At 34.7% G+C, this 72,089-nt stretch overlaps 1 long non-coding RNA gene across 1 annotated transcript; it reads left to right on the top strand.

The window, feature by feature from the left end:
- Nucleotides 1–44,566: 44,566 nt before the first annotated feature.
- Nucleotides 44,567–48,496, top strand: LOC148185035 (uncharacterized). The gene is made up of 3 exons (XR_015774111.1): nt 44,567–44,673; nt 44,802–44,867; nt 47,515–48,496. It is a non-coding gene; the product is annotated as an uncharacterized LOC148185035 (long non-coding RNA).
- The last annotated feature ends 23,593 nt before the right edge of the window (nt 48,497–72,089 follow it).

Genomic DNA, 72,089 nt, shown 5'->3' with positions numbered 1-72,089 from the left:
AAAAGCTGTTCTGAAGTCATGACAGATTAGATCTACTGATTTTCCCTTGTCTGGAGAATCAGTTATCTTATCAAGAAAGCTATTGGGTTAGTCTGGCATGATCTGTCTTTGATGAACCCAAGATGCATTTTATCCTATTTTCCAATCTACTTCCTTTCCTAGTTATTAATAGAAAGTTACATGGGACATGATGTGCACTTCAATTAGTTTCTTAGTTAACTGTCTTACACCTTGAAGTGCACTGAAGAATAAATCCGCTAACAGTGTAAACATACAGTGCATTTCTTCAACTATAAAAAGTATCTCTTGAATGATACTCATTGTGACTCATGACATAGGATACTAATTTACTGAAGAAATATAAAGCCTTTAAGCCACCATAAAAAAGACAAACATATATGAACTTGAAAAAAAATTAATTTGTTAATGGGAGGCTTCTTACTTGAGCATATAAAGTTCTCAAAATAAAGAATATAATTGCTCATAGTTAACCTGGTTATGTATTTTCCGTATTTTGAAGTGCTTACTCATGCTTGCTGAAGCATTCTTTAATTAAAAAAAAAAAATACATAGAAAAGTTTGTTTGTTTGTTTTCTCATGATTCTGGAAGTGAGCAGAGTGATTCAGGTACCAGAGCATAGATGCCTCATGGCATTTTAGACTCGCTAGTGAATTCTGGCTTGCCTCTAGCAGCTGCTCTGAAAAGTGCAGATGTCCATAGGTTTCATGTCAAATCTACTACTGTGTGCATGCTCTCAGTCCAGACTCCCACAGTGAGCTTGTGTGTCTAGCCACCAGAATAATTTCAGAAATATGGCACATTCCATAAAAAAATATAACACGAAATTTATGAAAATAATTTCTAATTAATATAATGCGTACTGCTAATAGTATAAAAACCTTTAGAACAGTAATTGCTATAGGTCAGGTAAGGAAAACTGTCATACAAATAGTTTGATTATTTCTGAAAGATCTCATATTAATTTTTAATGTATTCTTTAAAAAGGTACTGAAGAAGTCTGATCTATGGGCAAATTGTGTAACACAGTAACAGCTGCCACTACTGCTTTTATACAATCACCCTGGCAAAAAGCAGGGGGAAAATTTTTAAAAGTAAAATATGCAATAAAGTAAATATTCCTAAAGATGTTTTAAAAAAAGTAAAAAAAAAAATTAATAAAATATTAAAAAGGTAAATATTAATAAAAATATTTTTAAAAAAGTAAAAATCCTGTCAGACTGGTAAAGCAAATGCCTCCGTTTAGGAAAAGATGTATGCCATGGCCAAATGATCCATTTTGGGGTATTAATAGCCAAGACATCTGTGTCAATCTCACTTGCCATTATAGTGTACACAGTGGAAGACATTGTAATTAAGAATAAGAGCTGTGTTAGCTGCATACAGGAAAATTTTGGAAGAGAATATACATTTAATTTTATGTCTGTATTTTATACCTTCATTATATGCAATGTTTAAGTGTCCATTTTAAACAACATTATTTTTCTAAAGTCTTACTATTTTGGATCAAGAACCAAATCTTCAGATGCTCCGAATATGTCTAACTTACCTAAAAATAAAGGGACTAAAATTCAACCTTAGAAATCAAACCTTTGGTCTGAAATTTTTTTTTCAGGCTTTTTTATTTATATTTAAAATATAATTTAAATAATAGTAAATAATCTATTCTATAATAAATTTTAAACATAGTTATATCCATGATATTATAAAGTTTTCAGTTCTTTTATATACCCTTCCATTCCCTTTGAAACATCTTCATTTGAAAAACAGAGTGTGTGCTCACTTTTAGCAAGAAACCAGACTTAATACATTATTGCCTAATGTTTCTGTACCTGATTTTCCTGATGCCTTTTACTGTAGAGTCCTTGGAACTGGTGTCAAAGAAAATTGCACAAAGTCAATGTCCTCTAAAACTTAGCAAAGGTAGGAGGGAGACTATGTGTAGCATACTAAATTATCATGCTCATCATTTTAGCAGAAAACTGAATTAGACCATTACAGAAATGGACAAATATTGCAAACTGCATGGTTATGTATACATATATATACACATATACTTGTGCATATGTATGCATAACACATTCAGCTGCACTATGAACAGAAACAGTCATTTCTGTTGTGATAAGAGCTAGGTCTCTTTTGTATTTCTCTAGCCATAGTAAAAGTGCAAGTTTTGACCTAGTAAGCAGAAGTACAAAAGAGATCATAGTGGGGCAATTTTCATTTTTTAAGATTCCTCTTGGTGAACAGAAAAAAACCTGAACTGTGCACAAATACCTGAGATCGTAATTTCTTGCACCTTGAAGAACACGTTAAATATCAAAAATAGATAATAAGTAGCCTTTAAAATATTTAAAGTGATTCACAAAAATATTCTGATGAGTTAAGATACTAAAAGAAATATTGGCATTATTAACGGGCTAACAGAAAATACTTCCATTTTAAAAATCAACAAAAAATGTCCAGATATAATTTTCATTGTTGCATTCTTTGTAGACTCTTTTTTTTGGCTATGGGTCTGTAGAATCTCATAGTAATATTTTAACTTGTATGAATAGGCCTTCTCTTTCCAAATGAGTATTCATAAAAATAAGAATGCAGGTAATAGCACTGACTGATGAATAGGAATGACTGCTTACGATGGATGATTCAATGCACCCACAAAAATACCTTGCTTAAGTTTAGAAATTCCAGTTATTTTAGAAATTCCAGGATGTTATTTAGCATGCTTATTTAACTGGATCTATTTGGACTGTTGCAGCAGGGTAGACAGATGGAAAAACAAGCATGCTGTAACTAAGAACTTGTAATTCATTTGAGATAAAACAATATAGTATGGAGTCATAGGTTCATAGGATATTTTAGGCTGGGAAGGACCTCAAGAAGTACCTAGTCCATACTTTTTGTCGAAACAGGGTCAGTTGTGAGATCAGATCAGGTTGCTCATGTCTTTATCTGGTATATCTAAACCTCCAAGGATGGAGACTGTTCAAGTCAGTTGCAGTGCTTGGCTGTACTACCAAAGAATAATTTTTCCTTAGGCCCAGTATGAGTTTCTCTTCTTTCTGTTTATCCTGATTTTAACTTGTCCTCCTAGGATGCATCAGTGTAAATAACCTGCCATTGTGTTCCTAGCTGTTGACATACTTGTGTTTCTCCTGAGGTCACTCTGTACAGTTGTTGGGTTTTTTTCTCTTTTTGTAGTTTCACTCAAGGGAAGTTCAGCCCGAGTAATTCAAACACACTTTCTCAGTCAAGTGAGGCAGTGAAGAGAAATCCTATGCTAATATTGCCCTTTATCATTCAAGGTAAGCCTGCATGGTACAGTGGAGAGATTGTTGTATATATACATATATATGACCTAACTTGAAATGAGCCAAGATATTGAAATATGTGTTAGCTGTAACATCAGCCATAGAAGTTTATAGTTGATGTACAGGATGCGTTGAACATTTGCTTTTTGCAACTTGAAATTCATCACATTGAGGTAATTTTATATACATTGGAATTGTTTATTCAGATTTCTGAAAATACTGTCCCTTGTTATCTTAAAGAGAACAATATTTCTTTCCCTTTTTTTTTTTAATTTATTTTTTAAATATTTTTTATGTTTATTGCTTCATTAATATGATACTTTGGGCTTTTCTGTCAAGTTTTGTCAAAAAAAAAAAAAATCATTTGTTCATAGTACAAAGAATTTTCATAGTACTGAAGAATGTCTGATGTCTCTGTCGTAGGTGTTGCTTTCATTATCACCCTAAGGAGTCATCCAGGTTCCACAACATAGGCTGTCTAGTTTGAGCTTGAGTAATAGTGTCAGGAGGAACAGAGTGTTTTTCTCCCTCTGGAATGTAGCTAAATGTGAAAGCTAAATGTAAAGTTCATTATAATGCAGAACATGAGTTCAAATGACTTAAGAAATCTCACATTTTTGCCTTGCATCCAAGTGAAAATTTCCTAGTAGAGAATTATCTTTTTTACTGTAGTGGTTAAACCTCAAACATACCATCAAAAAGGGGATGCCTTCTTGTGGCTTTTTTGGGGTGCTCTTTTGTTCTTAACTTTTGCAGAAAACCTCTAGTATGAAGAGATGAACAGTGATGGGAAGGACTTAGTTTTCCTACTGCATAAGATTTCGGGGGAATTTGATTTCAAAAAACCCTGCTGTTTCCAAGGAGTGGTATTGGAGTCTGCCAGGTGCTTTATGGACTCTATCTTATAGATGGATTTTATCCAAAACAATTTCAGTTTATGGTACATGAGAACTGTCTGTGATATGAATTCATTCATAGTAAGTAGGGACAATTAGGAAATTTGTTTCAAAAGAATGTAATAAAATGCTAACGTGGAAGCATCTATCAAGAACTGAATATCAACACATAGGGAATTTAGAAGCTAATCCACAAAACAATTGATTGTATTATATTTTATTATTTTTAAAAGGAAACCTTAGAATATTAAAAGTAAAAATTAAGAATTATCTATATTTTATTTCATTCTCTTCCACCTTTATGCAAAAATATAATGTTGAAAGCCAAGAGATGGCTTGTAAATGTCTGTGGTGGTACAAGATGCATTGTCTTGCTCGTACTTCTGAAACAGATGAAAAGTCATATTGTGTTTGAGAGTAACTCACTTTTATTATCTTGATTCCAAATTAAGAAAGTTATAGCTGATCAAATAATTTACAACATGTAAAGCAGCCAAATTTTTTCTCCTTTCAGTAAATGTTTAGCAGCTATTTTAACAATGAGAATCAGAGTTCCCTGAAAAATGCAAAACATCACTAATTTGAATGCTTGTTTATACAGTTATTCCATGAATATTTCCAAGAACCTGAAAGAAAGACCTTTAAAATTCATACTCTTAAAAAGCTTTTGGCATTCCCATGCACAATTATTTTGGTGCTACCTGCAAGGATTGCTGCACTATACTGGCAGAACCTTATGTGCTTTTAGCATTACATGCTTTACAGAGCATTTGGCATAGTTGTTCCTAACTGCACCACAGAATACATCAGAAAAAGATCTGGAAAGGCAGCTGAGGGAAGGACAAAGAAGAACTCAAATTGCTCTGGCCTCTAAAAAAGAATCAGCAAGGAGAAAACTATATATTTGAATAATAATAAATATTGTGAACAATTTTTCATTCCAGTCATCTGAAGTCTAGAAGGGAAAATTACTGAACATTCTTTCTGGATGAAAAAAATCAAGATTCCCACCCAAAATTTGCTAAAAGATTTGTTGTGTGAATTTAGCTATACAAAAGCTGAGTTCAGTGGATTTTTTTTTTATGTGCTGTTCATTTCTTTTAAAGCAATCTTGGAGAATTTTTTAATACCATTTTTCTTTCAATTTTTGACAAACTAAAGGCTTTAGCTAAAGAGAATAAGTTATCTTCAATTATTGCCAATATACTCCTTTCTTGGAAATTTTATTCCACAGGATTAAATTTAATTTTCTCAGGCAAATAGTTGTAGTTAATTTTGTATCAAAAGTCATGGTCATTTATAACAAGATCACAAAGGTTTTATTGTTTTAAAGCTTTCCCCTACTTAGGCTTAGATTCTTCATACTTAGCTTTCTTCATACCTAGAACTCTTGAGTTCTCTGCTGAGATATTATCATAAATGCATGAATACTTGGAACTAGGAGAAGCATGAAAAATTCTTTGCAAAAGAAAAATACTTCTTTAAGTGGTTTTAGTGTTGAGTAGTTTTGCATTAGATACTGTAGTTTTTGTTCAGGAAGTGATTTCTAAACAGACGAATGTTGCTGTTTTAAATAGTCACAGAATCACAGAATATTCTGAATTGGAAGGGATACACAAGGATCACTGTATTCCACTAAAGAAAAACTGCTATGATGACATTTGTAAACAATGCAGTCCAACTGTAAACTCTTTGTAAAACACAAATCAAAGATGTTCATCATGTATTTTCTGGGTTTGTTTGCTTGTTTCTATTAATAGCATTGTTGTGATGAAAATAGGAAGTCTGCTTCTTAAGGCACTTGTGCAAAGTATCTTTCTATCCATCATCAGTGATGTCATAAAACCAGCTCTTTTAGTAGGAAACCAACAAGAATAGTGCTTGAAGCATTTGGGGGAAAAAGGTAAATGGGTCAGATACTCAGCTACACCTGACCTGTGGATGCAGTGAAGGCAGTCTTTCAAAGCTTCATGTGACCTCCTAGTCTCTTGAAATTTCCTGTATTACAAGTTACAAAGAAATAACTCTATCTTATATTAAATAAGGTAGGTATAAAGACTTCTGTGAAACCTTTTTTTGGAGGATGAAACAGTATCACATCCTCTGTTCCATTCCCATCAGTGCAACCAGCAGCAGTGAGATGTTTAATGAAGAAGTGGTCATGCCAAATCCATCTGTATTATACTAGTGAAGAATTGCTCTAAATTATCTCCTAGCTATCTTTGGATAAAATTGTCTCATTATTTTTAGATAGATATTTGAAACAAAGAGAGGCAAAATTAAAATACAGAAAATATCAAGTCAGGGTAAAATCTAAAAATGCTAATGACACTATTTTCCTGCAGAAAAAAAGTTTCAGTTCTGGAAAGTACTGTCTGAGATATATTTAATCTTTAATGAAATTGGATGAAGTAGAAACATCTTTTGGTCCATAGGTTTTTATAACTATGGACCAATAATATAGTATTATTGTATAAAACAGCATAACATTTTTTACACAGAATTTAAGCTAAAATTATCCTTAGAATGCATATCTGGTGCTGATGTCACATTTTAATCTGACAGACAGTTCACTATTGGATGATGCATAATGAGTTCCCTATATCTTAAGAAGATAAACATAAATCTTCCCATGCTCTGTGCTCTTTCCCTCTATAAAAGTTCAGTCTTCTCTTCCCTACTTTTAAAAAGTACTATGCATATACACTGGTTATGTTTGATACCACATAAACCAATCAAAAAACATTTCCCTCAAAGTTTGTACAAGTAGTATAACACACTGTTATTCAGTGTATTATCCACTTCACCACATCAGGTCTGTTGGGAGGAAAGGGTTAAAAGTGAAGATTGGCAAGGAGGGGGTGATCCTCTCAAATGACCTGGCAGCTGGGAATACCAAGGCCTGGAGAATATCAGTGTGGGGAACCATATATTATGCCTACTGCTGTTTATCCTCTGTCTGTTTTGAGAAGCAAAATTTCTGTGCAGAGATAACATAAGTGTTTACAGAAACTTGGAGGCACTCTCACAGACGTGCTTGAGCTCCCTGTTGGGAGAAAGATCAAAGCTCAGAGATCATAAAAGACTCAGGGGCGATCACAGCATGGTGGCAACCTACGCTTTCGTGGGCCCTTGATAAATGGGTGCAAACAGCAGCCCTGCCACCCACTGGGACTGGACGAGGACTGACAGTGCCTGTGCCTTCATTTTGTGTCTCTCTGCTGCCCAGGTGTTGCTTCAGGATGCTCCAGTCAGCAAGGAAATTAAATAAATTTGCTCTTTGCCTTTCAACCATAGTTTTGTAGTTCTGGTTACCTGCCTATGTTGATTCACACAAGGTGTCTTGATCCCATACTCTGTAAGGTAGATTATTTATTTAGCACACTTAAATGTTCTAAAGTCACTACTCTGGAGAAATAAAAATAGCCAAACATGAAGAAAATAAATTAGGTGTTTTGAAATGGAGCCTGTACAACATCATAGATCTAAAGACTTCAACATCTTTAATGGAAAGCTGGTGAAAGATCTTGGAGACAATAAACCTTTGAAAACAAATACAAAAACCCAACACAAGAACCAGAACCAGAACACATACAAAATAAGGGTTAGAGAAAAAAATCAACTGAAAAAAAATATTTTTTCCAGTTTGTGTTTCATTCAGGAAAAAAAGAGTTCTAGAGAAATTAGTATTTCTTACCACATGAAAGAGACTGGACTATGATGAACAAATAAAAATTAAAGCCAGTGGCTCACATCATCACTCTGTTATAATACAAACATGAGGATGCTAGACCTGATGAAATAAAAAATGTAAATCTAAAGATGTATATTATTAATTTTTGATATTGAATGTAGTAAAGTATTAAGCCTCACAGTGGAACGCACTTCCTAGTAACTTATTTGAAGACATTCATATGCTGTACCAAGATCCAACTATTCTTTTACCGTACACTCTGTTCATTCATGGCAAGGGAACTGAAGATGAAGTTTTAAAAAGCAAAAAGAAAGGTGTATTATTAGGACCAAGAGGCACAGGCTCCAGGACATATTTCAAGTTCATTTAATGAGGGCTTGAAGGGTGGATAGTCTTCTACTGCCACATGTGTCATGAGCAGCTCTGCAATGATGAAGGGAGGGAATCCCTATCAATAGGAGTAGCATAGATTGTTAGCTCCTTAGGAAGGAAATTCAGTCCAGCTGAATCATCACTGATGCCTTTTCTGCATTAATTAGCTCTAGTAATGATGCAGCGCTCATGTACTTGAACGTCTTGTTATTTTTATACATAGCAAAATGAAGTGTTTTGTAGTTATTAGTTGCTATCTTTCATGTACCAACAAAATGTGGCGTCTTATTCAAGTGGAAATCTTTCAGCAAGACTTTTCCTAAGCTCAGCAAAAATCTTAAATAGTGTAATTGTACTGCAATACTTGAAAAGTTAAAGGCCTGTTAATCACAGAGAACCTATGTGATTATCCTCCATGAGGTTTTTTAGTCTTTTCTACTCATTCTGGGTATATGTCTGACCCTGGTTCCCCTCGCTGGAGCTGATCCCAGCTCCCACGTTCAGGCTGGCAGCCTTGGCTGTTCCAGTCCCCAGAAAAGTGCCCATCACACCCTGCCCCATCCTCCATTACAGCCTTCACAGTCCAAGAGAGGGGCAAACACATAGTCCAAGGGAGTCCCCAACATATGCAATCACCCAACTGTGAGCGCAGGCAGGGATGTTAGAGCCTGGGGTGGACTAGAAATGGGGTGACCAGGTCCAGCCAGCCTGGGTTTGTAAAGTGCTAGGTGACTAACCTGTTGTCCCTCTATGATGTGACCTGCTTAGTGAATGAGGAAAGGCTGTGGATGCTGTCTTCCTGGACTTCAGTAAAGCCTTTTACACTGTGTTCCACAGCATTCTCCTGCAGAAACTGGCTGCTCATGGCTTGGATGGGTGCACTCTTGCTGGGTAAAAGACTGGACGGCCAGGGCCAGAGAGAGGTGGTGAATGGAGCTACATCCAGCTGGTGTCCAGTCACAAGTGGTGTGAGTCTCCAAACCAGGAGACGTTTAAAAGACACGTAGACTTGGGGTACGGTTTAGAGGTGGACCTGGCAGTGTCAGGGTAACTGTTAGACTCAGTTTTCCTAGGGATCTTTTCCAACCAAAAATCATTCTACAGCTGCTAGAGAGCCATATAATAACTATATTATATAAATTAACCTTCTGTTAATTAGCTAAGAAGTGCAGCAATATTTCTGTAAGGATTTGTTAACAGAGGTTTTGTGCGTCCTAGAAGCTTGTAATAAAGCAAAAAGAGGACTAATTTTTACCTTAAATCTTGCAATTTTTACTAAGAATGTTACTTGTAGTCTAAAGATTTATGAATTGTTGCTTCAAGATCAGGAAAAGAATACAATTTTACACCAATTGTTTTTATTTTACTTGAATCAAAAGGCCTAATTTCCATGATCTGTGTTCTTATTCCCAAGTGGAAAATTAATAGTTTACTTGTCAGTTTCATCTGAAGAACTTTCTGTTTTCTTAAAAAAATTCTTGAAACCAGTTTTCATCATGTCTGATTTATTTCACATAATTTTTCAGCCTAATCTGTTAATTAAACTTGTCCTTAAACCAAATAATTTGGGGAATTCTAAGACCACATGTTTAGGATTAAAAACTCCTGAAAATAAAAGGTAAAAGTTTTTCATACGCAGACCAAGAACTAAATGTTTTTCAGAAAGATTTTTACCCTCACAATTTTGGACAGTGTAAAAGCATAGGAGATGATTAAACAAGCCCTTGGATAAGCCAGTTGATGCAAAACACAAGATGGCCAGGATCTGGAGGAATGTTGTTCATGCAGAAAATTTGTCTTAATTCCTCTTTCAGGAAAGATATCTTATTTGCATAATAATTATTCTCACTCTTTTTGCTTCCATCTCCAACAGTGCAAAAATTATGCTTATATGTACAGTTTCTGTCATCAATTTTCTGTCCTATTCAAACAGCCAAGTCAAAAATTATTTTTAGTTTCAATCCATTTGTACATGGAGTTAACATCTGTGAAGTTTACCATTGCTGCAGTTGGAGAACTGGCTAACCACAGTACAACTATTCCTGCAATATTTTTCTTACATATGGATTAATCAGTTCTATGCCAGCCTCTTTGAATGGTCCCTTGCCTTTTACTGATAGATTTACCCTGGAAATCAATGTTGTCAGTGTTTCATAGAATCATAAAAAAAAATAAAATGGTTTAATTTGGAAGGATCCTTAAAAGTCATTTATTTCTTACTACTCTGTCAGGGCAGGGATACTTTTTACTAAACCAGGTTGCTCAGAGCCCTGTCCAACCTGTTCTTGGGATGGGGCATCCACTATTTCTCTGGGCAACCTGTTCCAGTGTCTTACTACCCTCACAGTAGACGTTTTCTTCCTAATGTCTAATCTAAACCTACTCTCCTTTGGTTTAAGACCATGCCCTTTGTCCTATCAAAACATGCCATTGTGAAAAGTTCCTTTGCCGACTTTTTGTGGGCCCCTTTTAAGTACCAGAAAGCTCCTATAAGACGTCACCTTACAACACATAATATCAACCACAAGGAAGTCCCCATGGTATTCATACTGTTAAAAAGATTCAATTCATGGACAGCAAATGGATCAAGGTAAAATGCCCCTGGATTTAAATGTTCTTCATTGTCTTTTTCCTCAAGCCTCATGACCTCTATCCCTCAATGTAGTAGAAAAAGTTCAGCTGTAATGTAGCATCCAGAAGAAAGAAAAACAAGAAGAAATATGGATAGCACAGGAAGCACATGCCTCCCCACATGCCCACTCCAGATCTATAACATTTCCAAATAAGGAAGCCTATGGGAAAATTTTTATCTGAATATGATCACTTGTTCTGGGTTGGATACCATTCCCCGTGTAATTTAAAATGCTGCAGCTGATTTTTCTTAACTTGGTGTATCTTCCAAGGGTTGATTTATTGTTATATTCAAGTTCTTACAGCTGTCATAACTTGACAAACCCCAGAGCCTTCACTCAAAATAGCACTCTAGTGTAGCAACAAATGGTCATGTGCTGGAAAGATAGGTTTTGGGTAGGTTTTCTTCCTTTTTTTTCACTTGTTTGGTTGGGTTTTTGTTGGGGTTTTTTTATTATTATTATTTTGGTCACAGAAATAGCTACTTTATTTTATTGAAGGCTTCAAACTTATAGATTCCATTCTCTACATAGCCAGTGGAGTGTAGTTTGTGCATGTAGGTTAGATGCCTAACTGTGTATTAAGAATACCTCAAAATATACTTTTGCTACAAGAAGCATGACTATTCCTTCTGTACCTATTATTTAATTGAAATGTATCTGGAAAAAATGAAACGGGGCAAAATCCTCTCTTTTTCCGGGCTCTATAATTTTACTAAATATAGTACTTTGAAAAGTAGTGACAGTGTATTATTTTCATGGACAATTTGTGCAGCAGCAATGCAAGAGGCTTCCTCACATTAAAAACTCTGCATTCCTTGAGTTGATCTTATATATTCCTATAGATAAATATGATTTAAAAACCCAAATTCCACCTTGTCCTTTTATTACTTTCAACTTATGAACTAATTTCAACTGATAGAAATAATTTATAACCTAAATATAGAAAAATGGGGTGTGGGCGTGGGTGTGGGTATGTGTGGGTGTGTGTGTATCTTTCTTCTGGGGAAAAAGAAACCCATCAAAACTACCCCACAAGCAAAAAAAACCCAACTTTTGGGTAAAAGGCCGTTTTTTAGAAAAGACTGGATACTTATTATTTTCTGATATACTGTATCTTTGCCTAAAATTAATTCCCTTTTGTTATTTTTCTTTTTTTATTTCTCATGAAAAAAAGTGACCTGTTCTGTTTCATATATGAAAGGTGCACATTAAAAGAATATGAGCTAGCAAATATCTTTACTGAAGCACTGTTGGCAGCCAAGATCACTGACAACTTCCTGGCTGTGATTCATAATCTATATTGGTGCCTTTGAGACAGCAAGCTATTGATTTTTCCCAGTCTATAATCCAAGACCATATACACTGCTTGTTAGACATCTGTGGGAATATAAACTGAGTTTTGATACAATTTAGGGAGCTTCTGTTAGCGGGGCACTTAGTTTTTGTCTTTGAGAAAATCTTTACACATCTGTGTAATCTTTAAGAGATTTTTAACAGTTAATTCAATAGAGTTTGGGTTGTTTCTTTTTTTTTTTTTTTTTTTTTTGCTTTTTCCTTTTTGTAAACTGCTTTCCTGAGTGTAGCTCATGTGAAGCAAATTTTAAGTGGGCAATTATAACATATTGGGAAATCTTTCTAATGCTGTTATTGCATTTATGGAATATTATGAAGCTTATGTAGAAATGCCATAGGGAATGGTTTTAATATATGTTCTTTTAAATATTATTTAGCATTTGTCCAAGAATATTTTAAGGGCCACCATGTAAGGAGGACAATGGTGATGTACTCTGTGGACTTCAGTTGATAGAAATATTGTCATGCATGTCATCATATTGCATGCTGGTTTGGGAGGCTAGGAAAATATTTACCATCTCTCCAAAATCAAAATAATGTATTCTTGACTGTATGTTATAATTTAGCTAAACTTGGATGATCCAGAAACCATATAATCAGAGTGGGGTAATTGTTTGTTTTAATTTATATGATAGATAAATTTTCTTAAAAAATAAGGAGAAAAATGCTGATATCCATGTATATAGAGATTAGCTATATATAGCTAAAATTTTGTATTAGAAAACTGGAACAATTTTCTTAAGTAGTGGAAAAACAACAATTTTCAATAACATGAAACAAAATCACATTGATACAGACCACCTTTAAATGGAATTTTTACAGAAGGCCATTTCAAATTTGAAAATAGTTTTTCATAAAGGGTTGGATCTTTTTTTTTTCACTAGTTCATTTATCTACAACTTAATTGGTTTCCATGAAAATAAACTAAGTTTCTAATTCTCTGTATGTTTATACATTTCTCAACATGAAGATCATGAGTAAATCAACTGAATTAGTATAATGCTTTAAGTTAAACAAAAGACAGTGTTTTTGCAAGGTCAAACATAATGGAATGTGAAAAAGTTAGAAATTTAGAATAGATTGAATTTATTAATTTTGGTTTCAATCAGATAGCATATTTCACAACATTGGTCCCCACTATTTGTATAATTTTATAGTCATATTTAAGCTGAATTATTTACACAAAATTTTTAGATAAGCCCCCCTAAAAAAAAAAAACATTATTTTTTTTTATTCTGTGCTTAAGTACTATGTGGAAATATCTTACATCTTCCAGTCTTTATTTTTCCTAATTTCCTATCCATCTTCTGGCATGTAATAAGGAGTACGAAGACAACTTATATGGAACTGCAAAATGAAATAGGAAGGACAAAATGATAAAAAGGCAAGGAGAACATGTTGAAGTTTTGAATGCTAATTATAGTTCACTAGGTTATCCAGGCCAAGCAGCCACAAGAGGAAAAGCAAAGATTTTGGGTTTATGCTTTCAGCTCTTCTAACATCAAGAAAAATATTTGTTACGCATTATTTTTGGAATTCTGAAAGGATTTTGGATCCATTCGTCATCACAAAAATGTGAGAAACTGATCATGCTTGCTCATATCACAAGATGGCAAAGAAAGAATGAGCAGACACTCTGGTCATTAACACTCTTGAAATGGATGTGATGATAAAAATGATAAAGTAACAGATAGCTATCAATAGCAAATAAAACACTTTTACTAAACAAACTGCTGTTCTCACAAAAAGGAGTTCAAAGTTGTTCTCCCTACATACAGGTAGGTAGTTCAATAGAGGTTCATCTCTCTCAAGTTCAGATGCTGTTTTAAAAGTGGTTAAAAAATGTGGAGAAATGTCAGTGCTTAGTGCATGTCTAGGTTTGTACTCTTACAGAAAGGCTGGAGACTAATGATCCTTTGTTATAATTTTCCATCTGGAATTCTACATACACAGCTATACCAAAGACACAGAAATGCCACACTGCCCTGTTAGTTGCCCTTTCCTATCTTCTTAATTCAGTATTGTAACAAAGGTTGTTTTTCCAATATGAAAGTTAATGTATGATGATATTCAAATCATACAGTGTGACAAGTATTTCCAACTTTATTCTCTTATTACTCAGCAAAACTTACCCTCCCCCTTGACTCAATTCCCTTCTGCCAGCAATAGTCACAAGCCAGCTTTTAATGAACATCAAAGGGTTAAAAATAAACATGTGTTTTGAGAGTTCATTTTCACGTGTAGTTGTAGGACAGGATACGATCACGTTAACTAAAAATGCATGCGTTGTACTTTCATCCAGAGACAAACTCTAGAGATCTGTGTGTGTAATAAAACCCCAGTGTCCCTGGTCAGGATATTATAAATGCTCCTTCCTTCCTTCAAATAAGAGTATCAGTCCTCACAGAGAAATGTATTCAATGCCTGTACCACACCACTGTAAGCTGAAATTGTGCAAGCTTTTCAAGTGCCTATACCTTCATTTTTTGCCTTTTGCTAGTTTTCAATAGAAATCTGCCTTTCTCCTCAGCTAAAGGGAGCAAGTTCTAGAGTAATAAACTTAGTAAATTATAATTCCTCTCACTTTTAGAACCTAGGATCTGGAAATCAGCACAGGGCAGAAAATGGGCAAGCCTCACTCTATATAGGGGTACAATATGTTGCACAGATCATGAAGTATACCCCAGCAAAGGGAGTCACAGCATTTGATTTTCACTTGGAGTTGGAAATGGGTGTAATTACGGAGATTGTCATTTAATAGGAAACATGTTAGGAATTGTGTTTTTGTGGGTTTCCAGTTTTTAAAGGACTTGCTCTTTGGAACTCCCTTTTTCAAGGAAAGTCCAAAGGGCCAACTGCCTTGCTAGATTTATATTTCTAAGACTCAGGGAGGGAGATCGCAACAGTGATCACCCATGTCAATGAAGACAAAATATATACAGGGTAGGGGAGACGGCTTCCTCTGATTTGTGAAAGCCCAAGTAAGTTTTTAGACTTTCTACTAATTTACTTGAGAAAAAGACAATGGCTTCCAAAGTAGATGAAAAACACTGAAGAGGAATTTTTGGAAACTTGTGAAGGCCTTCTTGGTTTGATAGAAATAGACAAGGACCTGTAAATAAATATTTCAAATTGGACAGCTTTTTATACACCAAAAATAAGAAAGGGTATCAGTCTCTTAAATTGTCACCATATAATCATATAAAAAAGGAGAATTTTAAATATTTACTATAAATGACAGAAAATTGCTATTTCAAAGTTGTCCCTAGTAGCCTATTACATTGCAAGAAAAATTCAGTGAGACTTTATCACTCTTTCTGTCAGAAAGAGGGAAGCATGTTTCATAATTCCTTTTTAAAATAATTTCAGAACTTCTGTATTTCATGGATTTAGATTAGATCAACTAACATCACAGAACCTCTAATTCATTTAACCTCCTCTTCCAGAATAGCATTCGTGTTATCTGCAGATGAAAAACATATATAAGGAAAAATGAGAATGAAGATTTATATATATATATATATTTAAACCAGCAACAAGAAAATTATCTTTTGAAGCTCAGCCATCTCTGTTTTAAGGATGGATGATGATTGGTCCTTAACCTGCTTTATTTTTCTCAGAAATTATATTCTGTATTCTTTCCTCAAATATGAAGAAAAATAAAGGGCTAGTCCCTAGACCACAGGGCTAAAGTATAGGCCTCAGATTCTTAGAAAGCAATTATTGTAATGAAACATTAGAATATTTCTGTGACTAATTATGAAGATTGTCATTTAATATGGAATATTTTAGGACTCGTGTTTTTGTGGGTTTCCAGTTTTTAAAGGATTTTTTTCCCTGCCAATTCCCAGAACTCCTATTTACTTCAGTGGTAGCTGCAGGTGCCAAAAATCCACTTGAATAGTCCATACTGATTTGAAATTTTGCAGTGGCCTTTCTCTCACACACATGCTCACACATGTTCCTCTTTACCTTTCTCTCTTTTTCCTTCCATCTGCCCAAGATTAAGGCCAATCTTGCCAGACATGGATACTCTTATAGTGGAGATATGAAAATTACAAAGAAACAGTTAAATGAATGGGGGCGGGGGCAGGAGGGAAGAAAATAGAAATAAATTTGAAGTTCTTATGCTGATTTTTTTTTTTCCCAGAACTTTTCAAAAATAAAATTCAACCTTACTAAGAGGAGCTAGATTTCCTAGAATATTAATTGAGACTCACGGTACATGCAGATGACTGAATTCTTTTAGAAGCACCTCTAATGCATTTTTACAAGGGTCATTGTGTTTTACAATGTAACAAAAAAAAAAAAAAGAAAAAAGAGAATAAATCACATTTTTACTATACTTGAAATAAAAATAGGCAATTGGAAATGCATTGTAAACAGGATTATTCAAACTCAGTTTGCCATAAGATAGAAATAGCTTTTAAGCAGGCTGTTATATAAAGGTCCGGTATTTCTGAGATTTTTATGAGAGTAATCTAATGCATTGGTCAGACAAGGTTAAGAATAATGCCCTTGCAGTCTCCCTAGATGCAATGATAGTATTTGATGTGAATAAAAAGGCTACACTTTCTGGGTGTTGCTGAAACTGAACTGCATAGACATCTATTTGGAGATTTGGTTATGAACTTTAATATTCCTCAGGAAAAAATAAAATCAAATAAAATTTGCACAGTCTTTTTGAATCTTTTTTTTTTTTTTGAGTTTTGTACTTATGCTTTGTTGTCCATCTTTTCCTCTTTTCTCCACATTAGCTTTCAAAACACTTCCTGAGGCTTTTAGAAATGTCGTAAACTTACTGTATCATTACTGATGCACACAAACAGGAACATAAATGAATACTGTATGTGGATGATATTCTTCTTTTTATAACCCATCCTGATATTTCAATCCCAGCTATTACACTGTTCATAAATCAGTTTGGGATCCTCTCTGGCTTTAAAAGTAATTATAATAAATCCAAAGATATGTTTATGTATAGGAGGCCAATTGAACCCTTTGCTTTTCAGTTTCCATTTAAATTGGTCTCCAGAGGTCTTTCCCCAGGTTATTTATTCCTTTTTCTTTAGATCTGCTGTACAGATTTAATCTTGCTTCTCTGCTTTGTAAAATTCAAGAGACACTGTACAGGTGGTTTTCGTTCTCTTTTTTTTTTTTTTTTATTAGGGGCAAGAGCTGTCATTAATTAAAAACAAAATGCATTTTGTGTTCTTCTCTGATAATAAATAAACTTATTATGTTATTGTGAAGACTGGGTTAAGAAATGTTTCTAGGTACCTTGAAAGGAATTGCCTAGTTCATTTAGTTATTTTAATACAGAAAAAAAATGTTAGTCTGCTCTGTAATTCTTCCTTTTGCCTGACTGTTAAGTAGAATTCAGCTTCTAAGTCCTTTCTTTCTTTCTGCATCTTTCTGACTGATTAAATTCCCGTACAGGAATCATATCAAGGTAAGTTGGCATGTCAGTAGGTGTGGATTAGAGCAACAGAACTGCATGGCTGGAAAGCTTTGTCTGATCACACAGACTTCTGATTTCACAAAGCTATTCTTCCAGAAATGCAGCAAATGCCAGAGTATCTTGAAAGAGGTCAGCTGAGAGAGAAGATGCAAATCTTAGCAACGACCTGTTAAGAGCAATGTAAAAAATAACAGAATTTATTTCATGAAACATAGACCTGAGGAACACCCTTCCACATCATTTTATTTCATCTTTTTCATTTTATCTCCATCCCCTAAATAAAATGTGAACCACATGTAAAATTCAAATCTGTGATTGAAAAAGTACCTTTTCAAATATAATAACTCATCAAATAAATATAAAATATTTCTAATCCTTTTCACTCTCTTTGCGGGTGAAGAATATAACTTAATCTTTATAAGAGAGAGATAAAAAACAGTACTTCATATGCTTTGATTGTGAAATAATTTTCACTCTAAGAAGCCATACTTCAACAATTTGATGTTACAGGAATGGGCATATGAGGAGGGATATTTATGAAGAGCAGTAATGTGCTGACCTTAGTATGCATCAAGGCTGTTTATGTCCAGGAGCTGCCAGAATACAGAGAGGAGAGGAGTTTTATAAGAGAGGCTTTTTTCTTTTTTTCAGGTTTTTTTTTGGGGGGGTGGGGTGTGTTTTTTTGGCTTGTTGGTGGGATATTTTTGTTTGTTTAGGTTTGGGGTTTTTTTTGAGGGAGAGTAGTTTTTTTAGGAAAGCTCTGAAAGGTGTGTTGTAATCAGATACCCAGAAGCTGTGGCTTTACGAACATCACAAATTATAAAAAAAGGTATGAAAAGGTATATAAAAAAAATTCATATGCTCTTCTAGAAAGTGGGAGTTTTTCTAGACATTGAGATTGTAGAATTAAGAAATGCTGGATGCTAATGTAAGCTGAATCAGAAAACCACACTAGAAAAAAGGGCTACCTGCAAGGACCAGATAAGTAGGTTAGCTCAAGAGATTTCATTTATCTCTCACCAAAAAGATTCAAGTTTCTTTCTAAATTACAGAGAATTATTGTTTCGATGTTTTTTTCTGTTTCATTTATATATAATTTTTTTAAATTTCTTTTCAGATACTAACAGTCTCTATTTTTGAAATTTTCTGGAACATTTATTTTTAAGAGGGTAAAACACTTCCACTTCAGGGTTCAGGTTTGTGCACTATCACATCATGATGGCCACTGCCATTTTTAAATTACCTCACATGTTGAATGGAGGATTGAGATATATCTACTACTAAAGGATACTAAGCAAACTGGCCAAAATACTTTTTCACTAATTTAGATCAATATTCCCAAATGAACCTTTTTATAGGACAGTCTTTCCTGGCAAGGTACTGCACAAACACATTATAAATATTAATCCAAACAATATAACTCTTTACAAAAGCAAATATACAAATAATGTCAGTGTTCTAGATGGTTTCAAATTTCTTTGCCATTTGCATATTCCTGGTTTTGAGATAGTAGCTTTATTTCTGTTAAATCACAACCAACTATGTTTTGGAATGTCAGTTTAATGTACAGATTTATCAGCTCATCCCATATTGAAGACTTTCTGTAGTCTTATCCTAATCCACTTGTGAAAAATACAGATTTAGTAAATGATTACTGTGTTTGGACATGCACTAAGATGAATGTCTTCTGAATGAAGTTAAAATCCATTTTCAGTCTAACACAAACCTTTACTTGGACTTGTATCTGTCTTCATAGAATCAAACAGGTCTTGCTGGTATTTAATGTGGTTTTTTGGGCTTTTTCAACAATGAAAAATTATCTTCCTTTCCATTCATTTCCAAATGACTGACATCAACCTTCTCTGTGAAGGAATGAGCTCCTCAAATTCTTGCAGCCTAGATATGGCAGGGATAGAGTTAATATTGTGCTTTAGTAAGTGGTACTGTGCTGTGGTTTAGGGATTTAGTATTGAGAATAATGTGGATAGCACATCAATGTTTTAGATGTTGCTAAGTGGTGCTTAATCTAAATCAAGGACTTCTCTGTCTTGTGCTCTGGCCATGAGCAGATTCACAAGAAGCTGGGAGGAGCACAGCCAGGACAACCACCCATGACCCAAAGTGGCCAAGAGATATTCCATGCCACAGAATGTGATGGCCGATGTATAAACTGGGGGAGTTGTCCAGAAGACATTGATCGTTGCTCTGGGGTACGCTGGACATTGGTCAGCAGGAGGTAAGCAACTGCAATGTGCATCACTTGCCTTTCTTGGGTTTGATTTCTCCCTCTCTCCTTCTCATTACAATAATTGTTGTCATTACTCTTATTTTATTTTATTCAATTTATTAAACTGCTCTTATGTCAGCCTGCAGGTGTTACCTTTTTCTGATCCCCTTTCCCATCCCACTTGGGTCATGGGTAGGAGAAAGTGAAAGAGCAGCTGCAGAGTACTTAGTTGTCCACTGGTTTTGCACCACAACAGTCCTTGAAACTGAATTAAGACCTTGAAACTTATTTTAGTAATGGTTCTTTTTTTAGAAGCACACTTTTACACAAATGAAGCTATTGACATTTTCCTGGGAATAAACATTGTCTCTATAGAAAAGCCTGTAGGATCTTGAGCCTATTAGGTTCTGAGATGCCATTTGCTTTTCAAGTGAATACTTAGTGGTGATTTTGACCTTAGGAATACTTATGAGGTTTACACTCCTGCCTGCAATGGATACATAGATTTTGGAGACCTTCAGTGTGCTTACCTCTAGGGTTTAAAAAAAAAAAAAAAAAAATTAGAACTGGGGTTCTCTTTCTTAGAATGTCTTTATATCCATTTTTCTACTGAAAACTCCTGGATATGCAAATCCTGAGGCTATCCTGAAAGGCTTATGTGTTTGGTAAATTTCTTTTGGTTAGGAAGAACATGAGAGTGGCAGTAAGCATTTTCTGCTGGATACATAGTAGAGGTTAAAAAACTGCATTGAACTATCTGTATTATTGCACAATAGTTTTGATGTTAAACAGGATTTGCGGATTATATTCACCTTTTATAATTTAAAATCTCTCTGAGTGTCTGAACATATAGGATTTAGAAATATTAAGAGGTGTTTCTCCATGTCCTTGGTTCTCTTTCAAAAAGTTTTTACATTATATGTGTGTGCCTACTTATATGCAAATACATATCTTTAGATTTGGTTGGTATTTTTTCCAAGATTTCCCTCAGTAAAGGGAAATAATTTGATCCAAGTCATTCTAGGATCAATGAGAATCGTATCATTGATTACTGTGTAAATATATTCAGTTCTGAAGTATACAGCTCTGGTCTCAGTTGCAGACACAGTGTTATGATTGCTGGGGGCAGTCTAATTCTCTAATTCTTGGTCTTGGTAATTTAATTGGTCTTACATAAATCCAGGGAAAAATTTCTTTGAATAAACATGTTTTAATATGAATACCGGAGATAGTTTGTCACTACAGAATGATACATTTCTGATATAGGGTAATACTAATCAGCCTAATTTTTATTACTTTTGTGCTTACTCTAGGAATTTTTCTTGGTATGCATATTTCTGTTTATTATAACATCGGCAAGTGCAAAAGTCATTCAGGTCAAGTAGACTCAAAACCATTCTGACAAAAAACTACATTATGTTCTTTTACGATAGCAGAATTATGCACATGAATTCTATGAAAATCAGACTTGTTTTTTTTATGCTTTTTTAAAATTATTTCCTTAGATGTTTTGAAAGTACTTTTCAGAGCTCTATTATCAGAGTAGATAGAATTAGCTACTATCACGTCATATAATTAACCTTGCCTAGAATATGGGGTTGCATTTTAAATGTACCTACTTGCACCTGTTCCATGTTTTAAGCTACAAGGTCTAGAAAACTCAAGAAGTGTTTTGCACATCTTTGTGTGTAGTTCTCTTTATTTGATACTACGTAGGCCCATAAGACATGCACAATGCTTATGATAATGAACAAAGTTGGATACGGCTATTTATCTTCTTTTAACAGCTAAGACCAGGGAAGAAACAACAGATATAAAGAATATTTAAAAACAAACAAACAAACAAACAAAACAAAACAAAAACCCCACATATTTTATATCATTCTTAATCTTTGGAACACCATCCAAAATATAACTGATTCCTGATTTTGGCAAGATTTGAAACAGGCATAAGTATCTATGATATATATTTCACTTAATTAAAAACATTAAGACTGAATAAACAAACAGGAACTTATTATGAAAATCATTAAGGAAAAGAAAGTTGAAACTAAGGTAGAATTTCAAGATTTAGTGATTTTTTTAAAAAAACAAAACTGTAAAGATATAGCTACAAACCAGATATAATTTAAATGGAGAAAATTTGGAAACAAATTTATTAGGAGGCAGGTTTTACCTTAGAATTATTGCTTCAGAAGTACTCATTGCTGAAAATAAACCTGAGGGAATGCTTTTCCACTTATTATAAGCCTGATCCTTGATCTTGCAGTATGCTGAGGTTTGCTTTTTGGGCTCTGTGCTTTAATTGTTTTGGCTAGCACCATGCTGAATTGCAACCCTGGCCTTTAACTGCTAAGAGGATATAACTCTAGTAAACAGAACAACATATCCATGGCAACCTACAGTTTTACTTCTAACTCTTCAAAACACAAAAGGGTAATTATTTTTTTTCATTATATTTTTATATTCCTATGGCTCATAATAACAGTGATGACCTCCTGGCTGGGCATTTCCAAGCTATTAATGACAGGCTGAGTTATGCGACCTTGACTTCACCTGGAGCCATTAACTTTTCTATCTAGTCATTAACTGCTGAGAAATGCCCTCCCTTTTGGTCATTATTTCTTATATATGCATTTCTTAAATAGGCATTTTCTACAACAATTACATGTCAGAGTAATTTCATATTTTTTATTAATAAGTACTATCTTATCTTTGTGTTCAAGCCACAGGGATCCTTTGACATCTAGCAGCTTGCACATCATTTAAGTTTCTAAGGAAGAGGTCGTCATTTATGCACAGGCAAATGGGAGACAGAGGGCTTAAAACAGCACATTTTACATGGGAGGGAAAATCCTTGCATCGTTTGAGTTAACTCTATGGAGCATATTCAGAAATGCTGAGGAATTCATTTTTAGATCGGGCATTTAGATGTACAATGTATGTATGCCACAATACCAGCTAGAAAACCCTTAACGTTAATAGTAAAGGTGACCTCTAAGTTATCCCTCCTGACTACTGGATCTTTAGACAAAATGGTTAGTAATTTCACTGGGATTAATTTGCCAGCATTTTGCAGACCCTTATCTTATTTTCTGGAACTCATAGAGGGATCAGAATCCACATGATATATTTCTCTTATCTGTCAGTGCAGCAGCATAAGATAAAAGAAGATTCTTTATTGAATGGATATATTTTTCATTGTCCTTCATACCATAGATTAAATGGGTCTCGTATGATTTTTCTTTTCCTGATACAGCAAGCCATACTTCTGCATAAATAACTTTTGTGTAATTCGAGAACTCTTATGAAGAGCTCAGTAATCAATTTTTTAGATGCTGTAATTAGTGGCCTTACCTGGATCAAAAACTAAATGTTGCTGGAGGGGAAAAAGTTTGCAGTTATTTTTAAGGGTGGAACTTAGTTGTCTGCATGGATGACAAAGATTATCATATATGCCTGGAAATATCAGCAGCAGAGGATTTGTTAAATTTATTTGTTCCTGGAACTCAGACATGGAGTTACACTTCTGTAAACAATGTTTGTTCAATGAAGTGCTTAGTTCTTTGCGTAGGAAAATTCTCTGACTATATCCTTGACTAACAGGAGATATCTATCCTATGAAGAGAAAAGAATGTTTCCAGGAGATAAAATTTGTTGTTCATTTTCCTATTTTTTTTTATTAAGGTGTCTGGTTTATTAGAGCATATCATCCTAATTTTGTGCAATAGCAAGGGGGCGGGGGGGGAAAGAGGGAAAATAGAGAGAGGTGAACAAGGCCAGAAGAACATATACTAAAGAAGTAAACTCTGCAAATCTTGATAAATGCAACTCCACCAGCAAGTGACAATATAGGTGAAATATTTCTCTTTTAAACTTTTTCCATTAGTTTTTTGACAGGAATATACTAGTTCAGCTTTAATGAGATTCTAGTGTAAAAACTTCAGGGCTAAATAAAAGAAACAAATCAAAAGGACCGGATGATTGCCATTTAATGTGAAAGAATGAAAGTGCAAACAATCATTGTATGACATCTAGCTGTGCTAGTCACTGCAGAATGACAGGTAGAACAATTCAAAGTTACTGATCTAAAGATGGAATAACAGCTCATATGTTTGAAGTGCTCAGAAGATGAAGAAATAAAACAGACTCTAAGATAAGACATGGTTAAGCCTTTTAAATTCCATGCCTTATTGTCAGTATCATTTGAACACTTTTGTACACAATTTTTTTCCCCCTCAGAAACTATTTTATCGAAGGAATTACTTTTAAGAGCTGATTTTTATTATTATCCTCCAGGCTGTATAGTGTGCTTTGTTTTTCAACAAGATGAGAAAAAATGTACACAATGAAAAGTATATTACTAGTTTTCTAAGCACCCATATTGTGTATATTCAGACGTATTCTGAGTATACATTGTTAAGCTGTGCATTTTAAGTTCAATAAACCACATGCTAATTTACTCTACAGGTAGTCTCACTTTTTTAACATGCAACATAACGAATTTGTTATGAATTTCTGTTTATATTTTCCTTGTCTATTCTTTTCTTGATATTATTTTAAGGCTCTAAGGAAAATAACCTATTCTTTCTTTCAGCAAGCCCTTTTTATCAGTGAAATAACCTATTCTAGTTACTGCTGGAAACAATAATCTGTAATTGCTGCTTTCAGTCCTAATTTGGCTTGTCTCTAGTTTTTCATCTCAATCTAATCTAAACCTATTTGAGCAAATAAAATGATATTTACCTCATCCTCCGTTACAAGCTTTCAAGATTACAGGCTTCAGGAAAAATCAATACAAAATACCAGCTTAGCAGCAGGTTTGTGCTCAGAAAGAATGCTAACTTTTCTTTCCTGCATTTTCTGACTCTCTACTCCCCTGGAGTGAAAGCAAACCTTAGACTATAAGGACCGAAGGGTAAAAAGAAAAAAAAAAAAAAAGAAAAAAAAGAGAAACACAAAAACCCTAGCCTTCAATGATGTGTTTGGTTCATGGTTAGTAGCCACTTTTGAACTTACAAGCCGAAGTGCAGTGCATGGTCAAGCTCCTAACCTTTAGCTTCTGCTTCCACACTACACATCTTACAGAGTTCACCAAAAGGAAGGATCTCGACCTCACGGATGATTTTTCAGACTCAAATGCCATCTTCATTTATTATTTATTTGCTCCAAGCAGTTGGGATTTGAGGTATCATCATACCTGACTGACTGATTTAAGGAAGTGGCCACCTCTCTGTGGGGGGATCTCATGAGAATAAAATCCTATTACTTTCCAAAAAGATTACTTCATTTGCTGCCTGGAGTAAGCTTTTGATGAAAACATTTGAATTTTGAGTTTGTAAACAACCAAGAATTCTCAACAGTGGTACCTTTTTTTCTTCTTTTCTTTTCTTTTCTTTTCTTTTCTTTTCTTTTCTTTTCTTTTCTTTTCTTTTCTTTTCTTTTCTTTTCTTTTCTTTTCTTTTCTTTTCTTTTCTTTTCTTTTTCTTTTCTTTTCTTTTCTTTTCTTTTTCTTTTCTTTTCTTTTCTTTTCTTTTCTTTTCTTTTCTTTTCTTTTCTTTTCTTTTCTTTTCTTTTCTTTTCTTTTCTTTTCTTTTCTTTTCTTTTCTTTTTCCTTTCCTTTCCTTTCCTTTCCTTTCCTTTCCTTTCCTTTCCTTTCCTTTCCTTTCCTTTCCTTTCCTTTCCTTTCCTTTCCTTTCCTTTCCTTTCCTTTCCTTTCCTTTCCTTTCCTTTCCTTTCCTTTCCTTTCCTTTCCTTTCCTTTCCTTTCCTTTCCTTTCCTTTCCTTTCCTTTCCTTTCCTTTCCTTTCCTTTCCTTTCCTTTCCTTTCCTTTCCTTTCCTTTCCTTTCCTTTCCTTTCCTTTCCTTTCCTTTCCTTTCCTTTCCTTTCCTTTCCTTTCCTTTCCTTTCCTTTCCTTTCCTTTCCTTTCCTTTTTGTGTTTGTTTTTTCTTTTCCTTATTTTGCTGAAAAGGACATCTGGTTGTTTTTTATTTTGATTTTGCTTTGTTATATTGTTGTTGGACTTTTTGACCAAGAAACTGATCAATACAAAAATAAGTGTCTTTATGAGAATTATACTGTACTTATAAACCTTTTCAAATTATTTATTCTGTCTCTTTGTAAAAGAGAAAAGTTCCTCCTTTTAAAACTTACACTGGATTTCTCTTTCAATGGTCTCATCACAGACTTGCTCTTCCCACCCCTGCTTTGTGAATGGTGTCTGATTTGAAAAATTATGCATTATTTTGTCTCTCTTTAGACAGACACGTGCAAAAAGTTAACCACTACATTTTTATTTCTCCCATAATATTAGCAGTTTTATCCATGCATTTGGAGGAAAAAATGTAAATAGGATATTAAGACTTATTGTATTCACCTAACTGTGTTTACTAAATTAGTACCCCAGCCACTCTAGGCAGGGAAGTAATCAGTGAAGGAAGAACCTTCAGAGTGTCTTAGGTGAGCTGAACTGCTCTTTTGGAGAGACTTTTATTTAATATAGATGGTAGCTGAGGTAACCTCAGATGATTAATCCTAAACTTATTTGGGATAAATTCTAAGTGATAATTTTGCTGCAATCATCTTCTAAGGCACAAGACCCCTATTCCACAGACTTTCACCCATATAGGATTCTCCAGGAGCCTGGAGTGGCTGAAGTGTCTTTTAGCCTCAAGTACAACCCTGATAGAAACAACCAAAGCTTAGGAAGAGCAGTTTCTACATGTAATTACTTTATTTTTGCAGAGTGATCTGTTAGATGCAAGTATCTGAAAAGTGATTGAAGATTATTTCACTCCACTTGTGTCCATGATTTACCAGTGTGTAGGTGAAGTCAAGGCTCTCTTGTATCTTTCTCTCCAGCCCTCTTTACCTGTGTTAATGATTTATCCTGTAGTCTCAGGTGATTATGTGTCTCCTTTTCAAAGAGAAAATGGGACATCTTGCACTGCCCAGAGCTCTTGTTCCAATATCACCCCAGATTCTTTTATCACCTACATTCAGCTCACATTTTGAGCCTATACATTCTCAATGAAAAACAAAATAAGAATGAGGAGATTTTGGAAAAAAAGACAAACCAAAAAACACCTTGTATTTTAAAGCAGTGTGTGTTGGTTTCATTAAGCTTTGTGAAGCTTCATCCCCATTTTTTAATCTGACATAAGAGTAATGTGATCAAGTCACCTGTGCATCTTTCAATCATGCCAATAACTTTGGAAGTCTTTGACCTATTCAAGAAAATTTGACACCCAGGGAAAAATGCTTATAATTCTAAATTCAGGCAGTAGGTGGGTACTGCCTATCCCATCCATATACATAACTCTTTGGACAGAAATGAGTTATTGTGTCCTGTTTAGCTCAGGGACACAACTGGAACTTTCAGCTCATTTTATCCCTGTGTAATTTCTGATTCTGCTAGTGGTTTTGAAGAGTCTCTTAGCAATTTAGGCGAGATTTACAAATTCATACTTAGCACATCTATATACAATTTTGATGAAAGCATTGAACAAGCTTCTCTGTCCTATTTCAAGAGCCCTTTTACATTTAGTTTTCACCACTTCTTCTGAAGCTATTTACAGATAAAACTGGCTGAAATAATACAATCATATAACATAGTCACAGTTATATCAGCTGAAGGTGTTTACACACTGGTTGTAAACTCCTTCTAAAAACTTATAAAATTTCCCCAAACTGCTACAGAAAGTATTTGAACGTGGCAAAATAAATAAGAATTTCACCCAACTTATTAGATGAGTACAGAAGAAAGTGTACACTCACTGAAAATTATAAAATACTTATTAAAAAATCTCAAAACATTTTTAAGGTATATTATAGCAGAATGATTTTCTATTCTTATTATTTTTAGGAAAATCCAAATGGAGGTGAGCAAAAATCAGCAGAGATTGGGGATCATCTTGACTGGTCACCCGAATTCTGTGTCAAGGAACAAGGGGTATTTTCTTCAGTGAACTACTGCTAGATCATTGATACTACCTAATCAGCTGAAAATGTAGACAGGATGGCCCTTTATCTTCCAAAAGTATGGTGTCTGAGGATTTTGGAAGATTCCAGAAGATCTTATTTGAGTTTTTGGCACTTTTTTCCACAAATGGTAAAACAAAGATCAGTGTCACGCTGAATCAATGATGCAACGGGCCAACCTTCAATTTAATTTAATTTTGGAGTATATTCAAATAGTAGAAACATCACATCCTTACATATCCCTGTGTAAGGTTTTATTCTAGTACAATGACAGTGGTTAGGAGTGACACAGTGCAAAGTTCTGTGATGTAATGTAACCAATGAAGAGAAATAGCTGCCTCCTGAGCACAATTCCAGAGCCCTGTATTGGGAGAGACATTTAAATGACATCTATTCACTCCACTGTGCTACTCCAGTCCATTTACTGCAGCCAATTGTTGTTAGCAGTCTTGTATTTCACTGGCAAGCTCTTCAGAATATAGGTAGAGTTATACAGATTCTAATACAGCAGAGCATTATCTTGTAAACCCTCAGTACCCCCAACACAGAAATCAACACAACTACTGCTGTAAATAGTAACAATGGAACAAATAGGATTTATTGTATTTGTTAACAATAAAAAAATAATATTATTAATGATAAGAATAACAAGTTGTTCTCTCAATTCCTAATCATTAATTTATGAGATAATATTTTAACAGCTTGTCAGGGCTGCTTTTTTTTTTTTTTTTAAGGAAATAGTACTTTTAAAAGTGTTAAAAGTTGTATAATCATAATGATATGACTTCCTCTGAAAAGTCTGTGCTCATAGAAAACTGAAAATGCATAGACAAAAGAAGGGGGCTGATTTTTAAGGGCAGCTGCTCCTTCCTGTTCTGAGCAGAGTGACAAGAAAACATAACCAAGATAACAGCAGAAGTCACACCTCCACATCTGCTGAGAAACCTTTGTCTTCCAGAAGGCAGTCAAAACCTGAAATTCTCCTGCAGATGCTGAGAATTAAAACATGACACCTTCAGACTTAAAAGAGCAATTCTCAGTGACCTGTGCTACTGAAGTGATATTTATGTACCTTTTTGTATCTCAGCATGAAGACCATGTCTTAATTTTCTAATACTGTCAGATCCTGTATTTATTGTAATCAAAGATCACTGGATATCTTCATGCAGTTTTTTTCTCCTTGGAAACCTGTTGGGTTTCCCATATTTTTGTTTTAAATTATGAAAATATCAGTTCTAAAAACAATCAAAAAATTGTTTTTTGTGTCTGATCCTACTCCTAGTAATCTAAATGTAGAATTCCAGGGTAAGAATTTGGATATATGTCTCACTGACTTTAAGTATTGAACCTACCTAATTGTTTCACCTCTCTGAACCTTAAAGCACACAGAATGCCATCACAGACCCATTTTTTTTAAATGAGAGTGTTGCAGTATTCCCACCACTGTTCACTAGTAAGCACTCTTTCTTGGTGATTTAGCACAAGCATCTAAGCTGCACTTTATTGCTCACCCTGCACATCCAATTGTGCAATTGCACTCAGCTAAGCTCAGTGAGGGTTTGTACCTAATATTAATTGAGTGCAGCAAGTAACTTACAGTATGTGGCCTTTCAGTTCTCAAAGGCCAAATTACATCAAAAGAAAAGTATGTGAATGTCTTGAAACTAAACTCTTTTCACCCATACGACCAAGAAATATTGAAGAAGTAAAGAAGATTTTGGATGCTTTGGGTACTTTGCTCACATGTGCAAATAGTGATTGTCTAGAGGGGAACACATAAAGAGTCTCCCCCAAAAAACACTATGCCAGACATGATAATGGCTTCTACTTTGCTTTTGTTAGCTCTAAAAGATTATTTTATTTGAAAAAATGTATTTTCATTTGAATTTGCTAGGGAAGGTAGTAGGTTGCTTAATTTCTTTGGGATATTAGATGAAGGTTTTGTCCCTTTCCATATTTTCAAAAAGTAAACTTGCTAAAACACCACAAAGGAATAAAAAATTTAAAATAATTTAAAAAAAACAACAGAAATTGCTTCAGAATGAAAATCAGACATTTGGAAATTTTCCCTCTTAGTTCTACATTCAGGTACTCTTTTTTTTTTTTTTTTTTTTTTTTTCCTGAAGTTTGGAGTAGTTTCCAATGATTGGATTTCTTTTTCTCTGATTCTCATATTCTTTCATATTTTCTCCTGTTGTTGGGGATTCAGTCTCATCTGGAGGAAGCAGGCATTGGGGTCACATAACAGCTTAAAAAGTGTTCAACCTCTGTTTCAAGGACAAACAAAAAAAAGACCAAATAGTCCAAACAAATACAGAAACTCATAAAGAATGATTTATTAGTAAAATAAATCCCTCCCATTCAGAAATGAGAAATGAATATTAGTAGGAAGAATATGCTTCTTCTTTAAAGTCAATTTAGATTTCCTCAGTTTCAGATGGTAGACAACTTTAACCATTTTCTTTGTACATAGTAGAATTTGGATTGAAATGAAATTCAGAATGCTATCCAGCTGTAAGAATTTCAGAGAATGCATCCTTTCTTAATTCTGTATTCTTAGCTTGCACTTTTTGTGCTTGTCAGTGAATTTTTCCAGACATGTTTTCTGCATTTAGTGAATAAATTGTAAATTTTAAAAGCTTTTTTCCCTAATTTACAGAAGCAATTTCTTTTCAAATTAATAGACACAGCAGAACATTTTGAGTTTAAGAAAATTAACTGTACTATATAATGAATGATTTTTCAAAAGCTAAGACAACATAATTTAAAATAGTCAGCTTAAGATTCAGAAATATAATTTTGCTTTTGTTGTGGTAGAAAACTGAAGGTTTCTTTTATATACTATATATCCCAGGATGATTTCAAAGCACTTTCACTTAGAAAAGCTAGCTGCTATTACATATGAATTTTCAAAGCTTGCCAAGGCTTTGGAAGGAATGATGAAAATTACTATTGCACGACCTTCAGGTTTTCTTTGTTTCATAAAAGGCTAAGATAGCATTTTTGTCATTTTTCTTTCAGCTCAGGTCTTTCATCATAAATATCAAAGCATGCAATTATGCCTGCTCATATCCTACCGTATTCTGCCTGTTTTCTATCCATAGTGATGGTGTTCTCTTTAAGGATACCTTTTTCTTTTGTTTTTCACAAATCTGAAAGAAGTCCCATGTTTTTGTCGAGTGCCATAAATTGTTCATGAAACGCATGTTGCACTGATTAAAAAGAAGAAGAGTTGATTAAAATAGCTTTTATTCTTTTGTTCTAAGCAAAGTCCTAAAGTAATGTTTAAGTGTCAGTCTTATCAGGATCATAGAAGACTGATCTGGCCTACAGGTGGAATTTTTAAATAGTGCTCATTGTAAAAAATGGGACAATCTTCTATTAAAATCTCTAGTTTTATGCTAAATTATTCCTATTGTTCCTTTTCAGTTTCAGATAGAACTTGTTGTTTTGTCTGGTTTTGTGGTTTCATGTTGCCAGATCATCAAAAGCATAGACTGCCCATAGCTGCTGTTGCCTACATTAAGTCATAGTTGCAATATATCTCAAAATTAGGATACTTCTATGTCTTAAGTACTTCAAATGAGCATCTGTTTGCTTTATTTGCATACTTACTGATGTATTCTAATCTATAAAGCATATTGGCATAACACAGGTGCTATTTCTGGCTGAAATATCCATGTCTCATTTCCTTCTGAATTTTTTTTTTTTCTTTTAATTTGGCTTTGGGTTTTTCCACCTACTACCTTAAACACTAACAATGACTTATACAGTAACAATAATAAGTTCCATTAACTGATTGAAGAAAAAAAAAAATCTTTCTTTAAAAATAGAACAGCAAACCTTTGCTAGTGCTTGCAGGAACACACCTCCCCATTTTTGTTTATTATGCTCAGATTTTTATCAAATTTACAATGACACAAGGAATACATTGTTTTCATCAATTTGAACTATGCTGTCACATGAATGTGAACTTACTGGCTATGTCTTAAGTTAAATGTCAAGGGATATACATTTTCCACATAGAATAAAATTGATTTCGAGTTTCCTTTAATGGTGGTGGAGCAAAAAAATGATACTGTGTTTTTAAAACAAGTAGAAATGCGCGTGTTAATAAAGTGTTTATGCCTAAATAGGAAAAATGTTACTCATAGTACCTAGCATAACAAATATTTCTAACAATAATAATTTAAACTAACAAAACTTTACTGTTTAGTTAAGATTTGCTGATGTAAAATCATAATAATGTTACTAACACTGTTTTCAGAAAAGCTTGATTTCACTAAAAGAACATTTAGGCATATTGAAATCCTCTTTTAAAAAAAGGAAGAAGCAAAAGGGAGAGGCTTTCTGAAGGTTTTTTTTTTCAGGTAGCTTTTGAAAAGTTCCTTCTCAGCATATAAATACTCCCAGCAAAACCTCATCATAGTAACTATAAGTATCAAAAGAAAGGATGATGGCATTCACCATAAGAGAGTTCATTAATTCTTAAGACTTCTAAAATATTAATAGAACTTTAAAACAACGTTGCTTGCTTATGCAGTGTCCATTCAATTTATTGTCAAGTTGAGATGATAGGTAGAAATTCTTAAATTACTATATTTATCCTTCTTCCTAAATCAGAACCTGTGCATATTTTCCCACACTGAATTATGGGTACACTCAGAAATTATTTACATTAAAAAAAACCAACTTGATAAAATATCAGAGTCATAAGCAAAGCAGCTGCTTGAGAAACTTTTTAATGTCTGTAGTAACATGGAGGATTTTGGCCTCTGTCAATCTGAAAACCACCTGAAGCAACTTGGTTTTTACAGTGCCTATCATCCAAAAACTGCATTTCAAATGTTAAACATCCATAGTAAAAGATTCTTGTACTGAATAACACATTAAAATACATATTGTTCTTGATTCATAATACTTGCACCCCAGAATAAAGTCTAACCACAAAGCAGTTGCTAGATACTAAATTTCTTTTTTAATTGGAAGAAACTCTTTAATCCACTTTAGCTTTCCTTACGGTTACTATAGAATAGTAATGACACAGTTATTCTCTGCAGATTATAAATCTATCTCCCTATAAGCATATCATAACACATGCTGAAATAATAGCTTCAACTAATAAAAGTTTGGGTTTGCCTTTTTTATGAAAACCATAAAAATGAATTAAAAAATATTAGGACGATACTCTAAAGTATTCCCTTTTGCCAAATGCAGATACTATTAGAAACTGATGCAGGTGTGATATTTATGATTGAGGCTGAAGAGGCCAGAGCTTTGTTAATAAAATTAAGGCAGTATTACCAATTACAAATGTGTAAAGTGTGGGTTCTAACCCAGAACCAGGAAAAATACTTCAAAGTTAGGGGTGAAAGCTTCACTTATTGCTTTCAGTATAGGCAACAAATCGTGAGAAAAAGGTGAGTTGAAGTATGGCATAGTGGAAAACAAAGAATCAAACAACAGAGGATAACATACATAATATCCATTATGAATTATAATGATTGCTGGGATATCATGGCCCCAAAAGAACAAATTATGCTGTGTATTTGGCAGAAATCAGAAAAAGAAGAGAGTCTTCTTCCCATAAAATATGTCAAGGGAAGGTGTCAGTGAAGTATTTCTGATGATGAAAGTCTGTATAATTAAAGGTTAATTCACTAAAATAACTTTATGTAAATTGTATTGCATTACTGACTTTAGGGTTAGGAAAAAATACTGAATTTTTAGCAAAATGGAAGATCAAAAATGTTACTAATTTGCTATTACTGTTAATCACAGTTCCTGATAAATAAATAGTAATAATAGACAGATTCTCTTAAACCAGGGCAGTGCCTTAACAAGCCATATTTAAAGATGCGTGTCCTCTAAACCATTTCTTTCTAGGATTATGAATTATAAAAGTATGCAAGGGGATTAAATTGGAAGTGATAATGTACAGGAATTCTTTGCAAACATTGGGGCCACAAAACAGAAGTGACTGCAATATAAATTATTTCAAAAATTGCAGGAATAAGATTCAAACAAAAAAAAAAAACAAGTACAGTGACATCAAATTACAGAAAGGATTTTTCATTGGGTTTTGTTGTTTCTTTTAATAACATAAGTAGTCAAAGTGACCCTAATATCAAACATAGGGAAAATTAAATTTTCACTCAGGATAGTCATATGTTGACTTGTAACAGAATTAGAGAAAGCATAACTTACTACAGCAGAAAATGTAAGATAAAAGTCAGTATCTGTAATGGCAAAATCTGCAAGATTACTTGAGTCAAGCTGCTAAATCCTATCTTTCCATGTAGAAAGAATCATAAATTCCGTCAGACAAACATTTAAAATAGAATAAGAGAATAAGAACACACACACAAAGAAAATAAAAAAAAAAATAAAAAAATTTTAAAAATCACATATCCAGAAACTAAAAAGCAAATAATGTATTGCTTAAATATGAAAGAAACAGGAGGTATGTGTGGAAATGTGTGGGTCTTCAGGGCTCCTAGGGGCTTATGGGACAGACTGTGAATGATAAGGACAGAGTGATAAAACAGTTTATTTATTCCTGACAGCATTCATCTTAGGTCATACAATATCTTCAAGAGGAGATCTTTTCTCAGAGTTAATCCTACTGTACCATTATTTTCAGATGTCTCAGTTTATGGGTGACACCAATCTATTTGATATGCTTAGGGAGAATGCTATCAAGAGGTACCCTGACAGGTTTCAGAAGTGGGCCCAGGTGAACCTCATGAAGTCCAGCAAAGCCAAGTGCCAGGTCTTTCACCTGGGTTCAGACAATCTGAACTATCAGGAAAAACTGAGGGATGAATGACTTGAGCACAGCCCTGCAGAGAAGGCTTTGGGAATATTGGTAGATGAAAAACCTGGCATGAGCCAGCAGTGTGCACTTCCAGCCCGGAAAGTCAACCATTCTCTCAGCTGCAAAAAGAGAAGAGTGGCCAGCAGGACTCTCCTCCTCCACTCTAATGAGATCCCACCTGGAATATTATATCCAGCTCTGGGCATACCAGAGCAGAGACACTGATCTCACAGAGCAATCCAGAGGACAGCCACAAAAAAGATCAGAGTGCTGGAACACCACTCCTATGAAAAAAGGCTGAGTTGAGGTTGTTTAGTCTTCAGAAGAGAGGACTTTGTGGAGACCTTACTTATTGTGGTTTTCTTACTAAAAACAAATAAATAAACTGGGATCAGTGTCCAGAAAATAAATTGCTAGAAGGAAAAAGCTAAACTAGGAGTTTACCAGAGAAAATAAATTGTCTAACAAAACACCAATCAGGCCAAACTAGTCTCAGTCCTCCACTAACTGATTTTTTTAATCAGTGGCACCCAAGGATGAAGGAGGAATGGGAGAGGAATAGTACAAGTTTTAGATAGGTCATCAAAAGTAATGTGTTTATCTCCAAGTACAATAAAGTAGTTTTTGATAGTGTATTAAGGCAACATACCTATATTCAAATGCAAAAATCATTAAATCTGAAGCATCATGAAGTCTGATGGAGAAGGAAAAATAAAAGTAGCAATAAAATTTGGTGTGTAATTTAGGTGGTCTTATGAATGAGGCCATTCATATAATATGTTTTATAAAATACATAAGCCGGTATCCAGAGAACTAATTTTGCTATCCAACAGAACATTAAACAGGAGACCTTAGGTACAGGAAAGTAAAAAGTAACAAACAAACAAACAATATGAAATGTTATAAATAATCACTGGGACCCTAATGTTAGGACACTGCCAATGAGCTGCCCAATCCTACATAGTGTCAAGGTCTCCAGGATCACGTTGAAAGAACAATCTTTTTCAGTGCAGACAGTTTATTTATATACTTCTGGGTTCAGGGAGCAAAGAGAAATTACCTTAAGACTTGTGACAAGAACAACCTGGCTGGTTAGCAGAAATCTGTATTTAGCAGAAGAAAGAATATTCTAGACCCTTATATCTGGCTTTTCTTCAGCCTTGGATAGAGCAGATCAAGCAACAAGACTCGCTAAAGGTTGCAGAAGTTAAACCTCACACTAGTAAATCTAGTTAATTATGACATATATGTTTGTTTTTCCAGCACATTCGGTGAGAGTGGAGAAGGACAGGATACACATTAGTAAGAGCCAAGTGTGTAAAGGTCATTTTTGCTTGATTTCCAGTTTTTAGTCAGTTAAGATTCTTTGGATCTTCCTGTATTGAAAGCCAGCACAAGCCCTACCTAAATGTATTTAGCTATTCTTGGGCTAATCCCTTGGCAACTCATTTGTAACCATCCATTAAATTAGCATAGCACCTTTTACCCTTAAAATTCTATGGCTTACTATCTTAGACAAACTAAAGCTTTAGGAACTGTTAATTAGCAGTTACGGGACTTAATTAGGCAGAATGAAGAAGAAAGTTCTCAAACGTTATCTTGTTTTGCAACATGTATTTCTATGCAAAATAGCAGTTAGTTTGTTAGAAATAGCAGAATATGTTGGCTGAGAATCTCTATAGCATGCAAGAAGAAAAATATTTAGGTTGACCTGCATGGGCTTTTTAAAGTATGAAGAAGAAAAAAATTTTACTCATGTCCTGTGATCTAGGTAGTGTTCCATAAAACAAGCAAACAATCTCCAGAACTTTCTGACTGGCTATTTCGCATACAGAAACTTCAGTCTCTAAATGTTTTCAGTGCACAGGTATTAAAAACTTTTCTAAATATTAGGGTATCTTCCATCTGCTAGTGACAATCCACTGAGGAAGAAGAGTGGATAAAGCTGTGTTTTGACAAGAAGGAACATTTTCAAAATGTTATTTTTTTAATAAAGTCCTTGTAAAGAAAAATGTGGCCAGTTTTTAACCTATGTCAATGGATGAAGTATTATTGCATTTGGATAGATGGATAGATGGATAGATGGATAGATAGATAGATAGATAGATAGATAGATAGATAGATAGATAGATAGATGATAGATAGATAGATAGATAGATAGATAGATAGATAGATAGATAGATAGATAATAGACAGACAGACAGACAGATATTCCAGGTGACTTTGGTATGTTCTCTCACTTCAGGAGAAAAATATCTGTCTGATGAATCAATATAGATATATGTAGATATATGTAGATGTATCAGGCAAATATTTTCTTACTCAAGTAACTTGATCAGAACAAAACTTTGTGCATGCTCGGAAATCTTCTCTGTTAAGACAAAGCTATCTACTGCTTTTATGAATATACTGTTCTCAATTTTATCCTCCAAATCAATTTTAATTTTTAAAGTGAAAAATGTTATCCAAGACAGAAAAATATCTTCTGATAAGTTAAATGGACAAATCTACATAAAAATCACTGAAATATCTGACAAACCACCTAAAACTAAATTCATAGATATTAAAGGTGTGATTGAGTAGCCTTTCATATTATGATCATGACTATGGAACAGATAGGTGTTTTTTTCATCTTTATTGCAGTTTCAAGGTTGCAATTCATTCATAGGAAATACACAGTGGAAGTGAGATCCAGTCTGTAGATATAGCCATAACATGCAAAGATTGAGTTTTCCTGTAAGGTGATCTAAAAGAAAAATTGGTATCCCTTCACTCTGTCTTGGTATCTAAAAGAGATGGGCTTAACACTATTATGCTACTTCACAATAGTGAGTAGATTCTACCTCTGATTAACTTCCTTAGGTATGGGTCCAGATTCATGGAAGTTAATGACACTTTACTCTTTCTACTTTACTTGAGCTAATTAGAGAGAATTAAAATTGAAAGTCTTCGTTGCCTGTTTTCCTAAATAAGGCAAATCTGATAGAAAGGTAGGCAGATAATAGGATGAGGTTGATAACCAAGTAGTGCTAAAGGTCATCTGTAGATTAATAAATACCCAGAAACCAAGAAATTGCAGAAAATGAATAATTTTGAAGAACTATTCCTTCCTTATGTCACTTCTGATGTGGGTGCAGCACTCAAATAGTGCAAGTACAGCATAACCACAATCTCTGTGCTACATATTTTTCCCTTAAATTTTTAGATCACAAAGTGCAATGGCATCAGTTAAGCATGATTACAAACAGTTCTTTGATGTATTACTGTACGTTGGTTATATTAAAACATTTCTTGTTTCAATCAGAAGCAGAAGAGACCACTTAGTGCTGGATACAAATGTAGTAGAGACAAAGAGATGGTAGAAATAGTGTGATCCTTTTAAGTTTTCATTCAATATATTTATGACCTATATTTCTTTGGGCTTCAAAGAGATTCAAAGGGTAAAAAAAAAATAATTATACAAAAAATCTAAAATTACAATAATATCAGTATCTGAATAAAAGAGAACTTATGTAAACTGTGGTTTTTATTTTAGCATTTTTTCTTCAGCTGCCTAAGTTACAAAAGATGTAGACGCCTTCTTATATCTATCCTTTAAGGTGATACAGTATATTGATTTGACACATCTTGAGACCTAATAATCAAGTACATGTTTTTATGATTGGCTGATGTCGCCTTGTGTCTGGCTGCCTAAAGAATGTTAAGTTGACTGAGGTCATCTATAGCCTATAGATAATCTACACGACTAATAAAAATGCTAAATAGACTGTCAATCTGTTTTCCAATCATATCAAACTCCATAATCCAATTTGTAATTTACAAGATGAAACTAATCTAAAAAAAAAAATAAAATAAAATATGTGTGCTTGCTAGAATGGAGTGATATATTACCTGTACTCATCTAGCTGCATTTTAACATTTGAGCTTTCTATTGAAAGGCTATGATAATGAATATCATAGCCTGGTAAATTTTTAACAGATTTTTATGGACAGAACATTGTACAGGTGATCATTATCTGAAAAAAAAAAAGCTCTATCTGAGCCTCAGATATGTGAAATGCATTACTTTATAACCTTAAAAATCCATTTTGTGCTTTCTCATAAGGTATTTCCAGCTGCAGATTCAGATCTGAGGATAGTATCTGGCTGAAAATATACATTATAAAAATAATAGTCATATTTTGTACTGCATACAGTCAGCTCCAAATGTTTTCTTTTGCTGATGTGGTAAAATGTATATTTCAGTTTAGTGGACTTAGAAATATAAAACATAGGAACTGTGACTGTAGAATACTGCATTTCTGTTCCATGACAAAACTCTAAATTTAGTGGCAAATCCAAGATCACCCTTCTTCAAAAAAATAGGTGTTAGCAAAGAATCTATGGTCAAAAATTCACGTTATTGAAGAATATGATATTTTCTTTCCAATAAGTGCATCTAAAGAAACCCAAATTTTAACAAAGACTGTGAATTTTATCACTAATCAGATAATTTCCTAACTTCAGCTAAGCTTGGTTTAAACTCACATATTGCAGTACATTGTAGGGCCATTGATAAATTGACAGTCTTGTTCAGTTATGTGAATACAGATTTTGCAGCATAAGCCATTCTGCAAAAAGTTATCATGACTTTCTGCTGTAAGCCCTTTAAATCAGATAAGCTCCCAGGCATTTCCTGTGGCCATTTCCCAATTTACAATTCATCAATACATGTTACATTTATTTTCAGTTTGCTTCTTAGACATCAAATTCCTGAAATAATGTAAATATTTTCAGTTTAGAACATGAAATATCGACTCTGAATGTTTTTAATTATATCATTAAGACAACTAAACAAACATTTCGCATGTAAGAATCCTATTATTTAGCCTCTGTTTCCAGTTGCAAGGCTGGATATTGCCAAAACAGAATAAGCAGTTAAAAATTGTAAGGCAAAAAATTGGCTTCTAATTGCTGTTGTTCACACTGTGTAACTCATGGTATTTTCCATACAGTCTAATCTCCCTCTTTTCTTTTACACAAAAAACAAAAAAGAAGGGGAAAGTTTACAGTGTTGGATTCCCACATGTCATCCTAAAATAGGAGGTAAGAGATGCTCCCATACCCCAGCCAAGCTCTGCTGTTAAAGTCTAACTAAAAGAAATAAGTAATATTTTGATTACTGGAAGAATGAAGTTACATGCGCTGGTCTAGGAGAAGAATTCACAATACTGATCAAGGTGCTCAACTCCCATATACAGTGAATACAAAAAGCTTGAACATGACAACATGATAAAAACACATGATAAAATGTCAGGTGTTCATGAGGAGGGATTCAAAATGAGGCAGAAGAAAAAGACAAATTAACAGTAAAAATTTTGACATTATTTTAATTTGCTAAATCTTTCTTCAAACGACAAGTTTCTAAATAAGTGAAGTCATAAACTGTTTTAATTTTCAGTCTATCGCTAATATAGGCACAATTTATTTCCCTAAATATCTATATGTCCATTACCATAAAATCCATTAAGATATCATGCCTGACTTCTACCCTCCCTTCATAACAGAATAGAACTTCAAAATTTTGCTATATTTTGCAGTCACATATGAGGGTCACAGCTTATTTTCTACAGCTTAATTTCTCAGTTACTCCTTGGTGGATCCTTTAGAAGTAATGTATATATTTCCATGGCCTTTCAGACAGCTGAATAGGAACATTCTGCTTTCAGGTATATTTTGATGCCATTTTCAAATGTCCTGTCACAGTTATTGTTTCTTAAAAATAAAATAAAAAATTAGAAAAAAGAGGCAGGTGTTTTTTTTTAAGAATAATGCGCTTGATAGTTTTGGTTACTTCCAAGGTGGGAGAATTTTTAAAGCTCTCCAAATATAAAACAAAAGGAATTTTGAAATTACATCACTAAAATACTGTGAAGGGACAGAATTAACCTCCATTAAACTCCATTCTCAGTGATGGATTTTAATGCAAGTAGATTCTGCATTATACTTCTTTACAAAATAAAGTTACTGAAACCTCCTTGTGTAACACACAAATATTACTTTTCTTACTTTCTTCTAGATACTATAGAATACATACTTTTTTCAGGAATTTCAACTTTAGGAATTGTCAATCCTGTGACCATTTTAGCTTTACTTGAATCATTGTGTACATTATCCCCTGAACTAAAGATCATTTCAAGCAATTATTTTCTAGGCAAGATAGTTTAATTTGCAATAAAAAATTATAAACTGCAACTCAGGAAAAAAACAAAAATGCTATAAAATTTTACTTGGAAATGTCTTAGTTATAGCTCAAGTCTGCCTACTCCCTACGGTGCAGAACAAGGAAAAGAAAAGCACCATCCTTTTTACTATTTGGCCAACTAGAAACATCTGATTGCGATTTCAGCCACAGAGAATAAAGGCAATGTCTTCACCCTTTCAGTAGTAGAATAATGGCAAGAAAGAACCTGGTAGGTCTTAGGAGAACTTATATTCTTTGTTGATTAGGACAGCCAATCAGGAATGATGAAATACTTCCTGAAAAAGAAAGAGTAAACTCATTTTACCTAAAGGCAAAGAAATTCACCTTACACTGGGTGATACTTCATGTTGTGATCAACTCCCAGAGGCTGATGTGATTTTCAGTAATTTCATTTAATTTTATTTGGTTCTCAGTAGATAAGAATAAAAATATCCCAGTTTTTTTCTTTCCCTGTCCCTCTAATTGGCAGAATTTCAACCCAAGTCTTTAGATCTTTAGATCATTTTTTCATGTGTGTGCCAGGAGTAGTTTTTGGCATCTGGCACTTTAATAATAATACTTCCAGTGACCAGGCATTGGATAGAATCAAAGAATTGGCACTGTATTTTGTAATTTTCGCAGAAGCATTTGATTTGATTGACTCTAGAATGCTGATTAGAGGAGATAATACTATGATGCTCTTGAGGATAAGTCACTTAGCTCAGATTCATGACTGTTTAACAAGAAGAGCACACAGATTTGTTGTACAGGGCAAGGAATCTGGCTTGGCTGAAATGGACTGTGATGTCCGCCAAGACTCAGTCTTCAGACCATGTTTATTGAATTTATTTGTCAATGATTTATTCTTGATTGCATTAAATCTATTTTACAGCTATATAGATGATGCAATGTTACAATATGGTTCTAATTCATTGGCCATGGTAGAGAAGGATTCATATAATTTATGGAGTAAACTTTAAAAGGAAAGCATTGTCTAATGAACAAGAGAACTGCTAGCTATTAATATTTCCAAACAAACCCCAAACACTTTACAGTCCTTGCTCAGTAGAAAAAAAAAAAAAAAAAAAAAGAGAAAGCCCTACACTGAAATACATACTTAAGTCATGACTTAAGGATTGGATCAACACTGTCTAGTTACTCTTGAGCAATTTTGTGTTGAAATGCTGTTAATTGGAAGCAGGTATCACTCTAAAAGGTAAGAAGTCCACAGAATACATTGTACTTAAGCAATAGATGAAGCAAGAAACTAAAGATCTGGAATGTGCTGTCAGAATAATGTTCTTTAAATTTAGAAGTAAGATGAACAGACTGTGATATCGATAAAAAGCTATGTAGATTTGTTTTATATTAATGCTATGGATAGATAAAATCCAATTTCGCTTTAGGCAAATTTTCAGATTTGTAGCTTGACAGAGTATAAGAACACATCACTGCAGCTTTTATGTGAATAAGTCAACTTACTTCCTCCTCAGTGAGTCAGGAACTATGCAAATTTATTTTATGTTTGGAGAGGCCCCTGGTTATATGAACACAATGTTGTTGTTTCTTTTAGATTTTAATTTAATATTCTGAGCCTTGGAGGGAGAAATCATCATAGACTCATTTACCCTACAGTCAATGTGACAATATGGGAGGATACATTTAATGCCTTAGCAGTAAGCATTTTGAACAGGCATCCAAAGGTGATAAGAACTGAAATAATCTTTGGAAAAATTCACCTGCATCTTAATTGAATATCTAAAATCTTTCTCAAGGTATAACTGAGAATAAATTATGTAATGATGTGGTAGAAATGATTTGATTTTATACTTCCTTGTGCTTAATATTACCACATATTCTTGGATAGGAGTAGGGCAAGTTTCTTGCTGTGAAAGTCATTTGAGATGCAATACAAAGCATTGTACATTAATGAGATTTTATTATCTCCTGTGTCGATACTTTTGTGAATGAAAATATAAAGGTATTTACATATTTCTTTAAAGCAAGTGCTGGTTGAGACCTTCATTTCATATTGGCATCTTCTGTTGTATATAGATTTTTTAATGCTTTATAATTTCATATGGATATTTTAAAAATCAAAGAGTTTTTATATGTAGTGAATAGATGAGGGTATGTGATACAACACATTCCTTCTTCAAGGCAGAAATATTTAGATGCATTCCCTGTCTCTTGGTTTTATGTTTCAGGTTTTGGTTTGAGGGATTTTTGCAATTTTTGACCGATGGGGAGATCCCACTGGATAAATATATATGCCACAAAAATCTGGTTATGCTTTGCTTAATATTTTAAAAAGTAAACAGAATTTCCTAAGTCTTGGATGCATGCATTACTGACATCTAAGCCCTCTGTAAGTACTCCAAATGTTGGAATATGCTAATACTAAAAAGGATGCAAAATGCATTCATTTTGAAAAATCGGGCTCATTCCATTTATCTGTAGACACAATGATCTCCTCAAACTTCAGTCTCAGTATGAACAAACAAAAGAGATTTAGCTCCAAATTTCAGTGACACTTTGATACCTGCCATCAAATAATAAAATTATAAATGAAAATATGTTTCCACGTACACATAAAGTTAAGAAATGCATAATTTCTTTCATAACTCCAACTGTATTGAAGTCAAGGTTTATCTCATAGGGTCTCTCTCATGGATGTTTATCAGAATTACTGTTTGCTCTGCCTCCCATCCTGTCTTCGCTTTAACTATATTGTCTTCTTCTTCTGACATAATTGAGCAAAATTGAGAAAATATGAATTCTGCTCACTAGAACACCTTATTCAAAACAAGGAGCTTCCATAATAGAAGAAATCTTCTGCCACTGTTTGCTAGAAGAGATGAATCCTATCTTGGGAGAATGATGCTGTCATTGCTATTTGCATACAACTAGACTGCATTCATATCTACATAAAAAGGTGCTTTGTATTAAAAGTGGGAAAAATATATAGACTGGTTTTGGAGTCAGGACTATGAGAAAAGTGAGTTCTTGCATTGATGATACTGACTAGTGAAGAAGGAAAATCCTGGTGGTCAACAAAGTTCCTGAATTTAAGATTCAGCTCCATGGGGCTGAATATCCACGTTGGCCTCAGGGGCAGAGACAGAGGTGTCCTTCATTATTTTTTGCCTGACAGTTTAGATGCCTTAGTCAAGCTACAAATATGCAGACTGAACATGACAAGGGTCACTTTGAAAACTGAGTTACTCCTTTTTAATTGCCAGCTGTATTGCAAATTCCTTTAGAGCTCAAAATTAGGGATTCTGAGAAATACAGGTTGTCAAAACTCTGCTCTTAAACAATTATATTTTTAGATTTTCAGATTCTATCAAAGACTTAATGACATTATAAAGTTTCTAATTTGAAACCAGTAGCACCAAATACAAATGTTCAAATTTGTTTTGATAATATTACATTCTGTGATTCCTTACCCTCCCATAGCATGATGAAAAATAAATCAGCCATATGTTCGCTACTTTTTAAAACTTTCTTTTTATCTATAGATGATATGGTTTCCTTCAAATTCTTTAAATACTTGTTGACACACTTGTTATCTTTGCCAGTTACTTTGAAGATCTTTTGAAAAGATTGGTCTTTGAGTGATAATGAAGATAAAGGTACAGACTGTTTAACCATTGCAAGATTTGGAAACTATCGCTACTGAAGGTAAGCACGAAAAGAAAATCTCCCTTTTAAAAAACAGATTTTTTTTCCTTATGAATTCACATGTCAAAGACCTCTTGCACATGCTGAATTTCTGTTTATTCTGAGTTAGGTGCTTTTTGCTTCTGCAGGAGATCAGGTTATTGAAACTGGAGTTTTGAGAGGATTTTTACCAGAAGTGAAAATGCTGTGAGCAGGTCAGTTACAGATATATTTCAATAGCTCTCAGGCAAACTAATTTTTCTGTTCAGTTTATACCTTAATTTACATTTTGTGCAATGAATCACTGGGATAACCCTAACATTTGCATGCCATGACTTTTGAATGTTTAAAATAGAAGCCTTCATGTTGAATTGACAAATGGTTTGTATTAATATAAAATTAGATTTAGGAAAATCATTTAATCTATAAATGACATCTGGTATTTACAGCTTTAGATTTTGATGAAGATAGATGCACTAACTTGCATGTTTATAATATTTTGTAAATTTGCAAATGCATATTTAAATTGATTGTATCCCTCTCCAATCCTTCAAATGTCACTGGCCCTCTAAGGACCTAGTTCAAAGCTCACTTTCATTAATGGAAAGACTTACAGTCTAAATGTATACCCTAAAATTAAACAGAGACTAGGAACATGCCCTAGCTCTGGAATATTGCTCTTTCTACTGTTCAAGTACTTGTGTGATCCTCAGCCTGACTTGGGCCTGTGCCAGCTAGTTTTTAGGTAACATATTCCTGGTAGATCAGGTGTCAACATAAGTGAGTGAAAATCTTGAACAGACACTTTGAGTGCAGCCACCTTGTTCTGGAGGGTAAAAGAGTTAAGTCATAAAAGTGTGGGACTGTGTCAATTGGCCTTTGTATCTCTTTTGCTGGGTTTTCCTGTGTTCTCACAGCCTCACGCTATATTGACTTTGCGTAAGGCCATCATAATAATAATGAATAAAATGGGTCAGAGGCACATTTAGATAAGAAATTCTTCATCAGAATGTCCCTTCCAGTCCAAATTAGTGTAGAACTCCTAGTTAAGAAAGCACACAAATTCCACTAACTCACCCAAGAACAATAACTAGAGAGGAGTAAGGCCCTGACTTAAAAGAATCAACAGCAGGGGAACCAGTAGCCTTCAGCCCACTGGAGTCATCTTCTGTGACTTAACATGATGGTATTTGGGATCTCAGTGTGAGGCTGAGGACCAGTGCCAATGTGCTCTTGTACTCTAAGATCCAGGGTCAAATGAGATCACACCTTCCAAATTTGAAGTGGTACTTTTGAATACCCAGAAGATCAGGGTCCATATCCCTTTGGCTTGGAAAAACAATATATTTGAAGCCAAATATTAAAAATCTCTAAAAACTCTTGGTCTTAACTCCACTTTTTTGTATTGTACTTCTTTTTCTGATTCAACTAGCATCTTAAATGTTTTTGATTTTGACTTATTCAGAAATTTGTCTTGATTTTTAAATAACTTTTTAAGCAATAGGAAGGGTAAGGGTCCTCTAGAAGCTGTCTCTATGCATATGTGTGTGATTGTGTATAAAAACTCTGGTAAAGAAAATTGTATATTCTGCAATAAAGTTATTTTTATTAATTTTTTCCAGTGTATCAGTATTTATTTCTTCTCTTGATGTTAAATATCTCTATTTGGAGGAGCAAGGGACTATTCATGAGGTTTTTTACAATGGGTTCATACTATTTATTTTAATGGCAGGATTTAATTTCTGGATTTGAACAGAATTTGGGCCTTTAACATTGTTTTACATGAATGCAGAATGCAATTATTTATCATCTTTTCCTTCCTATGCGTATTTTGCTCAGGAACATACAAGGCCTTTACAGTCTTAAACCTATGTTGTTCTGTGACAGACTAAACTGTACTTATATGTACTTACTAAAAAAGGTAGTGACAAATATGTAGGCTGCAAGTTCTGAAAAAGCTATCATTATAGTTATGACTGAAGGCACTCCTGAGGCACTTGTTTGTGTGCCTCTTACACAGTGTGGAATCTGACACAGCAATAAGAAATTTGTTTGGCTATACTATGGCTCAAAAAATGTTGCATGTTTAATGGAACCTTGCCAGAGTGAGAAATAGTCTCAATGCATACAAGTCAGTGAAGGACCTGAGACATCCTTGGAAATGGGAAAGGACACATCAGTTGTGCTCATGATTCCAGTGGCCAGCATGCTTCCACATGTATTCTTCAAGTGCCAAGAGTTGTCTTCAATGCTCCAAAATGATAGTGTCTGGGAGAATGAGCTCCTTGCTAATCTGCAAAGCCAGAAAGAGGGTGCATTAGGGAAAGGAAGCATGTGATTTATCTTGCCAATAATGCTGTTGCTCTGTGCAGTTCTCCAGTGCTTTTGTAAGGTTTATGGACAGTTTTGGCCTCTGAAATCATGACATCTCCAGACACTGCTGCTTCTCAGCTCCTTGGCCAAGATAAAATAAATCAAAACAATTTTAATCCTGAAACCGGGAATATTCATGGAGCTTCTTCAGGTTGTTCAATCTATTTTCCCAGTAGTCTAAAGTCTACTTTTTTTATCCCCATTGAGGAAACCAAGGGAAAATAAGTTTTCTAATTTGAGCAAAATCTAGGTTTTAACAACCATAGTAAAAGAAGGGCAAGTTTTGCTGGTGCAAGTGAATACTCTCTGTAAGACATATTGGAAATGCTGTAGGCATTACATTTTCCCTTATCTTCATTTTGGTTCCAGTATTTCTGTCTTTATTCAAGGGTTCTATTCAGTTTCTGATTTTGTTTCTCATCTCACTTTTTTCCATATTTTACTTAAAAATTTATTTTCTCTTTTTCTTATCTTGTCTCATCCTATTAGGAATCTGCAGCCCATCCTGGCTCTATTGGACTTTCAGAGCTTTGAAACTGGTTGAAAATGAACTGAAAAATATCATCTGTTCCTGGCTAAAATGCGATTGCTAATTCCATATGCATTAAATGGATACTGTTTACATCTGTTTATTCCTGGACATTACATGACATGACCTTTTGGTTTTGCTTTCCTGCTACCTCTGACCTTGCCTTTACAAAAACTGCTTCACAACATCATCTGATGTGAGCAAAAATGAAGTTCCTTGTGTAGCAAAATACCAGTTTCATGCAGCATGGATGAGAATGCTGTTATCTCATTTAAATAATACCTCTTAATAAGATGCTTTCTGAGGAAGCAAGGGGAAAATAAAGTTTTGTCTGTAATATATTGGCCAAAGACTGTTTTCTGTATGATATATAGAAGCTGTAAGGAAATGCAATCTATCTGGAGTATTTTGTCAAGGTAAACAGATCTTAAGTTCTCTATACGATTTTCAAAAAATTTCTGTAGCAACCTGGAGATACAAAATGTTTTCATATCAGTACTGATTAAAGGAATCTTAAAAAGGAAAAGATTCTCAACAAACTGAAAAGAGACCTGAAATTATTATTGCAAATATAACTAACAATCAATTAATGATATCTGAAAAAAATGTGCATAAAGGAAAGCAATATAGAAATGAAATAAAATACAGCTAATACACCCAAAATTGCAAAATTGTTTTAAGAAGAGCCTTTCTCATTACAGCTGAATGTGATTTTCCAGATAAAGGCATTGTAATGTGACCCTGTGTGCTGTTCTGTGTGTACAATAAAGCAAGCAAAATTAATCCCTTCCCCTGATGACCTCTAGAAATGAAAACCCATTATAGTAATAATATTTGTACTTAGGCCTTGATGTTTTTGTGCTGAATCTGAATGCCATGAAATGATTGTATACAGTGGCTGATGAGGACACATGTACAGATAAATACATAAATAATCCTCTTTTATAGGTGCAAGGTGACTTTTTAGATCTGGTATGGAAACTAGTTGAAGCCTAATAAAACTGGTAATCATTTTCTTTACTGCTTAGGCCTGAATCTTATTATGTTGAAAGGTCTATTAGGAATGTTTCCCTTTTTAACATGGAATGTATGTAACTGGATATTGTGCACAATTTTCCTGTTTGTAAAACTTGAATTAAGTATTGAAATTTTTTGCCTAAGTTACTGGTTTTGGCATTTGCCAAAGTATATATGGTATCAAATACTATAATACATCTTTGTTACTAGTCTGTGGTTTGGTTAGCAAGCCCCACTTAAAGAGTAAAAGATCTTTTAAAAAACAGCATTATTTAGCTTGGAACAAGAATCAATACTCCATATGATATGGTAATGAAACACAGACTTTGCAACATATTGATGGACAGTGAGAAAGTGTGTGTGGTGAGAGGAGTGGGTGTATTTGTGTGCATGTTGGAGGGACCACAATAGTATTAATAGCCTGTAAAGGAGGTTTCTGACATTTGGTAAACACATGAGCATGACACAGAGCACAATAGGAGCTACAGTTCAGAAACAATGATACGTACATTACTCTGGAACGCCATTAAGTACGGGTAAGCTTTCTTCTGTCAGCATTTGTATTTTCACAGGATGTAGTAGCAAAGCTTTGGCTTTGTGGAAAAGGAGGTCTAAAAAGACATCCACATATTGTTTTACTATTTTCCTTTACTTTTAATGTTTATGTATCTTTCTGATGTGGGCTGTACATTCAAGGCAGTTCAGTTTTGCACAGTCTGGCTTTCTATTTGTCTAAGTGGTAATAAATTCCCATTGATCAGGGCTTAGTGGAAATTAGAACACCCTCCATGTGCCTCAGTCAGGGAGGCTGCTCCCAGCAGACTCTCACTCACATTAAAAGCCCACTGGAATGTTTCAGGATGGTTGGTGTTGCTGCGTATTACTTCACAATGTCAATACCAGAAGGCCTATTGATTTGGATAGCTTTCTTTAAATAAAAGAAATTCTCTAGTATTTGAAAATAGTAAAAATGGCCACCAGAGCAAAAATAACACTATTTTCTTAGGCTGTCCATCAGCTTGGGAAAGCCTTGAATTATTGTACACTGTATTTATTTTTCAAAACCATATAATATTTGTTGTGATTTCAATATATTAATTGCAAAGACTTGTAATTGTAGACTTCATCTAAAAAAATAAAACCTGAATTTATTAATTAAGCTTTATTTTATATTAGGATTGGGATTTCTTTTAAGTGTGTTTAAAAAGGGTGACCTGAGAAGGATACAGATACATGCAGGACTTATCAGTCCTTCAGACCTGGTAGTACTCAATGCTGGTCAAGCAGCACCGGCAGAGAAGATATGGAGAGGTCTCTTTCTAATGCAAAGTTCCATATGAGTGTAAGCAGGCTGCTAAAAAGTAAGAGAGAGGAGATACAAAAGCAAAAAAAGACAGATATGAATTGGAAGGCAATAAATGCTATGCTAATATCACATATATATACACATATATATACATACACATATGAAACTCTTCCTAATTATTAAATACATAGTTCAGTTGCTTGAATCCACATTATAAGGAACTAGAAGTCAAGATTCATCTGCATGACATAAAGATTGGCAATAAAGAGTGTGTGATTTGGCTTCAGAGGTGGTTTATGTTTTCTAAAGAGGTTAGGAAGGCTGCAACTCAGCTATGTATCTAACTGTGCCATATGTCACGATGAATATGTCTTCTCTACATCAGTAGTTTATAATCTAATAGTATTTCCAGTATTTTTACTCAGATTGTTTCCCACCCTTTCTTCTGGGTTCTGTTTTCCTCTGCCTGATCCTTCAGGATCCTTCCTGATATTTCCTCATACGTACACGTGTAACTTACTGTCAGTGGTTGAAGCCTATTGAAGGATTAAAGCTCCTTGGGATGGGCAAGAATATGTGACTGCTTTTGCCTGGGCATTTCTCTTCAGCATCCTTCTGGATGTTTTCAAATCCTAGTCCTACTCAATGAAAATAATGCAACTTTCTCTTCTACCTTGAAATGTGGGGATCTTTTTATCAGCAGCATCAGTCGTGCACAGCCAGTTAAATGAACACTTGTATTCAAATAACTTACTGATTATGCAAAACAACTCTGCCTGTTACGATACACATTCAATGCAGAAAATTGCTCTGTTATTTGGACTGCTTTTCCCGTCACAATGAAACATACATCTGCTTACAGCTAAAAGTCCAAGGGCCTGATTTAGTAAAAATTAGTGATCCATCAGATTGATGGGCAATCTGCACTCTTGGTGCCTTGAAATTTCTTGCATCAGTCACCAGATCATGATTTACTAATAGGGTTTCAGGGCTTGCAAAATAGCACAACTCTAACCACATATTAATATTTAATCTGGCATTTTAAGTGCACCTAACAAAAGACCCCAGAGCTGCTGACAGGACCCTAAATTGTGAATTCCTTTAAAAGGAATTGAGAATTTCCATAGTGGTTTCATGTGGAAATCTGAAACAAGAAGAAATACATTACTTAAGCCCTGCTCATGAACTTACAAGCTTGAATATATTTTCTTGAAAAACTGTTTATAGTCTGGGGTTATTTTGTAATCTAGCTTCATTATCATAAGACAGAATTTCCTTTGGCCATTTCACTGTCCATAGCTCGTGACTGCAGAGAAATTTGAAAGCTAATTTCTATACTGTGTGCAATTAAGCAGTCTGTTCTTTTATTGCTTAATCCACTTGGCAACTCTAGAAAGGTACTAAATGAGAGTAAAAATGTAGAAGTCACAAAGACCTCTTTATAGCCATGAAATTTAGTAATTGAATCTGCACAAACTTAGTAAATTAGGCCCTCTGTGTTTTGTATAGCATTTTTAAGTAGCCAAAATAGGAAAGAAGTTGAATTGCACATTGACAATATTTCTACCATTTCATAATTTAAATAGAGCAATAGAATTATTTAATAAGCAACTTCTGCTGCTGCTGTCAGATGAATATTCTAATTTTACAAAATGCATGTAGTGCGTGTCTAGAAAAGGGTTTATTGTTTTCTTCCATTTTCATATGCCATAATTTATGAAAGATGTTTCCAACACCACCTGTAATAACAGAATGTTTATTAGTGTGCAAATGAGGGTTATAAATGATGCTGCTTATCTATGGAACAAAACACAAAAGACAACTTATTAGCAAAAGACAAATTGCTCAGCAAATTTCAATGAGCTGCTATGTTTGTCATGAAAAAAACCTTTTATTTGCACAGATCAATGTTTTTATAATCCATTTAAAATAATATACTTGCCACTAGGTGGCTATTTCTGATCAGATCATTTTACCATTTTAATTACATTTTTAATATCCTGGCTGCATAAACAAAGATAAATTACAAGCCTTGCACAATCTGGCTGCTAGCTCAGCCACAATCTGTAATAATATCAGCTTTTGTTTGTGCCTCCTCTAATTAGATTCTGAAATCTAGGCTTTATCAATCAATAATTTTAATTTCAGAATTGCCTTTTGATCTTACATTTCATGTTTGTTTGCAGAAAATGATCAGTAGGACAAAGCTGATAATTTATGCAGAAACAATCTCTCAGCAGAGTTACAAGCGCATTCCTAGCCATCAACACAACCGGGCAGACTAAGCTTGACACAGGTCTAATTAGCATGCAGATATGTGTCGCCTCATTGGCAATTCAAATTGCTTTTTTATAATGTACCTCAAATTGTGCTACTCAAACATTGTATTTGATTTCCAAAGCCCCCTGGGCATCCCATAATGTCTCCCTTCATCCTGGGTACGAAGCATTTATTGAACAATCTGCTTCGACTCTGGCTATCTTTTCGGAAGCACCCAAACATCATAACCATGGGACCAGGTTTTCCTCCTCATCCGACAGCAACCTGTTCTCCTGCAGAGCGGCGGGTGCCACGTCCGTAGGTTCGGCGATGATATGTTACCTTGTGAGCTCCTGCTCCCACGGTGGCTGCTCTATAGAGGGCTTCATTCCTGTGCCACTCATCTAAAAAGGGGGAGGATGTCTACAGAGCACACATTAATATGCGGCACATAACCACGTCTCTGAATGCCAGCCTTCCATTCTTCATTAAACAAAATGGCTGGATTGCAGTGATTGTTTTCCCCTCCACGCGCGCGCGCGCACAGGCACACACACCACGCACGCAGGCACATACCCACACACCCCCCACACGCACTCTGGCTCGCTCCTTTTCTCCCTCATGCACACACACTCACTTTCATACACACACACATACACACACATATGTAGTGTGTTGTTGTTGGTGCAGCGAGTTACGTGTGAAAAGTTATCTGCGGCATGCGTGACACACGGGGAGATTCCTGCCAACGTCAGGGCCCTTTTTTGCCATGCAGCAACAAGTGGCAGAATCAATGGTGTACAGTTATTCAGCAATGTAATTCATTTCACTGGCTTTGGCTCCCAGCCAGATCCGCCATCTGTCTCTTGCTCTCCCTCTCTCTCTCTCGCCTGAATTTGTCCTACATTTCGTAATGTTACGTGCTTGCCATCCTTATTCTATGTCAGAGGTACAGCACGAGCCTCACCCCCGTTCCGACGTGGAGTTCTGTGAGTTCGGTGGCACTTTGGATATTCCACTCCAGTGCCATAGGAAGAAAAGGGTAAGGAGAGAACAGAGGGATAGCTGCAAAGAGAATGGTGTTCTTCTATCTGAATGCCAGTGCCTCCGCTTTTTATTTAAAGCATTGATATGGATCTGTCTCACATGGGAACTTTTCCTGCTTCGTTAGAGTATCTTCGTTTTCTTTATTGGATGCTGGCACTGTACGCCACTGCACAGCTCCGTGGAATGCCTGCTGTTGGATACTTGCAGATCCCTGCCACCAAGCAACCTCCTGCATTGGAAATCGGGTGACTACTCCAGGATCTTATGTGTGCTTGCTGTTTGAAGCTGCAGAAAAGTGAATAATCAATTAAGTATTGATTTCTTGTAAGATTTGGTAAATTTCAAAGGCAAGACAAAGAGGATGGCTTAAGGAAAGCACTGCAGGGACTTGGCGTAAATTAGACAACTAACAGCAGTGCAGAATAAAATAACACCTCAACTGAATATTTCCTTGGAAGAATTAGCAGTAGCTATTGGAAGACGATGGTGGATTTAATCAAGACGGCAGGCACGCTTGAGTTTTAACCGTGAACCTGAAAGAGGAGCTAATTATAACCACCTTTTTATATGGAGCTAATTTGACTGAATGGATGCAAATGTGCTTTATTTATGGATGAAGAAGCAAGCCTTACAGCATTGACTTTGGGATCATCGCATATGCTAAGCTTTACAGCTTCTCTAAAAGTCAAGCCTACAGTACATTTTTATTTACTGAGAAGGTATTTATATGTAAGCATAAGCTAGCCGTACAAAAGATTCATCAGAACAATGAACTGTGTGGCACCGAGGATCTAATTATAATTTTGCAGCATTTCATGTTTTCTCTAATTTGATACTTTTCAACCCTTGCTTGTGATGGGCTATAAATGGGACAATAAATGTATGATTTAAACTATTGTGATTTTCATTCTATAGTTTATTAATTGTACTGTAGTTTTCTTAACGTGTTTTTGAATTATTCAGCAGTAATTTATAATGAAAGAAGCAGAAATGGTGGGGTGGTTTTAAATTCATTTATAATCTTCTCACAGATCTAAATGTACAGGTTCTACCAGCCGATGAGCTCTATAATTATGAAAGAATGTTAAAATTTTCAGATAAATGGGGCACTGACTTTACAATGGGCACAATATTGTATAATCAGTAAAAAGAGGATTGTTATGTTTTGACTCTGTGGAGAATGGTCTTGGTTAGTTAACTCCTTCTATGCTGATAATGGTAAGCAAATGTACCTTATATAAGAAAATAGGGAGAGAATGTAATGCACTGGTTTGATGTTTTGCTAGTCTGAAACCTTAGCATATTTTTTTTTTCCATTTATTTCCATTTCTGTTACTTTTCTTTTCCCTATTTGCTTCTCTGGGTTTTGTCGAGGCTTTTTTTTCCTCCTGTCTTGCAATCTACATTCCCTGAGCAACCACAGGAACCAAGTTACATTAAGCTTCAACACAAAGACGATGTAAGAATAATGAATCCTCATTTGCATCGACATTTGTATTCAGATTTGCCAGGCTATAAACTTGGCAGATCAAGCGGAATATTAAGTAGAGGCTTCCATGGTAAATTGCGACTCTTGCAATCGCTGAGTTGTTTTTCCTATTTTTTGCATGTGTGTGTGTGTACGTGTGTGCGTACGTGTGTGCATGTGTGTGTGTGCATGTGTGTACATGTGTGTGCATGTGTGTACATGTGTGTGCATGTGTGTACATGTGTGTGCATGTGCATATCTGTAGTGGCAGGTAAAGACTCATGACTACTTGGTTTCTGAGAAGGACATTGGCCCTCTTTCTCTTTCAGTGCATGATGTCAGTTTATGCAAAATGAAGCAGGAATACACAAGCAGTAAAGCATTTTAGCTGAAGATACAGTGTGGCATATGAATTAAGTATTAACTCGCTTTTCTAGAGACTGTGTGAAAGAGTTCCTTAAACAAATAGATAAACACTATTGCAAAATCACACAGATCTTTTGCATCAGCTGAAAGTTTGATTTCACTGCGTGTAGAGCCCAAAGCAAAAATGCTGAGGTAGTGTTGAACCTACCTGCTGCATTATACTGTTTTATTTGTGGTGGTGCTGCATGTATGTATGTATGTTTCCATGAAAAACTTTGGCCTTGGTGCACCTACCATCAGCTTCTCTTCACTTGGGTTTGCTTGGACTGTCTCCAGCTTTACAGCAGTCTGTGCAAGAGCTAAGTTGGCCCTTCTCTTTCAGAGCTGGACATCAAACCTTTTTCTTTGCTGATACTTGCTGAAGAAAAGGTAGTCCTACATGATCCACTTCCTTTCTTCTCTTCCTGGATGAACCTCTTTCAGAATTAATAGCTGCAAAAATGGAGCATTTACCTGATCATTCTCCTGTTTAACTTCGTGTTAATGAAAGTAATTTTTACACAAACTTTTGAGACTTTTTAAGTTATCTGTAGCATGTGCTATATTAGTTCAGAAGCAGCGAAAAAATGTCCAGTCAACAAGTGCTAAAAATGCTCCAAGACTCACTTTTGCTATCCATACATTTTCAAGTATTTGTCTCAGGACTTCAACAAAGTCCTCTGGAGAGAACTTAAAAGTGTCACTGAATTAGGCAATGCAGGAAAGGATCAGGCATGCAGGAAATACTTCCAGTTTCTTCTTTTTGTGTGCATCCGCTTCCTACCACATCCATAACCACAGACATAGCAAGAATGTGTACAGTACAGTCCACAATGTGTGTTTTCACAATTTATAGTTGGCTTCTATGTTCAAGAGGTACTATTATAGAGAAAAATCCTGGAATTTGTTCTAGTCCTTTCTAAACATGTTAAAGGACTGACTTAAAAAACTTAATCTCTTGATGGTCGTTTAGCTAACCTATTGAAAAGCAAGTGCAATGCAATGGCTGAAACTGCTGTAAATAATATTAAACTGTAAAAGTATTGGGTACAATTTCAGCAGAGAAAGCTGTATCAGCTTTGTTTTCTATAAAAATACACAGAACCCTAATACTGTTTGGATTTACTTTAGTTTTGTTTTTACACTATAATGGGATAATTGAACATGCAGGAAATGGTCTGTTGTGATGCAGTGTTCAGTAAGGGAGGAAGATGATCATCTGTTCATGATCAGAACAGCAACCTGTGGCAAGCCACGACAACCATGCATCATTACTTGTTTGCTATTTTTGAGAACTTTTATAACTATATTCTTTTATTATGGGTGAAAACATGGAATATGGTGTTTCCTTCCTTTGAAAGAGTATTCTGAGCTAGATTCTGAAAATGGTGCTTAACGCAGAGGGGAAACGTAGAACTTACAAGGTATGTTTCCATACTTTGCTTCCTTATGTACACCATCCTGATGAAATTATATTAAACTTTGTTGTTTGGGTCAATATATGTACCTCCCACTAACTGTTTTAAACATTTACACTAAAAAAGTGGCCTTTTCTGAGAAAGGAAAAACAAAACAATATCTCAGTAGCTGTCATAAAAAAAAAATTGAAGAGAGATTTAAATTCCAAATTTATATTATTTATTAATAGACTGCAATGTTTTTGTTAGACATTTGCAATAGTCATTCACTAAGTGAATCCTTTGAAAAATTAATTCCTTTGAGGGTTTCTTTATACCCATAAAAAGTTCCCCAATTTATTGCCCCTGACTATAGAACCAAACGAAATGAGAGATGAATGGAAAGTATTTTAAGCTCCAAAAAATTTATCATATTCACTGACAAGAAGATAAAAACATCTGGATTAAAAAAAGGAATGTGTGAAGCTAATATTTCCTGGAAGGAACTCCAACCTGTTGTCTGGCCTTTTATGTGTACAGTGTTGTTGAGTAAAATACTGGAGTGGTATATATTAAAATCTTTAGTGTGTGATGTGTATTCACCACCACTGGACAGAGGGATGGCAGGCAGTCAGTCCAGGCATAGCATGTGGATGCTTTAGAGGGAAAACTCAAGGCCTGTTACAATACTTCAGTCTAGCTCATTGTGTTGCTAAAGAATTTAAGATTCTAAGAATACAGAGCTTGCTACATATAGTAAGGGTCAGATCTGCTGGCCCATAGCATTTAAAGGGAAGCTATAATTTTTTACCATTAGTCTTCTGATCAAAGATCCTTTTGTGTAACCTACTGTTATGATGAGTATCACTCAAGTGCTGTATTTCTTACTTGGTTGTCTGTTTCTCTCTTTGGTGTGGACTTGATCTTGGGACTAAACTGTAAGTTTTCTGCATCTGCAGGAATGTAGTTTCTTAAATAGCATTTTTCAGACTACTTGGTGCATGAAACAACATTTCTAACTTGAAGAATTTATCTGTTTCTCTTATATAGTCAGTAAACCATTTCCACTTCAAGTTTCTGGTTTCTGGTTTCCTAGACAGAAAGAAGACAGAAATTACTTTGAAAACAAGCAAATAGGTATATATGCAAACCAGAGAGTAGAAGAGGTAACAGATTGAGACTCAGAAATGGCTTTTGCATTTTCTTTTTATAAATTATAAGACTTAAATCTTTCTTTTCAAGGTGAAACACCTGTTCTCTTGCTTTATGGTTCCTTCAGTGGTATAATCTTTTGGAGACACCAAATCTGTAATCTCTGTTCACACTGCACAATTTACAACTGCAGTCATTTACAGCTAAAAATTGAATGTTTTGTGTAAGATTTTCTAGTTTTGCTAAAGACATTGGTGCGAAAGTGTAATCCACAGAAATGTGCTGTATGGACTACTTTGACATCCAATAAAAAGTTAATGTTTACCTTAATAAGCTAAATATGCTTTTAGTATCAAAAGCTTTCACATGGTAAAGCTTTTAATTGCCAGAAATGAGTTAGCTATTTTCAATTTCAAGCTGTCCTTCAATTACTAGAGACAAAATTTTAAAAACTCATAAATACTGTTGGATAATGAATAAACCAGAAATACACAAAATTCCCTCAGACCTGAGAACCCTTTTTGTGGTTTGTTCCTTATTGAATCTTATATCAAACCACACTGCAATCCCGTAATTTGTGTTTATACAGGATCTAGCATAATAAGATTCCAGTTCTGATCAGTATCATAACATAAATAATCCTAGAAATGCATTGTTTTAGACAATAGACAAGCTTTCCAGGGTGGCTGTTTATTTGCATAATCAACACTGTCTCATTTAGTTTAGTGGTTACTGCTTTTGGCAAAAAACTGTGGTCGTTAATTGTGCTTTGAAATTCATTGGGAATTTTGCTTAATGAGAGCAGTTTTTGATGCAAGGTCAGCTCTCTGAAAACCATACCAACCCACGCTTCATTATGGTCACAGTGAGTCATAAAACAAGCAACATGGAAATCACTTTACTCTGCACTGCACTTGGGCAGCTCTAGGGTTGAAATCAACACTTTGGTACCAAAACTCAACAACTGAGCACAGAGGAAGGCTGAGGAAAGGAGAATCTAATTTATGAATTTTAGGTTAGTACCTAAAATAGTGCAGAGGTTAGAGATGGGAGAAAGTTTCTGTTGAATGGAAGAACAATACTGGATACTGATAGAGCAAGTGCAAGAATATGGGAATTTAAACAGTATTTTTACTGTTAACCTGATGCCCATAGTTAAAGAAAGAACAAGAATCAGAACACAAATTCCAGTCACTGAAACTTGCAATGTATAACTGGAAGTTTCTCCTGGACTCATAACTTAGGCAGGAACCTGCAATGAATCATGGCACACAGAAGTGGTCCTAGGCTGCAGAGAAATCTAATGACACATCAGGTATTATTAATTTAGGGCTGCCTGCTCTCAGTAATGTAAGTGGGAGTTTTTCTGTGAACTACACTGGGAGCTGTATTTGGCCTTATTCGCAATACTCTGAAGTTACTTGGCTATAATATGCCACAGACATAAACACTGAATAGGGCATTTTAAATATCTGAAATATTCTGAAGCCATATTCAATTTAAAGTTTTTCCATCCTGACCGAAGCATTTTCTTATTAACAGTAAGTATAGAAGTATAGATCCCTGCAGTTTAGAAAAATATCTGATTTTTCTTTTAAAAAATTTAAGGTTTTGCACATGAATTGTCTGGATAACAAATATCATTTCCTCTAAAGCACTTACAAAATATAAATAAAATTCTGCAAAACAGATGTTAAAAAGGATCCAGTTATGAAATGTGTCTTCTTCATCTTACTTTTTTTCAAATTTAAATTTAATTTTTCTTGCATTTGTGTCCCAGCAAGCTAGTAAATTCCCCCCTGAAAATCCTTGCAGCCAGAATGATCCTAGGGAATGTTCAAGCCACAGTAAAAACATGGGGATGAACTGGTATCCCACTGATGCCTTTCAGACTCATCTTGACAATTAACACACCCAGTACACAAAAAGATAGAGGGGCAGGATGTGTGGAAGCTGTTGGTCAGAAATCTGAGTCTGGGGGGAAAAGGAGAAAAGTGAAGCACAGCAGACCCACGCATGTTGTTGCATCACAGAAAATGAAGTGGGGAGTTCTAGCAAAAGAAACTTTCCCCTGAAGTCTGCTTAGATACCACAGGTGGAAGGAGACAGCAGTCTTTTAGGAAATAATTACGAAAGTGCAAGACATACAGAGCTTTACGGTACAGGAAAACATTATTTACATTGTTTAGCAGTGCAACTATTTTAGAAAGAAAAAGCACAAAGTAGTTCCTGGAATCAACAGCTGAGTTTTTTACTCTGTTTCCATAGCTTCACAAATTTTCTCAGTACTACTTTGTATTGCACTTTCAGCAATATTCTGTATGATTTTTAAGCTCCTACCATCAAAATTGTTTTCCATTCCTCATACATAGTACTTCGAGAGCACTTCTTCTTATACATAATGACTGGTACTGTCTGGACGACCCGCTGAAAATGTTTCAGAGTTTCTCAGCAGGATGAAAGTTAAAAACAGAAAGAAGTTGTAATCTTCTTGATTATTTGCAGGGAGATCACAAATTGAGGGAGAAGGTTATCTTGTTCTCAATAAAAATGAAGGATTGTGGGGAAAAAAAAATGCTTAGCATCCTGTGGGGGGTTTTAACAAGTTGCCCACTAGTTCTATCTCAGTTATGGATTCCAATCTTTTGTTCAGTCATTTTGTTCCAAATGAGTCTAAGTTCTTGTGTTTCTTATTACTTGCATTTTCTTTCCAATTTATGTTTTAATCTATTTCTACAGCAGGACACTTCCAGATGTTTAGTTTTGTGAAGTGTTAAGCATCTTAAGCATATGCAGATCCTCTGACCTGAGCACCACATAGGCTTTGCTTAGAATACCTTAGTACTTTTTGAAGACTCAGTTAGCATATTCCATATAATTAAAAACAGAGTACAATGATTGCTTTGCTTTTATTGGCATTTTGCATTGAAGCAAAAATAAACCCCTAAATGAGCTAAATCCAAGATTTTGCGTCTGGCCAGATATTTGGGATTTTTTTTCAGGTTGGTAGTGCCCATTTAAAAGAGTTGTGACTGACAGCACTTTCAAAAACCAGGCCTCTGTCACAGCTGTGGAAAAGGGCAGTCTCCAAACTTTAACTTGCCTTTTTAAAAGATCAACTTCAGTCAATGCTTCATTTTAAACTTCATGTCTTATTTCTTTAAAAAAACAAACCATCACTCATGCTAATACCAAAAACCTCCCAAATCTTAAACTGGTTGTAGTGTTCATTTTCAGTTGCTATATATTGATGTGCAATTACAATGAAGATTTCTACTACTCAGGCTGTTAATAGTGTAGGAAATGCAATGCAGAGAAATGTAGCAGAGACAGTTCTTATTTCCACCCCTGAAAGGGCAATGCTAGAGAGAGCTGGCTTCAGCAGAGTTATAGCCAATACAAAAGGGAGGAGTTATTCAATTCAAAAGAAGAAAAAATATTATCTTTTTTATCATCAAATCATTTAGAAAAGAAACCACAGGTGGGAATCCTGAAAGCTTACATGAGTCAGAAAGGTCAAAAACCAATTTCTGACTTGTTGAAGACACCCTCCCGGTTCTTTGAAGTGTGATTTTTTTTTTTTCTAGTGGTATTCTTGGCCAGCCAGGCAACTTATTAGACAGTCAGACTGCTTCATATGACTATTCTAAAGACTGTGTTGGCTTCTTTTTTGCCCCATTTAGATTAAAGCTTGATGTGTGAAGGTTATTTGGTTTGTGTTTGGTGGTATCTCTCAGCCCTAAGATTTGCAACTTACAAGCATGCCTACCTTTGTAGATCTTCAAAACACAGTGGAAAACCCTATAATCTTTTTTTAAATGAAGGTTCTGACTCACAGGAAAAAAATCACCCAATAACATTTTAGGGTGGGGATCTGCTTTTGAATGAACAACTGCATAATATGACATGGCCTTAATAACATACTTGGTAAAATTGTTAATATCTGCTAAGTCAAACAAATATTTCTAAATAATGTATCTAGTCAAAGCATTAATTTTTATCTTGCATCTCCAAGAATCTGTCTCCCAAAATATGTAGTATATCTTGCATTCTGTGTAAAGTAAATGGAAAGAGAAGATCGAGACGAGATAAGGGGAAAATTATTTGATACCCTGCCACTTGATAGCAGTCACACTTCCCATATCAAATGGGATAGATTTTTATTCAGAAAAATTACTTTTTGGAGGGAATGGTGGAGAGGGGTAGAATAAAAAAGTGTTTGTTGACAGTTACAGTCCTGATACTTCACCTAAATGCCTTACCAAAAATGGAGAAAATAAAAATAAATTAAGAAAATAGTAAAAAGTATCATAAAGGTAAAATCTCCTCAGATTTATTTTTTTTTCATATACATTAATGATATTAGAACATCTCTCTGTAACTTCTGTAGGAATCTGTATCATCCAACAGTAAACATGATTGGGGGAATATTCAGTGCTAGACAAGAGAGAGTCCTAAAAGGCAGCTTGCATTTTTGATTTAGAAACAGCCTTCCTTTTATCTGGACCTGACTGAATCAAGCTATTTTGCCTACTTGAATATCTTTTTCTGACACACACTTTTATCTTGAAGCAGAACTACGCTATTCATTAAAGGGGTGACATCTATGACTACAGCTTCTAATTGCAATTTTCTTTACATGAAACATTCAGAGACCAGCCCTTACTTATAATTCCTGTTTCACTAAGAGTTTACCATGGAGATAAAGTTTTACTACTCTTACTTTAGACATTCTAGGAGCAAGTTCATTATGTGCTAGTATGTTGTTGTTTTCTTGGAAAAGGATGCATCACATGTAGACCAGAAGCTGCTGTGGTATCAATTGCAAATGACCTAGTGAAACTTGGAGGGAAAATGCACACAATCCACTTCCCCCAAGAGAAAAAAAAAAAAAGAAAGCCAAAACCTACAGGATTTCAGCTGAAGGTTTGCAAATCATTGTGTGAATTACTAACCTTTCATCGCACTCAACAGATCCTAGTATGTGACAGTATGAATCTTCTAATCAAGCTGCTTAAAACCCTCAGGCCATGGCTTGACAATATACTAAATCTTGCTTTAGAGCTCTTGCTCTAGGACTGGAAATGCCACAGCCATGTGATGCAAAGCACCCATTTGGTACACAATCACTATTATGTTTGTACTACCAACCTTTTGTTGCATCAGGTATTGTTTTTTCTCCTACAAGTGACTTGAAACCCCTATAAGAGAAGAAAGATTATATCAATGCTATACTGTATCCTTTGACCAGTTTATAAGTAATGCGATGGCATATTGATATCTGAAAAAAATCAAGTTAGTATCTGATAGAGCAAAAATCTAGTATAAGTGGAGATGAAATTGCAACCAGAAAAAAAATCATTTCCTGTGCAAGTGTATTTCAAAATATCTGAAATTGCTAGAAGCACTGAAAAGTCATATAGTGAAGACTCATCCTAAAATTTGTTCTCTGTTCTACCTAATGGATCTTCCTAAAATTTTGATTCTACAAGTTCTACCACACAGGGCTCAGTACTAGTAATATGAGTAAGACTATGCAGTGTGAGATCCTAAAAATCCTCTCTTTTGCCATATGTAGTGTAAAAGTGTGGGAGTTAATTTTTTGGGGTTATTTTTTTTAGTCGCTACCGGATGTTGCCCAGAAAGTTGGAAGAGCTGACATACTCCCACAGTAAATTCTCACTGATTTCCACTGGCAAAGTTTTCATGATAATCATCAAAATTTATACCAATAATTGTCCCTGATTGAACTTAACAATAAAACAAGATGGAAAGAACATTTTTAAGTACAAATTGTTCATTTGTATGCAAACTACTTGTCCTGAATTTGTCAAAAACATCTTGCTTTTGCCTTACACCCACGCCAGAGCAGTTCCAAAATATTAAGTTTCAGCACACTTAATTCTTATTGTTCCTGGCATGGCTTGCAGAAGAAAGGGATTCTGAGGAGATTTCAAAGCTTCTTGTGTGCAGCATAACAGTTGTTTACAACCTTGCTGAACTGTATCAGTTATCATCCTGCCTCATAAGAACACTCTTGGTACTCCTATATTTTAAATACAATTTTACTCACTTTTGTAAAATAAGAAAAGGATTAATAGATGACCTAACAGTTAGTAGTCCAAATAATAAGGCTACTTATTATTTCATTGTATTTCTTAAGTGCTAATGCATTATGATTCCAATTAAGTTTATACTTGAAGTATAACCAGGAGTTTAAAGCAACTGCTGGCCTAAATAACTGTTCAAAGAGTTTTGAATCTGAAGGTATTAATCAAAACTGGAAGATAGTAAAAGGCAAATTAAATGCATAAAGTCACAACTTTGAAAACAAACTAGGTAAAAGATGTTAAAAGGAAAAGCCGAAGAAGCAATAAAATATGATTGGAATATAGAGATAAAATAAGAATGTTGAAACAGTTTTGTGGGATTTTCAGGAGCAAGTTGAGTTATGCCTGTTTCTGGTTTTGCTGCTGATGATGATGGAAGGAAGAAAAGGAGTGCAAGTGAGTAAGGCATTATTGTGATACTAAGTAACTTGGATGATTTCCTGACAAATTTAAGTCTTAGAGAAAAAAAAAATAGCTGTAAATACCTGTTTTCCAGCCACCATCTGTGACATCATATTTCTTAAAAACAGAGTCTTGAAGAACCATAATTTTTCAAAACCTCTTTTCTAAGAGGATTTATTTACTTGGAAAAGAGAACTAAAATGTTGGAATATTTTTGGAATTTCAGTCCATCTGGGTCTCATCCAAGTGGCACTCAAGTCTTATCTTACTGGTGTTTGAATGTCCTTGACTTTATGGCAGTGAGATGGAAGTCCATTTCTCTGACTGTTGCAGAGAATCGCAGCCAGAAGCTATGGTTATATTTTCCTGGCAATTGTGAATGTGCATTGAATAGAAGCTTTTCTTCCATCTGATGTCTATAAGGTGATGAAGAATCCCAGCCTTTCCATGTTAAAGAGTGCAAGATGCCTATGAGGTTGACTCTTCTCTTCAACACCCACACAGGTGCTGGAAATAAAGTGGTTGAAGTCACCCTGTAGCTGGAGTTGCCAAGCCTTTGTCCACCCTGTTTCTGATGAAAGGCCAAAACAAAGGCTGGTATTTTTCAACATTTTTGTGACCACTTGATGCACAGTTCCTGACTTCAGAGATAAGTGTCATGTAAAGGCACTTCCAGTAATGGCTGTCGGGTAATTCTGTATGAGTACAGTTTTAACTACCAACCGGAAGTAGTTTAATATAACTAATAAATAGATATGACCATTGTCCTTATTCTGGCTTTCTTTAACGGTGTTAACTGTAACTTTGAATTTTTGTGCACCACCATAATAAAATTTTAGTCATATTTTTCTCAGTTTGACTGCTTGAATAATGTGGCTGTGCATATTTGCCTGTCAATGTGTATACATATAGCAAAATAATTTTTCAAAGTGTTAATGTGAAAGATACAAGTAAAGAGTTCACAGATTGGCTGTAGACCTAATCATATGTCTCATATTGAAAGATAATTACTTGGCTGAATTTGTCTCAAAGACATTTTGGCAGCTTTTCATTTGTGTATTTTGCCAGTAACAGACATCAAAACAAGTGCAAAGATCTTTTTTCCCCTAAACTGCCAAATTAAAACATTTGCTGTCAGTTCCTTCCAGTTCATTGCTCTTTCATAGAACCATAAAGTAACCAACTATGTGAACAAAAAAAAGTCTGATAAATATTTGTTTTGGGCTTTTTTCAATCAGAACTTCATGGAGATGTGTTGGAAGGGACCTTAAGACGTCATCTAGTCTACACTCCTGCTCTGTATGGGATAAGTTACACAGTGTTACTGGCAGATACTTGTCTTATGTTCTTATAAAATAGCCATTACAGGGATTTCCTCAACCTCACTGAGTAAACTGTTCAAATACTACTCTTCTAATTAAGAATGTTTTTCCCATTATTTAAACTAAATATTTTTGCATGCAAATATGAAAAATTATTGATTACCCTTATAACTTGATTTCTTTGACTTTTTTTAACTTTACTATTCTACTGCAGCTGTTTAATTGTGTTGATTACCTCAGTAGCTGTATATATAACAATGGTGTCATTAGTATAGAGTTTGACTCTGCCATCTTTAATGAATACAGATCTTTGCCAGTGAATCTGATACCACATTACATGATACCACATTATATGCACATATATATAAAAAAGAGAAAGACAGAGACATTGAAGTTCTAAGGGAGCAATCTATAATAAGTGTAACTATTCAGGAAATATATTTCAAAATTTCAGAAATCATGAAGTACATACAATATATATTTACATAGCTGATATTTTTTCCGTTGCACTTGCTGTATATATATGCATATATATGCATATATAAAATACTTCACTGTGGGCAAGAATAGTACAAAATTATGAATAAACTAAAAATACAAAAATTCATTTCAGATCCAGAAAGAGTTTCTGTGTCTTTGGGATAGTCACATTCTGCCTAGTGACCATGGCATAGAAGTGTGGGTCAGATTCAGGCTAATTGTATCATAGTCAAACATTGTCTTTATGTGCAAGACACAAAAGCATACAAAGACACACATACACACATAAAAAAAATCACACACCACTTTTACTTCTGAGCTTCTAAAACAGAAACAGAGAAATACCGTGAAAAATATCTTCTTCAGTTTGGTTCAGATTTTTTTAACCAATGATCTTTGAGTAGGTTCACATTTTTTCCCAAACAGTTCACCCAACTATCATCAAAATGGGTAGTAATGAAAAGAACTGCACTATCAAAAATGAAAAAAAAAAGGCTTTGAAAGACCTTAAAGTTCTGAAATATTTGATCCAACACATGTTGTCCACAGGCCTTCTTAAAGAGATTTCCAAAAGGGGAAATATATCCTTCTAGCTCCAAATACAAATCTGGAAAAAAGGTCAGAAGGGGAGCAAGCACCTCATAAAAACTAGAACATTTGGGTCATTTTCCCACAATATGATGTATTTTCAAAGTCTACCACTCATTTTCTGGCTCCTAGTTTTTATATTCTTTGGTATTTCATAGCATTTTATCTTTCACGTCACATGTAAAAAAATAGTGCTCCATGTCTTCAGAAATGAAAGAGCTGTAAGATTTCATGGATGGTACTGCTCCATACTCGTCATTTGTATAGGATTAACACACTCAGAAGCACAGAGATACTGAGTTACAGCTTCATCCTCCATAAAAGAGAGCACATTTTTATTCGGGAAAAAAGTAGTATCAAAGTACTTTCTAGTTCTTTGCATGCACTTGTTTAAAGAAACTTTTTCTCTCTTTCCTTTTCCCTATATGCCTCCTCTGCTCACCAACCTAAGAGAAAGTGTTGCTTTGATTAACTTGTGCCTGTAATGTTGTAAGTCTGTTCTCTAAAAGATCTGTTTGGACTCAAACTTGTAAAATTTTTTTAGAACATTCTCCAATGATCCAACCAGTCCAAAATAATAATGTCACAAGCAATTCTTTTTTGGTTTTTTTTTGCGTTTAACACCATGGCCTGAATTTACAAATCCAGTCTTACTTGGTATGTATCTGTAGAGAATGAAAAGAACTTTGATAGTTAAAAATGACTGCCTTGTTAAAAACCTTACTGTCTCCTCATTTGATGGTCACCTTTGAAAGAATTTTAAAATGTGACAAAGGGGAAAAAGGATCTCAGATAGGGGCAAGCTGTAGGCAGTGTTTGAATACCTGGGGATCTGCCATATTTCTCTACTAACACATTGGCTTAATGAAAAAATGAATGAATTCCCATTTATTGATTTTTTTTCACTATTTATAAACTGAAGGGAGAGTCTGAGATCATGTCATTGCAATAGGATCATAAATGAAACCCGTCCACAAGTTCTTATTAAAGATGTATCCACATTTTCATTCAAGTTCACTTTTTTTCTGGGCTGTAACTACTAAAAACTCTTTATCGTGAAAATGTCTCAACTATAGTTTTTTGCCCGTACGTCCATGTTTCCTACTGCTTGTACTTTCCCTAATATAAGGTGGTTAACCAAGGAATAAGAGAAAAGTAAAAAATAATAGTGCTCTAGAAATCAGACTGCAGAGGACATAACTGAGATATGACTCTTGGTGAAGTGTATCAATTGACGATGACAAAGGGACACTGTTTTAGAACAAAGCCTTTCACCCTGGAGGGAGCTCTGTTGGGTACAGTCTGGGTGAGTGAATGGAAGTCAATAACTGAGCCCTGCTGCTGCCCCTTCAAAACATGGCTGTAGGGTAGAGACACCAGCATCTATCCTCCTTCTCCTGGTGCACTCAGAAGTGAGGTGAAGGTCTGAGGGCTTAGACAGCACTGGACCTGTGCACTTTGGATCACATCCTGACAGCCGCACAAACAAATGGGTGAAAATAAACTTACCTGGAAGCAGCCAAGTTACAGCTTGTTGGAAGAAAAGAAAAATAGGTTGATTGAATATGCCTCTAAAGAAAAGAACCGTAAAGCTTGTGACATATTTTAGAGGCTGCTTCACTGGCATGACTGAAACAAGAAAAATTACTTTGGAAGCTGTACTTGCAAACTAGAGGGGAATATATCCATGTAAATGTACTGGCTGATAGGATTTATAAAGGATCTGAAACAGGTATGTGCAAACACTTATAATGTCAGATTCTGCCTACAAGAGAGCTTCCATGTTAATTTTATTAAGCTTTATACCCAGTTACAGTCATGGTTTGACGCTGACCAGATGCCAGGCACCCACAAAAGTCACTCACTCACCCTCCCCTGCTACAGCTGGGCAGAAGACAGAAAAATTTAAACAAAGGGTTCACGAGTTAAGGAACAAGAGAGAACACTCCAAGGGCAAAACAGGCTCAGCTTAGATGAACAAAGTAGGTTTATTAGTAACAATATCAGAGGAAAATAATGAGAAGTAAAGTAAGCCCTTAAAAAACACCTTTTCTTCCCCCAACCCCTCCCTCCTTCTCACCAACAGCACAGGGGATGGGGCTTCTGGTCAGTTCATCAGCTGAGGTTCCTCCCCCTCCTTCTCCACTGACCTTGGTCTCTCCATGTTGTGTTTCCCACGCATGTTATCACCTCCTTCTCTTCTCTAGCTGGAAATCAAACTGCCCAACCACCTTGATTTTGACTTCTTCATGTATATGTTATCACAGAGGCGTTACCATCATCTCTAATTGGCCCAGCTCTGGCCAGCAGCATGTCCATCTTCAGAGCCATCTGGGATTGGCTCTGATGGACAGGGTGGAAGCTTCTAGCAGCTTCTCACACCAGGCCATGCAAAACCAACACAATTAGTAAGACTGAAGAAATCCTAATGCATAATCTTAAATGCAACTAGTCAAAATGTGGCTATGACTTGCTAGGCTTTACTCATAGCTTAAAGAGCAACAGTTTAAATCAGCCAAAAATAAAATCAAAGGGGAAAAATGATACAGCCAAAAATAATGTTTTGTGTTGTAAAATTAAAATCCAGAATTTAAGGGACATAAACTGCTTTGATTTGGTGCTATCTATCATATTCTAAAGTATTTATAGTACCTATAGACAAAAAAAGGGTACATTTAGAATTGCACATCAGTCTTCACTTAGAAGTGCTTTATTTTGTCTAAGTCACACCCTAACATAATTGTAACATAGCATTTGAAGTTAATTATACCGTATCTAGGAAACACCCTGGATTTTATTGCAAGGCTGAATATGCCAAAGGTTTGGATGCTTCCATTGCCAGCAGCTAGTAACACAGTAAGAAAGTCCAGCTTCCTGTAAAACAGGATAAAACAAGAATTTTTATAGACAGTGAAAATATACATATATTCATGAGTCAGTAGAATGAGTCACAAAAACTGTGTTTTCACTTGAGAGGAAGCAACTTTAACCCATCTCACTGAGTTTTAGATGGGTCAGTCATATTTTTTCATTGTAACTAGTTTTATGATACTCTCTTCCTGCGTCTCTTCTACATTCCTTGTGGGTAAAGATCGGACATTCTCAAGGTTCATTTAGATCTGGAAAATTCACATCTGAGACAGAAAAGTGATTGGACAGCCTCTTTCAGCTCAAAGAAAATTTTTTTTAGGAGGAGAAACAAAATAGTATAAAATAGAAAAATTGTTACAGATCAAACATAAAACTAGAAGTTATAGGTTTGTTTGCTAGAAAAGATCTGATACCTACCTTCTTTAACTGCTTCTTAAGATACCTGCCAGTGTGACACTTTTCAATGAATAGGGAATGAGGTGGCTTAAATTGCAATATGCCCTGAAAATTTAGGACTGGTATTTCTGGTTCCCAAAAAATTCTGGTGCACTCAAGAGCCTTAGTGTCGTCCTCGAAAGAAAGCTCTGTAAAGATCTGATTCTTGTTTACTCTCTACCTTTGGAAGTGTATTATACTGATTGAAGCTGGTACCATGAATATAACCAGCAGCTGTAAAAATCACAAGAGCAGAAATATATCCGTTAGGAAAATTTGCACCTTACATGAAATAACTCAATCCAACTCAAAGGAAAACAAAATCAAAAGGAAATGCAAACACTATGATTAAATTCTTTCCACTTAGTAGTCCTGCACTGATTTCCCTCACCTTTTTGCATGTACATACAAACTGAGTACAGTAATCCTTGCTGGAATATGCTTAGCATAGATTTGGTGAATATCAACCACCGGAATTTTATTACTTTGGTGCATAAGTAATTGTTGCAGTGAAAATTCCTGATTTTTCAAAAATAAATGGTGCATAAAAACACATAAAAGCTCAGTTAATATGTCTGAACTTGCTCAAGAACATGGCTCGGCTCAACCAATGGAACTAGTTTTTTATTCAGCAGAGACCTCTTAAATTCATTGCCTCACTACACAGTAAATCTGCTCTTTTAGCAGGTTTTTCTTTTAGCAGGTAGTCAATTAAGGGGGACAGGTGTCCTCATGATATATATCTTTGCAGTGAAGTGTATGTTCTCACAGCATCTCAGTTATCTTTAAATTTCATCATGTATTATTTAAAGAGTGGCGTTCTAATTAAGTTTATTATTTCCTAGGGTAACGTGATTATATTTTTAAGCATATAGATGGTGAGGGTAGAATACTTTTATTAGCAACTCTCTTTGTTTTCACACTCTCAATCCTATATATTTTAACCAGGGAAGAAATATAACCTCTCATTGTAATTCTCAGCCTTTACTCTTCCATTAACTCGTACGTGCACTTCAATGTGGATAAATAAAGGAACGCCATAAAGTTATCATTTAGAAATTTAGGGTAAGTGGCAAAGAGAACATTTGAAATGTACAAGCATTACATTCCCGATTTTCAATGTTAGGGGAATTCCATAGCCTAAATAGCAAAAAATATATAGGTGCATTTTGGGTGACAGAACACAGACCTTTAACATTTATTGGATTAATTTTTAACTTCTGAGCCTTAGAGTGATGACACATATTGCTGTAAAGAAATAGAAAAAAGACACCACATTATTTCATCAAGTGTATTCCATAGAAGCCCAATTTTTAATTAAATTCCCTACAATTTAGGGTTCACAGTAACCAAATAATTGAAATATTAGATGATTCTGAAATGTAAACCTTATTTCTAATGTAGGCATTAAAATGCTGTTATAAACAACCATTCTATTCTTAATTGAATTTGTAAAATTCTCCATTATTTAAAAAATAATACATGTACTAATGGGATTTGATAACATTACTGTAACTTAACACTGCTATAAGCTCCAAATCCTAGGAACACTGTATATATTGCAGATGAATTAGCTGTTCTTAAATTAAGGAATATTACAGTCAGTAATGGTATGACATTCTTTTTTATGGCTGTGGCTTGGGTTATAATGTGACAGAAAAAAAATGTAATGTTTCCAAAATGACAGTTTTTAGATTTGTGTTGCCTGAGGTAGTTCAGCTGAACAATAAACTATAATTTGATTGATGGAAAATTGAAGTGGTTCATCTAACTTGCCAGTCTGTCTTACCCAAGGCTTTGGTTTTGCATGTATGATGATGTATCACAGTTTTAGAGATAATGTTGTTTGTATTATACATGAGATTTTTTTTTTCACATAAAAATGAAGACTTCATTACCCAGTAAAGATCAAAATATTCTATGGATTAGCAAGGAATCAGATTTGTTTGAGAATGGATTTGTACATCAAAATGTGCTCCCTTTGTGAGACCAAATGATAAATAACATATAGGATCAGAGTGCCTTTATTTTCATGAGCAAATCGGCCATATCACCAGTTATGAAATTATTAACTTAAAGGAAAGGTGACATATGCACCCAAGAGAAACAATCAGAGAGTGGTAGCTTTCCCTTCATCCAGTATTAATCCTGTGAAATAACAGACCAGTCAGCAGAAATCTTTTCAAAAGAGCAATAATATTTTTATAGATAAATTAATATATACTTTAGGAGAAAAAAACAGATTAATGAGAAAATAATAGAGATGCTATTAAACA

Source organism: Pseudopodoces humilis, chromosome 1 (genome assembly GCF_049639895.1).
Source record: "Pseudopodoces humilis isolate 2021_Gansu_Grassland_sample_001 chromosome 1, ASM4963989v1, whole genome shotgun sequence".
In the NCBI taxonomy this organism is placed as follows: domain Eukaryota; kingdom Metazoa; phylum Chordata; class Aves; order Passeriformes; family Paridae; genus Pseudopodoces; species Pseudopodoces humilis.
The sequence above is the reverse complement of the archived record's forward strand: the minus strand, read 5'-3'. Positions and strand labels throughout refer to the sequence as shown.